Source organism: Aquarana catesbeiana, linkage group LG03 (assembly GCF_042186555.1).
Source record: "Aquarana catesbeiana isolate 2022-GZ linkage group LG03, ASM4218655v1, whole genome shotgun sequence".
Classification (NCBI taxonomy): Eukaryota; Metazoa; Chordata; class Amphibia; order Anura; family Ranidae; genus Aquarana; species Aquarana catesbeiana.
The window spans coordinates 731564582-731617953 of NC_133326.1; the positions used below are offsets into that span (position 1 = coordinate 731564582).

The window sequence follows — 53372 nt, forward strand, 5'->3', positions numbered from 1 at the left end:
TGAGTGTGATCGCGGGTCCCGCGGATTCGATGTCCGCGGGGATACCCGCGATCGTCTCACGGAGAGGAAGAACGGGGAAATGCTGATGTAAACAAGAATTTCCCCATTCTGCCTAGTGACACTGATCACAGCTCCCTGTAATCGGGAGCAGTGATCAGTGTAGTGTCACATGTAGTCCCTCCCCCCCACAGTTAGAATCGCTCCCTAGGACACACTTAACCCCTACAGCGCCCCCTCCTGGTTAACCCCTTCACTGCCAGTAACATTTACACAGTAATCAATGCATTTTTAATCACACTGATCGCTGTATAAATGTGAATGGTCCCAAAATCAAGCCAAAAGTGTCCGATGTGTCCGCCATAATGTCGCAGTCACGATAAAAATCTCTGATCGCCGCCATTACTAGTAAAAAAAAAATTGTTAATAAAAATGCCATAAAACTATCCCCTAGTTTGTAAATGCTATAACTTTTGCGCAAACCAATCAGTAAATGCTTATTGCGATTTTTTTTTTTTACCAAAAATATGTAGAAGAATACGTATCGGCCTAAACTGAGGGAAAAAATGTTTTTTTTTATATATATTTTTTGGGGATATTTATTATAGCAAAAAGTTTAAAAATTGCTTTTTTTTCAAAATTGTCGCTATTTTTTTGTTTATAGCGCAAAAAATAAAAACTGCAGAGGCGATCAAATACCACCAAAAGAAATCTCTATTTGTGGGGATAAAAGGACTTCAATTTTGTTTGGGAGCAACATCGCACGACCGCGCGATTGTCAGTTAAAGCGACGAAGTGCCGAATCGCAAAAAGTGCTCTGGTCTTTGGGCAGCCAAATGGTTTAATGGCTTAAGGGGTTAAGAGGGGTTCCCACCATCCCTGTGCTGAGTTCCCAGGTCTGTACACCCGCTGTACCCATTATGAGGGGTTCCCACCATCCCTGTGCTGAGTTTTGGGGTCTGTATACCTGCTGTACCCATTATGAGGGGTTCCCACCATCCCTGTGCTGAGTTTTGGGGTCTGTATACCTGCTGTACCCATTATGAGGGGTTCCCACCATCCCTGTGCTGAGTTTTGGGGTCTGTATACCTGCTGTACCCATTATGAGGGGTTCCCACCATCCCTGTGCTGAGTTCCCATGTCTGTATACCTGCTGTGCCCATTATGAGGGGTTCCCACCATCCCTGTGCTGAGTTCCCGGGTCTGTATACCTGCTGTGCTCATTATGAGGGGTTCCCACCATCCCTGTTCTATTGAGCCCTACAATAAATCTCTCCTGTTGGTGTGAGTGACACTAGTAGTATGGTGTAGTATCAGTTGTATGTGATCCAATCATTGTGTATCCTTGTGAGATTCCTCTTCTCCATGCAGCTTGTGTAGCACATTCCATGTGGACCTGTCTCTCCTATTTGATTCCAGTATGAGGATGAATCTAGTCATCTTCTCCGGTGGATCTCCAGTGGGATGAGGTGACATCCATTATTGGTTCCATCTCCTATCCATCATGTATAGTCCCAGCCATTGGGTGTGGTGATGATTGGCCCCAGCTGGGGGTATCAGTGGTTGGTGGGAGGGGTATAAAGGACAGCTCTTTCTCTCCCTCATTCATTGTGTTAGGTCTCTTCTGGACAGGATGGGTTTTCTGATGAAGGGTTGTTGGGTGCTGCTCCTGGCTGTGGCTTTTTGGTCAGGGTTTGGCTGTGATGGAGTCTTGGTGAGACATGGCCGCCAGTCAGATTGGTGGAGGAGCAACCAGCGGGCTCTACCTGGCCAGGGCTCTTCTAGATGGGGCTCAAGAGACTGGAATGTTAATCGCCCTGTTGTGGGTGTTGGGGCTCCTAGGGGTTCACTTGCTGGTCGTGTTGGAGGGGTTCCACGAGATCTGCCGCAGCCTGGGACCTCCCCTATCAGCATCCAGTGTGGAGAGGACAACATGGTGGTCAATGTTCAGAGGGATTTCTATAGGATTGGGAAGCTGGTTCAACCTTCTGACCTGAGCCTGGGGCCCCGTAGCTGCAAACCCAACCCCCAGAGTACAGACACCACTGTTACCTTCCAGATCAACCTCCAGGACTGCGGCAACACAGTGCAGGTAATCTTCAAATGTTCCCCTGTGTCCATGTATTCTAGTCAATGGCGTCCCATAGTGTCTCTCCCCTCCCAAGTCCTCATCTTCCAGTAGTCTTGTGTATAGAACCTTCTCTGATGCTTTTTTTTGGCCTCACCTGGAACCAGCTTGTTCCTAAGGACCCTGTAGCTGATGTTCCATTGATAAGGATTAACAACCCCCAAAATTCCAGTAATATATTGCTGCAGCCCATCCACTCTTAACTTTCCCCCTCACTTCCCCACCAGCCAGAGTAGAATTCAAATCTCTGCTTACCTGAGTAAGACTTGTACCATCCCTTCAAGGCCTGATTCATATGGCCTCCCCTTTGCGAGTAGGGGAGGGGGTGTACCGGAACTTTAAAGCTCCACTTTGGGAAGATGAAGATAAGTGAAGACAATGCTTTTGAATAGGTTATGGGAGAGCTAAAACCTCTGTTGGGAATTTTGCTATTTTTGTCCTATTGGGGGATTTCCTTTCACTTCCTGCCTCATAGCCACAACAGTAAGTGAGGAAATCCCTGGCTGTTACCAGAGCAGGTGTCCCCATAGAATACAGATAAACAAAAACCCAACGGGGGTTCTAACCCATGCCACTTTATCAAAGTTTCCCTTCACTTTAAACACAGTTCCTATGGGGTCCCTTCTCGTTTGAGGGGGGGGGGGGGCACACTTCCGCACGAAACCCCCCCAAAAAAAAAAAAGCCCACACCAAGGACAGAAGTTATGCATATCAGATTGCTGATCAGTCAGAGGACACCATGTTGCAGCACTGGTAGTACCCTCTGTAGTTGCCCAGATCTGTGTCAAAACCCCTTTTCAACCATACTGTTTGGTAGGGATCTGGAATGCGGGGTACAGGCTGTAGGGTGCCCACGTGTCCCGGATTGCCCGGGATTGTCCCTTATTTCAGATTTTCGTCCCGTGTCCCGGGCACCTTCATTCCGGGACAATACAGTGTCCCGGAATGGGGAAAAAAAAACACACCGCCAGCACCAGTCCGACACCGCCACCCTTATAATAATAAACTGTGTAACAGTAAAACACACATCATCATATGCTTTACAGTTAACTGGTTGCTAGGCTAGGGCCGCCCGCCCCGCGTCTAGCAACCAGTGACGTCAGCGGACACCGTCACGTGGGCAGTCAGGCACATTGTGGGCACTGGGCAGTGACCTACGGCTACAGCTGAGCAGCGCGCCTCTGTCCTCCGCTCCGAGAGATAGAGAGAGCAGCTGCCAGCCTGGCCCAGGCAGCCAGCCACTTACTAGCCTGTGGCCCTGTGCCCAGTCAGTGCCAGTCCCGGGGCCGCCGACTATCCAGCAGCCGGTGCAGCAGAGAGCAGCAGCACTTGCCAGCAGCGCAACCCGACTCCGACCTGCCCGACTTCAACTTGTCCAGTCTCCGAGTCCTCCCGCCCACGAAGTCCGTGAGTTTGCCGCCCGCCGCCGCCAGACAAACTTCCAGGTTAGTGTAACTTTACACTTACAGTGAGCAGTGCACACTCCCCCTCCATTCTGCTGCTGTACCCCCCTCCATCCTGCTGCTGTCCCCCCCACCCCCCTCCATCCTGCTGCTGTCCCCCCACACTCCCCTCCATCCTGCTGCTGGCCCCCCCCACTCCCCGTGCGTTCTGCTGCTTTCCCCTCACCCCCCTCCGTTCTGCTGCTGTCCCCCTCCGTTCTTCCTCCATGTCCACCTTCGTTATGCTGCTGTTCCCCCCCCCCATTCTTCCTCCGTGTCCCCCTCCGTCCTGCTGCTGTCCCCCCCCCTCCGTCCTGCTGCTGTCCCCCCCCCTCCGTCCTGCTGCTGTCCCCCCATTCTTCCGGGGGGGGGGGGGCTCGGGGGGCGGGGTGTCCCTGAATGGCAGTTTGGAAATGTGGTCACCCTAGGTACAGGTGGAGAACCACCAGCAGTGTCTGATGGGAGAGGACTCTCCAGACCATTAGTAGGGATCATTGTATGCGTAGCTGGACAGGTAGTGGGAACTCTGTTGTGGGGTTACTTTAAAGTGGTTGGGGGGAGAGAGGAAAAAAACCCTGCAAAGGCATAATGAGCTAGTATGCATAGCATACTAGCTCATTATGAATTACTTGCCTTATATCAAAGCCCCCGCAGTGGTTCTCGTTCACCGCTCCAGCGGCCAACATCTCTCCTAGGGGTTACTTCTGGGTATTGTTCCGGTGCTGTGATTGGCTAGAGCCGTGATTACATCACTTGCGAGAGCCACCAGTAACGGCACAGTGTAACTGAAGCAACGGCACGTGCGTGTCATTGCTTCAGTGCCGATGACATCGGCACATGCAAACACAGGGATATCCCCTAAACCGTGCAGGTTTAGGAGATATCCAGTGTAGCTACAGGTAAGCCTAATTATACTACAGGCAAGCCTATAAAGTAGTTGTAAAGGGTTTACAACCACTTAAGTAGGTGCCAGCAGACTGAAGACTTGCCTTTGTAGACTGATTCTTGGAAGACCAATCACCAGGTCAACAAATCTTTTTATCATTCAGGTTTACTTTTGTGGAGACTGCTGTTGGGTGCCGCCATCTTGGGTGCGATCATGTCAGCAGACTTGGAGTTGCCACTTCTCCCTTGATGGCTGCATGAGGTTTATGTAGGAAGAGGTGGAGGAGCTGGGCCAGCACAAACTAATTGTACACTCCAGAAGAGGAGAGGGCTATACTAGGTTAATTTCTGGAATGTCAATTTACCTAGCAAGCCACTAAAATTCCACATGCATGACCCTACAAGCAAACCCTGCGTGTAAACATTTGATTCACTTTGAAGTGTTTAACCCTAAAAATCCTGTCCCTTTAAAGCATGTTTATACTGCATAGGGGAGCATTGAACACCCAGAATATAGAAAATGCGTGCAAACTAAACCCCGATTTGTAATGCAGGTTGGGGGGGGGGGGGGGCCTGGTCTCAGAAAATGGACTAAATGTCAGCTTTCCATGTTTGTAAGTCTGTATCATTCTCTTCTCTGCACAGGTGACTCAAGACTGGCTAATCTACACCACCAACCTGACCTACAGCCCAACCTCCTCCATTCCAATCATCAGAACCAACGCAGCTGTGGTCCCCATAATGTGCTTCTACTACCGGTGAGTCAACACTACTGGATCAGATTACACTAGGGTGCCATGCAGGTCCCAGCTGGTGTTCAGCATCTGGTCAATATGTTTGGCCAGAGTGGGGGAAGGTTAAACCCCTAGGTGGGTTTTTCTGCCTTCTGTCCTTGCCAAGAGATTTTCATGTATCGCCTTTCCTGGTTAGGGGTGTGTTGGCAGCCCCTACATCAAAATGGGCTGCCGAGTGTAGTAGTCAGTCTGTTGTCCAGCCAGGCACACTTTTTCCAGAGACATAAAAGCAGTCCTTGTGCTTTTTCCTTGTATTTTATTGAAAAGAATTATAACTTGGATAGGGAATTTGAGTTGCCTAGATTGAGTCAATAGAGGGACCAACTATATACACCACAGTATATACAATCTCCTTCTCTCCCCCTGCACTTCCTTGCTTGCAGACTTCTCTTCCAGCACATCACTTGTTTGCACTTCCTGGACCAGCCAAGCCTGGAAATGTTACCTACTCTCAAACTTGTACTATTCTTCTAGCACACTAGAGGGTGCAACATTGACATTATGGCTTCAAGTGTTGGTTTTAGTTACTTTAGCTACTTGAACTTCTCTTGAATCTGTGGACTTGGTGTCTGTGCCTATAAGCTAATTCTTCTACTGCAGTAATGATAAATTTCCTCTTACGAAGTGTGATCATGGAAGGATCTGCACTGACAATGGTGGGATTACTTTGAGTTTCTGAACTATAGAGAACCTTGTGGTCAAGATTGCGGGACTCCCTTTTATTGTCCCTGGAATCTAATATATTTATATTTTTATTTATTTTTGGCAATGTTGGGGTAATCACAGAGATGGTGATATAACAAGGTTCTAAAGAGAATCTGAGGACAAATATAGTAGCTGCTCCTGGTAACTTAAAAGTTCAGGGATCCTGTCCTATTGATGGCTTTACTATCTGGCTTCATTTGGTCACTGTCCAACAGGAATGGAATCAACCAGACAGCCATCCTTTAGTAACTTGCTGGATCGTTTCATTGTAACCAGGATTTGACCCTGTACTCCAAGTCAGTAATGGTCAGGAAAAGAGTAATATGAATTTGTGACATTACATTTGTTGACTCATTACTGACCTTGATCCTGTTCTGTGTAGGCATGGTAATGTGAGCAGCCAGGCCATTAAGCCAACGTGGGTTCCATTCAGCACCACCGTGTCTTTAGAAGAAAGGTTGTCCTTCTCTTTGGTCCTGATGACTGGTGAGGAAGATGGGTGATCAGGAGGGAGGGGTTATTGTTGGGCCTTTTACTAATCCCCCTTTCCTTATGTATACAGAGGACTGGAGTGGTCCCAGAAGTTCTCCCATCTATCAGTTGGGGGATCTTCTCTACATACAGGCCTCTGTGGATACTCACGACCAAATTGCTATGATCCTGTATGTGGACCGCTGTGTGGCCACCATATCTCCTGATGCCACCTCTTCTCCACGTTACGACATCATTACAAACAATGGGTATGTGGTTGTGTGGGGTTTTTTTTTGGGGGGCAGGGTTGGGTTTCTATGTGACCCAAATTGTAATTGACCATCTTGCGCAGGTGTCTGGTGGATGGAACACAAGCTGATGCCTCCTCAGCCTTCATCACTCCAAGGGTCCAGACAAACACTCTACAGTTCACGGTGGATGCCTTCCGGTTCCTAGGAAATGATGCATCTCTGGTGAGGACTGTTTGAATTGTTTGCACAAATTGTTGCCTTCTAGGAATATTTAACCTAATAACTTATATTCCAGATCTACTTGACCTGTTACCTGAGAGCTGCTGCTGCCACCCAGGTCCCAGATCCCATTAACAAGGCCTGTTCCTATAGTAAAGCCACAAACAGGTGAGACTATTTAAAATGCCAGTTGGGTGTCCATGGATCGCTGCTCCCCCCCCCCCCCCCCCTTTTTTTTTTTTTTTTTTTTTTTTTTTCTCTCACCTGTGTACCATTGCAGAGATTTGCCTTCACTTCCTGTCCCATAGCCAGACCGGAGGTGAGAGGAAATCCCTGCAAATGAATGGCATTCCTCTGACCCCCATCATCCCTTCAATCCAGGACACACATTAATTACACAGGTTCTGTGGCTGATTATGGTGGTAATTAAACTTGGTGCCTTATCTGCATTAAATCCGCCTCAGAACCTGTGTAATGTGTCCTGGATTAAAGGGATGATGTGGCAGCCCTAGCCCTAAGTCCTTTCAAGGTAAATGTCTAACTATAGTGTTGGCCTTTCACCAAGCTCCCAGTGCATCTTCTAAACACAGGTTGTCATACATACTTTGTTTTTTTTTTTTTTTTTTTTGTTTTTTTTTCTCTAGCTGGTCTGCAGTTGAGGGCCCCAGCAGTATCTGCCAGTGTTGTGAGACACCAGGCACCTGTAGCAACCCTACTGGTTTGACTGCAGGAGGAAGGAGCCGATTTGGACGACCGAGAGCCTTTGGGAAAAGGGAAGCCTTGGATGGTGAGTCTTAACCATGCAGCTGCTGCATACAACAATGGTGTGGCCACATCTGCATCTTGCATTACAACAGGGGGGGGTGGGTGGGGTCCTGACTGGTTGGGGTTATTCAACCTGGTACTGATTCTTGCACCCACCAGGGTTCTGAGGGACCTGGGTGGCAATGAAGGGGGAAGGCTAGAACCTGGATGGCCTTCATAGTGCTGCTTCTATTCCCATAGAGATGTTTCCCTCACTTGTTTCAGAACTAGAACAGGAAGGTAGATCTCCTGCATAGACTTTTCTTTGCAATGCAAATCTTGAGGGTTCAAACCATCCTCTCCCCCATAGTGCTCAATTGGTTAACATAATTGATTCATGAGGGTCTACAGTGGACACCACCTCTGCACACTTGAGTAGGAGTTGAGTTGTCACCTGAAAGCCCTTAGTTGCATTGTATAGATATGTATGTGCTTCCTGATCCTCCAATGTTTCTCCTGCAGAACCTAACATGGAAGAGGAACAGTCGGTGACCACCTTGGGACCTCTGCTTGTGATTGGACCAAAACAAAGTGACCTTGCAGCTGCAGTGATGAAGGAAGAGTCCACCCCCACAGAGCTTTGGTTGTTGGTGGCTGTCGGGTGTGTCAGTCTTCTTGTAGTTGCTGTGTGTACAGTGCTCATTGTGAAGTCTCTAAAAATGCCGCAATATGTATTGTCTGTTGAGAAATAAAAGAAAATGATCATTTAATATGGTCTTTTGCTTATTTATAGACCGTTATATGGTATGATTTGGTGCTTTTCTAGGGGCTCTAAATGTCTAGATCATGGGTCTCATGTGGCAGCCCCTTGTCTCGCCCCTGACAGAAGTTGTGGCTGGGTGTATAGGGCCACAGGATACTAAGGATACTAAATAGAAGACTAATGGGGATCATGACTCATACTGACCCTTTTATGCATCACTGAGTCCTCACTTAGGCTTCCTACTCTTAAAAATGACTTGTTCCACATTTTGAGGATCAAGAGTGCAGAGAGGATGGAGAATGTAGGGGGGAGGGAGGGTGCAAATAAAGGACAGTGCGGGGAGAAATGGCAGGAGAGGGAGCAGGTTAAAACAAGAGAGAGGAGTCCAAAAGTGGATAGTGTTGGGAGATGACAATATGTGCAGCGGCTTGCTCTATGGAGGCCTCTATGGGCCCTACTGACACCGTCCACTGACCCTGTCCACTTAGGTAGGCTAGTTTCGTATTTTAATGAGAGAGAGATCTCCCAGCAGGCCAAGGGACCCAAGAAAATCCCTGCCCATTGGCTGAGACACCCCAGGCATTCCTAATCTGTCCTTGCAATGCCCTTGTCTTATCCAATGTCACCAGCCACAATGCCCCCAAACAAAAAAACACCAGCTGCCACTGTTGGCATTCATGATTCCCTCGAACTGTAGCTCCCCAGTGCCGGCAGCACTCATGCAGCCCCAGACCATGACACTCCCACCACCATGCTTGACTGTAGGCAAGACACACTTGTCTTTGTACTCCTCACCTGGTTGCCCCCACACACTTGTCACCATCTGAACCAAATAAGTTTATCTTGGTCTCATCAGACCACAGGACATGGTTCCAGTAATCCATGTCCTTAATCTGTTTTGTCTTCAGCAAACTTTGCGGGCTTTGCTGTGCATCTTTAGAAGAGGCTTCCTTCTGGGACAACAGCCATGCAGACCAATTTGATGCAGTGTGCAGCATATGGTCTGAGCACTGACAGGCTGATCCCCCACCCCTTCAACCTCTGCAGCAATGCTGGCAGCACTCCTACATCTATTTCCCAAAGACAACCTCTGGATATGATGCTGAGCACGTGACCTTAACTTCTTTGGTGGACCATGTAGTGGCCTGTTCTGAGTGGAACCTGTCCTGTTAAACCGCTGTATGGTCTTGGCCACTGTGCTGCAGCTCAGTTTCAGGGTCTTGGCAATCTTCTTATAGCCTAGGCCAGGGATAAGCAATTAGCGGACCTCCAGCTGTTGCAAAACTACAAGTCCCATTATGCTCTGCCTCTGGATGTCATGCTTGTGTTTGTCAGTCTTGCTATGCCTCATGGGACTTGTAGTTCTGCAACAGCTGGAGGTCCGCTAATTGCATATCACTGGTCTAGGCCATCTTGATGTAGAGCAACAAATTTATTTATTTTTTTTTTTGCCATGTTGAACTTCCAGTGACCAGTAAGAGAGTGAGAGCGATAACACCAAATTTAATACATCTGCTCCCCATTCACACATGACACCTTGTAACACTAACAAGTCACATGACACTGGGGAGGGAAAATAGCTAATTGGGCCCAATTTGGACATTTTCACTTAGGGGTGTACTCACTTTTGCCAGCGGTTTAGACATTAATGGCTGTGTGTTGAGTTATTGAGGGGACAGCAAATTTACACTGTTATACAAGCTGTACACTCACTACTTTACATTGTAGCAAAGTGTCATTTCTTCAGTGTTGTCACATGAAAAGATAGAAGAAAATATTTACAAAGATGTGAGGGGTGTACTGACTTTTGTGAGATACTGTAGGTTGACCCCATGACAAAGGACTCCCAGAGTTCAATTGCCTGCTTTGAGACTTGGTCTGTCTGATTGAAACTTCCTTTCATGTGATAAGGGTGGAGGCAGTGCCCTGACAAAGGCGGAGTCACTGCCATGGTAAGGGTGGAGTCACTGCTGTAATGAAAATATGAGTTGTGTAAATAAGAGGAGTTTCCTTTAGCACAGCTAAGGATGGAAGGTTTACAGGTTAAAAGAGCGCCACCTGCTGAAAAATAAACAAATATTCACCTATGTCTCATATTCTTCTGATAGATGAAGTGTATATACTGTATGGATACAATTTTTTTTTTTTTTTTGTTCTGATCAGAATAAATACATACAATTTGTCCAACTGCTGCTCCAAATAAATGGAAAGAAAACTTGTTATTTAGACAAAAACGTAGAGGAGCAGACAGTTCCGATTCTGGAATAGGAAGTTGTAGGAGGAGGGTAAAGGAATAGCTGGGATGTAGATAAAGCTGTCTGGATCTACAGAACACATCCACTGAAGGAGGAGGACTCTGGGTATTTCATTGTATAGTCAGATTGGACTGCCCCGGTTTGTGACAGGTTCACTTTAAGAATAAAGGCCATTTTCAGTATCTTTCCCAGACCCCTCCCCTTCTGTGTACCCATCCTCCACAGTCCCCCTCCCCTTCTGTGTACCCATCCTCCACAGTCCCCCTCCCCTTCTGTGTACCCATCCTCCACAGTCCCCCTCCCCTTCTGTGTACCCATCCTCCACAGTCCCCCTCCCCTTCTGTGCACCCATCCTCCACAGTCCCCCTCCCCTTCTGTGCACCCATCCTCCACAGTCCCCCTCCCCTTCTGTGTACCCATCCTCCACAGTCCCCCTCCCTTCTCCAGTTCATCTATATCATACCTCCCAACATTTTGAAAAATAGAAAGATATTGGCGCTCAGAACTAACGAAGCAAAATAAATAAGAGATCATATATGGTATGGTGATATTGAAATAATCTGAGTGAATCATGTGAAACATATAAGAAAATGCTGACTGAAGGAGCACTCAGCTTCATTCCAACTTCATTGCCCGAGGTACACAACATCCATTGTTGATTGTTTAGCCAGCTGAGTGCTCCTTCAGTCAGCATATGGCGCTTATAAATATTGTTTTACCTTTCCCCTATCTCTACACTTGAGAAAGGAGCGCGCATGCGCCTCACAGACCTTGCGCATGCTCTGAAACGCGTTGTGTTCTTTACAGTCATTGACGTCACAGGCTGTTTCCATGGGTTGGCTGCTCCTCTCCTCTGCAGGACAGGCCGTGTTCCATCCCGGCTCCCGCCGTATTGCAGCACGGATTTGAGACACTCTTGGGAACCGGCTCCCCCCCCCCCCCCCCCCCCATAACACTTTCCTCTGACACACATCCACCTGCCTAGAGCACCGTTGTGTTTTTGAATGTAAGTGGCTACTTTTTATCTTGTTAACTGAAATAAACTTTTTACTTAGGCGCTCCTCTCTTTTTGTTTTTCTCCCAACATTTTGAGATGGGAATGAGGGACACTTACTAGCAAACGTATGTAGGCATAGGACACGCCCCCTGCCACACCCACTTAAAGGGGAATTAACCCCCCAAAAAAGGTAAATTAAATCCACAAGGGCTTTTTTTTTTACCACTACTATTCCTTTATATTGGCTTTTAAAATTTAGAAATGCAGCAATTTAGAATTTGGATGAAAGATTTAACACTGGGAAACACTTTTTGAAAGATAAATAGTGCATTTTATATACATCTATATAGATCAGACCAAAATGAGGGACAAATGAGGAGGCCAGAGGGACATTGCTCCAAATCAGGGACAGTCCCTCGAAATCAGGGACAGTTGGGAGCTACGTATACTTCTCACCTTCCTCCCTGGAGTGCACCTATCCTTCCCAGTCCCCTACCCTACATTGCATCCATTCTTCTTACTCTCTTCCACTTCAGTGTCCCCATTCTTCTCAGAACCCTCCCCTGCAGTTCACCTGTCCGTTTTAGGCCCCTTCAGTGTACTCATCCTTCTCAAATCCCTAGGCCCCTCTTCTTCAGTATACTTAGCCTTCTAATTCTCCTCTTTTGTGGTGCACCTCTTCTTCTCAGTTTCCTCCTCTGCAGTGCACTTATCCTTCTTAGACCTCTTCACACTTGTATTCATACTACTCAGGGCCCTCCCCTTCAGTACACCTATCCTTCTCAGTCTCCTCCTCTGCAGTGCATCTATCTTTCTCAGAATCCTCCCCTGCAGTGGACCTATACATCTCAGAATCCTCCTCTGCAGTACACCTATCCTCTTCAGAACCCTCCCCTGCAGTGCACCTATACATCTCAGAATCCTCCTCTGCAGTACACCTATCCTTTTCAGAACCCTCCCCTGCAGTGCACCTATACATCTCAGAATCCTCCTCTGCAGTACACCTATTCTTCTCAGAATCCTCCCCTGCAGTGCACCTATACATCTCAGAATCCTCCCCTGCAGTACACCTATCCTTTTCAGAACCCTCCCCTGCAGTACACCTATTCTTCTCAGTCTCCTCCTCTGCAGTGCACCAATCCCTCTCAGGTTCTACTCATTCAGTGTACTCATCCTACTCAATCCTATGCCCTTCAGTGCACCGATCCTTCTCACAACCCTCCTCTTCAGTGCACCTATGCAGTGGCAGAATTACCGGGGTCGCAACAGTTGCAGTTGCGACGGGGCCTGGCATTCCACCACTGTGGGGGGGGGGGGCCCAGCGGGGTTGCTCTTCACACACGCTCTGAGCGGAGATCGTGTGTCATAGAACAGTAGCACAGATACACCGGCGGCATCAGGGCCGATCCTACGGTCACAGGTGCCTGGGTGCAGAAATATTTCTGGCGCCCCCCACATGGGCGTGGTCATTTTAGTAACTCCTCCCCTTTACAAATATTTCTATGGCAATGACTCAACCACAGAGATGCTCCACCACAAAGTCTTCATTACCCTGGGATCCTTACAGGTACAATAAACAAAATACAGAAAGAGAAGCAAGAGTACTTTATTGGGACCTGGAGGGGGTCCTATCTGATGGAGACAGAGAGCGCTTCTGTTAGAGAGTCTGTTAGAAAGAGCCCCCAGAAATACTACAGACATGATACAGGAGATGGTCAGAGACTGCAGACATAGTACAGGAGATGATCAGAGACTGCAGACATAGTACAGGAGATGATCAGAGACTGCAGACATAGTACAGGAGATGATCAGAGACTGCAGACATAGTACAGGAGATGATCAGAGACTGCAGACATAGTACAGGAGATGATCAGAGCCTGCAGACATAGTACAGGAGATGATCAGAGACTGCAGACATAGTACAGGAGATGATCAGAGACTGCAGACATAGTACAGGAGATGATCAGAGACTGCAGACATAGTACAGGAGATGATCAGAGCCTGCAGACATAGTACAGGAGATGATCAGATACTGCAGACATAGTACAGGAGATGGTAAGAGACTGCAGACATAGTACAGGAGATGATCAGAGACTGCAGACATAGTACAGGAGATGGTCAGAGACTGCAGACATAGTACAGGAGATGGTCAGAGACTGCAGACATAGTACAGGAGATGATCAGATACTGCAGACATGATACAGGAGATGATCAGATACTGCAGACATGGTACAGGAGATGGTCAGAGACTGCAGACATAATACAGGAGATGATCAGAGACTGCAGACATAGTACAGGAGATGATCAGATACTGCAGACATGATACAGGAGATGATCAGATACTGCAGACATGGTACAGGAGATGGTCAGAGACTGCAGACATAATACAGGAGATGATCAGAGACTGCAGACATAGTACAGGAGATGGTCAGAGACTGCAGACATAATACAGGAGATGATCAGAGACTGCAGACATAGTACAGGAGATGATCAGATACTGCAGACATAATACAGGAGATGGTCAGAGACTGCAGACATAGTACAGGAGATGGTTAGAGACTGCAGACATAGTACAGGAGATGATCAGAGACTGCAGACATAATACAGGAGATGATCAGAGACTGCAGACATAGTACAGGAGATGATCAGATACTGCAGACATGGTACAGGAGATGGTTAGAGACTGCAGACATAGTACAGGAGATGGTCAGAGACTGCAGACATGGTACAGGAGATGGTTAGAGACTGCAGACATAGTACAGGAGATGGTCCATTAGACCCCTTTCACACGGGAGGCATTTTTCAGGTGCTTTAGTGTTAAAAATAGCACCTGGAAAAAGCCTTATCTACAATCACAGTGTGAGAGCCCGAATGCTTTCACACTGGAGCAGAGCACTGGCACGACATCCAAAAAATTCCTGCAAGTAGCTTCTTTGAGGCGCTTTAGGAGCAGTGTATACAACGCTCCTAAAGCACCCTTGTCTATTGAAATCAATGGGCAGTGCCTGCAATGCGCCTCAGCAGTTGCACCTTTGAACCCTTTAGTGGGGGTTAATGTACTTTCTAAAGCGACGGTAAAGCGCCACTAAAAGTAGCGCCGATGCCCCCGCACTGTCAGTGGGAAAGGGCTCTTAGTACATCTCATTATACATCACATCTGTAAATGAACTACTGAGGTGCAGGAAGGGACAGGGCCTGTGTATCCTATTGTAATCTATCATACCATAAAACATCTCCTAAAAGGGGCAGCCCAGAGCACATGTTAAGGTGTGCTGGGGATACCATTCCCACACACAGCACACTGAACACTGTGATCACCTCGGTTCTCTCTCCGTGCAGCCCCAGATAGAGATGGGAGGGGGAGGCATTCCAACTGGAGTTGGTGGAGACAGTGCGGGATCCCAGTGTGAGGAATTCATTCCCACACATCAGCAGCCACTGACTAGAACCCTCGTGTCAGGAAGAGGAGCGCCCCTCCCTCGAGCACTGCCAGGCTGGACGGGCTGCCCTACGCTCACACTGGAGTTCTGGACAGACACTCACAAGGAGAGAAGGAGGGAGGGGAGAAGTCTGGCTCTTCGGCGCCCCCACCTCTGCAGGCGCCTGGGTGCAAAGCACCTTTCGCACCCCGGGTAGGATCGGCCCTGGGCGGCATTAATGTTCTATTTGCCCGTCCTTCCTCGAGAGGACACACAGCTGATCTCACGGCTCCCCCTTCTCCCCCCTCCCCTCTCCTGTGTGCTCCGCGGGAAATGTGATGTGAGCTCTTTAGCTTCACACTAGACTGCCCGCGGAGCACACAGGAGAGGGGAGGGGGGAGAAGAGGGAGCCGTGAGATCAGCTGTGTGTCCTCTCGAGGAAGGACGGGCAAATAGAACATTAATGCCGCCGGTGTATCTGTGCTACTGTTCTATGACACACGATCTCCGCTCAGAGCCGTGATGTCTGGCACTGATGGAATCTAATAGCATTCACTGATGAGCACTAATAGAAGGCACTGATGAGCACTGATAGAAGGCACTGATGAGCACTAATAGAAGGCACTGATGAGCACTGATAGAAGGCACTGATAGCAGGCACTGATGAGCACTGATAGAAGGCACTGATAGCAGGCACTGATGAGCACTGATAGAAGGCACTGATGAGCACTGAAAGAAAGGCACTGATGAGCACTGATAGAAGGCACTGATGAGCACTGATAGAAGGCACTGATGGGCACTGATGAGCACTGATAGAAGGCATTGATGAGCACTGATAGAAGGCAATGATGAGCACTGATAGAAGGCACTGATGAGCACTGAAAGAAAGGCACTGATAGAAGGCACTGATGAGCACTGATAGAAGGTATTGATGAGCACTGATTGACAGCACTGATGAGCACTGATAGAAGGCACTGATAGAAGGCACTGATGAGCACTGATAGAAGGCACTGATGGGCACTGATAAGCACTGATAGAAGGCACTGATGAGCACTGATAGATGGCACTGATGAGCACTGATAGAAGGCACTAATGGGCACTGATGAGCACTGATGGGCACTGATAGAAGGCATTGATGAGCACTGATAGACGGCACTGATGAGCACTGATAGAAGGCACTGATGGACACTGATAGACAGCACTGATGAGCACTGATAGACGGCACTGATGAGCACTGATAGAAGGCACTGATGAGCACTGATAGACGGCACTGATGAGCACTGATAGAAGACACTGATGAGCACTGATAGACGGCACTGATGAGCACTGATAGAAGGCACTGATGGGCACTGATGAGCACTGATAGAAGGCACTGATGGGCACTGATAGAAGGCACTGGTGAGCACTGATAGAAGGCACTGATGAGCACTGATTGACGGCACTGATGAGCACTGATAGAAGGCACTGATAGAAGGCACTGATGAGCACTGATAGAAGGCACTGATGAGCACTGATAGAAGGCACTGATAGCAGGCACTGATGGGCACTGATAGAAGGCACTGATGAGCACTGAAAGAAAGGCACTGATAGAAGGCACTGATGAGCACTGATAGAAGGCACTGATGAGCCCTGATAGAAGGCACTGATGAGCACTGAAATAAAGGCACTGATAGAAGGCACTGATGAGCACTGATAGAAGGCAATGATGAGGACTGATAGAAGGCACTGATGAGCACTGATAGAAGGCACTGATGAGCACTGATAGAAGGCACTGATGAGGACTGATAGAAGGCAATGATGAGGACTGATAGAAGGCACTGATGAGCACTGATAGAAGGCACTGATGGGCACTGATGAGCACTGATAGAAGGCACTGATGAGCACTGATAGAAGGCACTGATGAGCACTGAAAGAAAGGCACTGATAGGCACTGATGAACACTGATAGAAGGTATTGATGAGCACTGATTGACGGCACTGATGAGCACTGATAGAAGGCACTGATGGGCACTGATAGACAGCACTGATGAGCACTGATAGACAGCACTGATGAGCACTGATAGAAGGCACTGATGAGCACTGATAGACGGCACTGATGAGCACTGATAGAAGGCACTGATGAGCACTGATAGACGGCACTGATGAGCACTGATAGAAGGCACTGATGGGCACTGATGAGCACTGATAGAAGGCACTGATGAGCACTAATAGAAGGCACTGATGGGCACTGATAGAAGGCACTGATGGGCACTGATAGAAGGCACTGGTGAGCACTGATAGAAGGCACTGATGAGCACTGATTGACGGCACTGATGAGCACTGATAGAAGGCACTGATAGAAGGCACTGATGAGCACTGATAGAAGGCACTGATGAGCACTGATTGACGGCACTGATGAGCACTAATAGAAGGCACTGATGGGCACTGATAGAAGGCACTGATGAGCACTGATAGAAGGCACTGATGAGCACTGATTGACGGCACTGATGAGCACTAATAGAAGGCACTGATGGGCACTGATAGAAGGCACTGATGAGCACTGATAGAAGGTACTGATGGGCACTGATGAGCACTGATAGATGGCACTGATGAGCACTGATAGAAGGCACTGATGAGCACTGATAGAAGGCACTGATAGAAGGCACTGATGAGCACTGATAGAAGGCACTGATGAGCACTGATAGAAGGCACTGATGAGCACTGATTGACGGCACTGATGAGCACTAATAGAAGGCACTGATGGGCACTGATAGAAGGCACTGATGAGCACTGATAGAAGGTACTGATGGGCACTGATGAGCACTGATAGATGGCACTGATGAGCACTGATAGAAGGCACTGATGAGCACTGATAGAAGGCACTGATAGGCATTGATGAGCACTGATAGAAGGTACTGATGAGCACTGATAGATGGCACTGATGAGCACTGATAGAAGGCACTGATGAGCACTGATTGACGGCACTGATGAGCACTAATAGAAGGCACTGATGAGCACTGATAGAAGGTACTGATGGGCACTGATGAGCACTGATAGATGGCACTGATGAGCACTGATAGAAGGCACTGATAGGCATTGATGAGCACTGATAGAAGGCACTGATAGGCATTGATGAGCACTGATAGAAGGCACTGATAGGCATTGATGAGCACTGATAGAAGGTACTGATGAGCACTGATAGACGGCACTGATGAGCACTGATAGAAGGCACTGATAGGCATTGATGAGCACTGATAGAAGGTACTGATGAGCACTGATAGACGGCACTGATGAGCACTGATAGAAGGCACTGATGAGCACTTATAGGCAGCACTGATAGGAGGCACTAATGTGCACTGATAGGTGGCATTGATGGGCACTGATAGGTGGTACTGATAGGCACTTACGAATACTGATAGGCAGAACTCAGGCAGTATTGATGGGCTTTGATGGGCAGAATTGAAGAGTACTGATAGGTGGCACTGATGGACGCTGTTAGGCGGCACTAATGAGTACTGATAGGTGGTACTGATAGACAGAATTGATGGGCACTAATAGGCAGCATTAATGAGCACTGATAGGTAACACTTGTAGGTGGAAGTGATGGGCACTGATAGGCAGCACTGATGGGCACTGATAGATGGCACTGATGATTGGGGCACTGATTACCAGTGTAAACAATTTACTGACATTCTTGACAGTTAACGGCAGTCCTTTCCTAACACAGACACAGCGTGGGAGGAAAGGACTGTGGATAACCAGTCTGTGTAAATGTGATCAGCTGACATCACATGGTAAAGGGCCGATGTGATTGCGCTGGATGCATGTCCCAGGGGTCACGCAGGAAGCACGGTTTTGGGAGGATGTCCATGGACACTCTGCCAAAATTGGAAGCCCGGGGCTCGGATGGAAGGGGGGCCCATCATGGTTTCTTGCACCGGGGCCCTGAAGGTTCTAGTTACGCCTCTGCACCTATCCTTCTCAGTGCACCTACCCTGCTCAGTCTCCTTCTCTGCAGTGCACCTATCCTTCTCAGAACCCTCCCCTGCAGGGCACCTATCCTTCTCAGAACCCTCCCCTGCAGGGCACCTATTATTCTCAGAACCCTCCCCTGCAGGGCACCTATTATTCTCAGAACCCTCCCCTGCAGGGCACCTATCCTTCTCAGAACCCTCCCCTGCAGTGCACCTATTATTCTCAGAACCCCCTTCCGCAGTGCACCTATCCTTCTCAGTCTCCTCCTCTGCAGTGCACCAATCTATCTCAGGTCTTACTTATTCAGTGTACTTATCCTACTCGATCCTATTCCCTTCAGTGCACCTATCCTTCTTAGGCCCCTCCCCTTCAGTGCACCTATCCCCCTTATGCTCCTCCCCTTCAGTGCACCTATCCTTCTTAAGCCCCTCCACTTTAGTGCATTCATCCTTCTCAATTCCTTCCCCTTCAGTGAACCCAACCTTCTCAGCCCCCTCCTCTTCTCAATTACATGGTTCCCAGCTATCTACAGAACACCGCCCCCATGTTATAAAGATGAAGAAAAGAGGAAGAGTTCTGTAGTCCTGTCGCCATGTGACAACGCGGCTCCTGTAAACATACGATACAGTCAGTGAGTGGTGTCACCTTAGGACAGGATGTGTATTACTGGCAGGATCACCAGGTGAGGAAAAAGGAAAAACACCTGAAAAAGAAAATGAATACAGCCGCCCCTCTAAAGTTGGGTGAGGTGTACTATATGACATTTAAGAAACGCCTGTGCCTTATGGCTTTTGGGTGCCATTCCAAATAAATTACATTGCATTAAACATAATCTGTATTGACATGCATTGTGCTGACTTGTTTGTTACCACAAGACACCTCTGCTGAGTTCCCGGGTATTTTAACCTGCTGTACACATTATAATGGGTTCCCACCATCCCTGTGCGGAGTTCCCGGGTCTGTACACCTCCTGTGCCCATTATGAGGGGTTCTCACCATCCCTGTACTGAGTTCCCAGGTCTGTACACCTGCTGTGCCCATTATGAGGGGTTCTCACCATCCCTGTACTGAGTTCCCATGTCTGTATACCTGCTGTGCCCATTATGAGGGGTTCCCACTATCCCTGTACTGAGTTCCCAGGTCTGTACACCTGCTGTGCCCATTATGAGGGGTTCCCACCATCCCTGTACTGAGTTCCCAGGTCTGTACACCTCCTGTGCCCATTATGAGGGGTTCCCACCATCCCTGTACTGAGTTCCCAGGTCTGTACACCTGCTGTGCCCATTATGAGGGGTTCCCACCATCCCTGTACTGAGTTCCCAGGTCTGTACACCTGCTGTGCCCATTATGAGGGGTTCCCACTATCCCTGTACTGAGTTCCCAGGTCTGTACACCTGCTGTGCCCATTATGAGGGGTTCCCACTATCCCTGTACTGAGTTCCCAGGTCTGTACACCCGCTGTGCCCATTATGAGGGGTTCCCATCATCCCTGTACTGAGTTCCCAGGTCTGTACACCCGCTGTGCCCATTCTGAGGTGTTCCCACCATCCCTGTGCTGAGTTCCTGGGTCTGTACACCCGCTGTGCCCATTATGAGGGGTTCCCACCATCCCTGTGTTGAGTTCCTGGGTCTGTACAGCCGCTGTGCCCATTATGAGGGGTTCCCACCATCTCTGTGCTGAGTTTCCAGGTCTGTACACCTGCTGTGCCCATTATGAGGAGTTCCCACCATCCCTGTGCGGAGTTCCCGGGTCTGTACACCTGCTGTGCCCATTATGAGGAGTTCCCACCATCCCTGTGCGGAGTTCCCGGGTCTGTACACCTGCTGTGCCCATTATGAGGAGTTCCCACCATCCCTGTGCGGAGTTCCCGGGTCTGTACATCTCCTGTGCCCATTATGAGGGGTTCCCACCATCCCTGTACTGAGTTCCCAGGTCTGTACACCTGCTGTGCCCATTATGAGGGGTTCCCACCATGCCTGTACTGAGTTCCCAGGTCTGTACACCTGCTGTGCCCATTAAGAGGGGTTCCCACCATCCCTGTACTGAGTTCCCAGGTCTGTACACCTGCTGTGCCCATTATGAGGGGTTCCCACCATGCCTGTACTGAGTTCCCAGGTCTGTACACCTCCTGTGCCCATTATGAGGGGTTCCCACCATCCCTGTACTGAGTTCCCAGGTCTGTACACCTCCTGTGCCCATTATGAGGGGTTCCCACCATCCCTGTACTGAGTTCCCAGGTCTGTACACCTGCTGTGCCCATTATGAGGGGTTCCCACCATCCCTGTACTGAGTTCCCAGGTCTGTACACCTGCTGTGCCCATTATGAGGGGTTCCCACCATCCCTGTACTGAGTTCCCAGGTCTGTACACCTCCTGTGCCCATTAAGAGGGGTTCCCATCATCCCTGTACTGAGTTCCCAGGTCTGTACACCCGCTGTGCCCATTATGAGGGGTTCCCACTATCCCTGTACTGAGTTCCCAGGTCTGTACACCCGCTGTGCCCATTATGAGGGGTTCCCATCATCCCTGTACTGAGTTCCCAGGTCTGTACACCCGCTGTGCCCATTCTGAGGTGTTCCCACCATCCCTGTGCTGAGTTCCTGGGTCTGTACACCCGCTGTGCCCATTATGAGGGGTTCCCACCATCCCTGTGTTGAGTTCCTGGGTCTGTACAGCCGCTGTGCCCATTATGAGGGGTTCCCACCATCTCTGTGCTGAGTTTCCAGGTCTGTACACCTGCTGTGCCCATTATGAGGAGTTCCCACCATCCCTGTGCGGAGTTCCCGGGTCTGTACACCTGCTGTGCCCATTATGAGGAGTTCCCACCATCCCTGTGCGGAGTTCCCGGGTCTGTACATCTCCTGTGCCCATTATGAGGGGTTCCCACCATCCCTGTACTGAGTTCCCAGGTCTGTACACCTGCTGTGCCCATTATGAGGGGTTCCCACCATGCCTGTACTGAGTTCCCAGGTCTGTACACCTCCTGTGCCCATTAAGAGGGGTTCCCACCATCCCTGTACTGAGTTCCTTGGTCTGTACACCCGCTGTGCCCATTATGAGGGGTTCCCATCATCCCTGTACTGAGTTCCCAGGTCTGTACACCCGCTGTGCCCATTATGAGGGGTTCCCACCATCCCTGTGCTGAGTTCCCGGGTCTGTACACCCGCTGTGCCCATTATGAGGGGTTAATTTTGTTTATTGAAAAATCTTACAAACAACAACTTATATACAATAAAACCATAATAAATAAATAAAACATATTTACAAAATAGTTGAATATGATTATACAAAACAAGAACATAATAAATGGTACAAACAAAATTGCGCACTACATAATCCCTACGGGAGAGCCAGACTAAGGAACATCACCGTCACCATGCATGTAGCCTTTCATCAAAAATATATTTCATCTTGAAAATCTAGGGGAGTGAATCAAGAATACAAAGAAAAGCCGCACACCCCGAGATCAACAGGCAGCAGCTACAGAGTCCTGATAATCCTCCACACCCTTATCCAGACCTCCTGCTGCCACCTGCCTTTCTCAAGACTCCGAATCTTCCCAACCTCACCCAGAATGTCCTGCACCACCACTTCGACCGGGAGGATTTTACTCCGTAAGGATACCTGACACCGTGCACTCCACGTGAAATAACAGACTACTAGACTAACTAAAAAAAGTGTTTCCAAATCATAATCCTGACGAGTCTGGAATGCCCCATACACCCACTCTGCATAACTCATATGGGGGAGGAAGGGTATACTCAAAGCCCTCCCAACCCTCTTGTACACCTCTATATTAAAAGGGCATTGAAGTAGAAAGTGATCCATGGACTCCACCACTCCTCCACACTCCACTCTCGGGCAGCCCCGATCACTCATAGAAAGAAACTTCAAGTTGCCCTTCACATATAGTTTTCCATGAAAGGCAAGCCAAGCCTGATCCCTAAACTTCATTGGGATTCTCTCCAAATTAATCAATCGCAAACCCACCCCCAAAACCAGGCTTGGGCAATCCCTCAAGGCCAGTGGCTCGCAAAAAGCAGAGCTCATGATCCGCTTCTCAAGAAGTTTCCTTGGAAGAGATCTGACTTCTCTTGCTGTTACTTGCCACTGCCGAAGCATTTTCAAACACGGGGTAACATAAGCCGGGAGCTGTTCATGCTTGACCCTCAGGCTTTTCACTGGCCCACCATTTTCCCAGTCTCGCAGAAAGGGCCTAAACCAGGACTGGAAAATACCAACCCACCCAGGCGGTCTCTCTGCCAACATGTTACCAAGATTGTACTTCACAAACATCAGAGAGAAAAAGACTACAGGGTTGATCATCCCTAGACCAACCTCCTGCCTAGGAAGGTAAGTCACATTCCTTTTGACAAGGTTTATTCTGTTCCCCATAACAGCTGGAAGAAACAGCTATAGACCCTGGTATAGAGAGAGGGGTTCCCACCATCCCTGTGCTGAGTTTCCAGGTCTGTACACCTGCTGTGCCCATTATGAGGGGTTCCCACCATCCCTGTGCGGAGTTCCCAGATCTGTACACCTGCTGTGCCCATTATGAGGGGTTCCCACCATCCCTGTGCTGAGTTCCCGGGTCTGAACACCTGCTGTGTCCATTATCAGGGCTTCCCACCATCCCTGTGCTACTGAGCCCTACAATAAATCTCTCCTGTTGGTGTGAGTGACATTTGTATTATGGTGTAGTATCAGTTGTATGTGATCCAATCATTGTTCATCCTTGTGAGATTCCTCTCCTCCATGCAGCTTGCGTAGCACACTCCATGTGGACCTGTCTCTCTCATCTGATTCCAGTATGAGGATGACTCTAGTCATCTTCTCCAGTGGATCTCCAGGGGGATGAGGTGACCTCCATTAGTGGTTCCATCTCCCATCTATCATGTATAGTCCCAGCCATTGGGTGTGGTGATGATTGGCTCCAGATGGGGGTATCAGTGGTTGGTGGGAGGGGTATAAAGGATAGCTCTCTCTCTCCCTCTTTCATTGTGTTGTGTCTCTTATGGGCAGGATGGGTTTTCTGGTGAAAGGTGGTTGGGTGCTGCTCCTGGCTGTGGCCTATTGGTCAGGATTTGGCTGTAATGGAGTCTTGGTGAAACATGGCCGCCAGTCAGATTGGTGGCGAAGCAACCAGCGGGCTCTACCTGGCCAGGGCTCTTCTAGATGGGGCTCAAGAGCCTGGAATGCTAATCGCCCTGTTGTGGGTGTTGGAGCTCCTAGGGGTTCACTTGCTGGACGTGTTGGTGGAGTTCCCCGTGATCTGCTGCAGCCTGGGAGCTCCCCTATCAGCATCCAGTGTGGAGAGGACAACATGGTGGTCAACGTCAAGAGGGATTTCTATGGTATTGGGAAGCTGGTCCGATCTTCTGACCTGAGCCTGGGGCCCCGTGGCTGCAAACCCAACACCCAGAGTACAGACACCACTGTTACCTTCCAGATCAACCTCCAGGACTGTGGCAACACAGTGCAGGTAATCTTCAAATGTTCAGCTGTGTCCATGTGTTCTAGTGAATACTGCGCCCACCCGGTAGTCTCATGTATAGAACCTTCTCTGTTGGCTTATAAACCCCCCACCTAGTTTCTAATGACCCTGTAGCTGATGTACCATTGAAATGGACTAACCAGCCCCCCCCCCCCCCCCATGTGTTCCACTGTTTTGGGGGCTTCTCTTCAGGGGGATGAGGTGACCTCTGCCTTTCCGATAGCAGTGGAAGGTGGCGGTGCGCAGGGCTGTCTTAATGAGTGGGCGCTAGCTGCATGGGGGGGGCCCTCTGCACTTTCCCCAAAGCAGCTGGTCCTTGAGCCCACGCTGCCTCAAAACTGGGGGCCCCATGATGGCACTGAGTGATGGATACACAGGGGAGGCAGACTCACAGCGGTGCGCTGTACAGAAAGATGCCTACTTCACAGCAAGTAGGGAGGGGCAGAGCCGCAGTGCCAGTGATGCTCTGACCCCTGCCCCATGCAGCTTGAATGCTCGGGACTCGAAGGCCATGGGGTGGGAGCTGCAGAGTCGGCATCACTGAGAGCCCACCTGCGGCAGTAGCATTGTGGATGGTGTCATGGTGAGCCCAGCTGTCCAGCACTGTTTGCACCGAAGGGCTTGGAATGCCCAGAGGGATGCTCCCTCCTCCTCCTGCTTGCTTGATTGGTATAGGTGAGTCCAGTGCTGGAGGTGGGCACATAGCCAAAAGTCTACATGCACTGTATCTCCACTGGGAAAGGGGTACTACATGGATGGAATAATGGTCCTGGGGGATATCAAGGGTGTATCGGGGGGGATAACAATGCTGAGGGGAGATCTGGGGTGCATAGGGGGCAGTGGCGTCTCCAGCTTTCATATTTATGGGGGGGACAGGGACAAAAGTAGGAGGGCAACTATAAAATATGTGTGTACTATAGCCACCCAAGATACCCCAAGCATTGCTACCCCCTATTAATAGCATTCCTGGGGGGAGGGGGCCCTGACCCCCCCCCCAACATTATGCTGTGCCCCACCAATTAAAAAAATTTGCTTAATTTTTTAAGTCTTTTTGTTTGCATTCATAGCAGATGCACCGCATCTTCCTCGGGCCGCCGCTGCTGTAATAGTCTCTCTGATTGGGGACGCTCTCTATGAGACTGTTACTCCAGCGGCGGCCCGAGTAAGATGCGGAGCATCCGCTATGAATGCAAACAAAAAGACATTGCCTAATTTTTTGTTAAAAAATAAATTTTAACTGGTGGGGCACAGCATAATGTGAGGGGGGTGGGCCAGGCCCCCCTCTGCCCCCCCCCCCCCCCCTAGGAACGCCATTGATAGGGGGTAGCAATGCTTGGGGTATCTTGGGTGGCTATAGTGCTAGAAGTATCAGGGATGTAGAGAGGCCACAGTGTAGAGGGGTCAGAGGGCTGGGGAGGCATCAATCTAGCAGATATATTATGTGCATAGGACAGCTTTGTTACTTTATGTATGTAGTATTTTCCCACTGTTTTTGCTGTACAGAATGATTGTTCATGTAGTTAATGCAGAGCTCTGCTTGTCTGCCTCCTATCCACTTGATGTCTGTTTACCTGCGCTGTCTCCATTGTAGGGGGCCCCAGAGCATTACTTTGCCCAGGGGCCCATGTTGCTATTAAGACGGCCCTGGTGGCGCGTAGAGATGCAGTGGCTGGTGCGTCTACTCCAATGAGTGTATGAGAATGGGAGTGCCGAGCAGCCGGCGTGAGTGAGACGGGTAGCGTGCTGGAGCTGTGCAAAGCCTACTCCTTTGATATGGTGGAGTGCCAACAGTTTTTCTCCTCCTAATATCAAGCACAAACCGTGTGTAGTGTCTGGAGCCCGCAGCCTGGATTGTCTGCAGAGGTCAGAAGAAACTAGTAGCGTGGTAGAACCAGCTTGAGTGTGTAAATGTCATGAACTATCTTCACAGCATAAGGAAACAGTGATTGGAGTGGGAGATTTGTAGGAACCTGTGATTACTTCTGCTGATTGCCGGGAGATCGCTCCTAAATCTGCTGTGTGGGATTGAAGGCATGGAAAAAGGTTCAACTTGCTAAAAAGTGCTGTTTTTAAATTTTAAACTAACTATTTTAACTAAGTTTATCTGGGTAGGCAAATAACAGTGATAAACAAATTGTTTAGTTGGCTAAGGACAAGGAACTGATTATTGACTAAGCCTAAATCTGGTATTACAACACAGGTCCTGGAATGTCTATGTGGTAAACGGCCACAACGTGTATTGCGGAACTAGTGACTGTTTAAATGAAATCATTAATTGGGACAACATGTTTCTTAGGAAGGATAGAGGGTTGTGGTTGCTTATGGTACTTCTTTTTTTTTTTTTTTTTCTTGCAATTGAGATTTATTGTCTCAACAAGAACTGTGGGAGAGCGGGTTAGGGCCAGGACACCCTTAAGTACATGCAATAATTGGCAGACTCTGACACTATAGGTAGACCACTATACATTGGAAGGTCTCCAGCCAGATAACTCTTCTGTATAGGTAGGACTGCTGCCTCCTATGGCAACTAATTGTGCAATAGCCACTAATGGTAGTTGTACACAACTCTTGGTAATGCAGAATAGTCCTTTTACTTGTCTCTCAGTATCCCACTGTAGATCTTAATCACTAGACTTCCAGATCCAATTACCACTGGATCTCCTGAGCTCTTCCACAGCTATCCCGCTGTATACTCCTCAAGCGTCATCCCCGCTAACCACCAGGGCCAGAAAATGGACTAAACAATGTCAGCTTTCCATGTTTGTAAGTGCCAGTTCACACTGGTGCGATGCCAAACATCGCATGTAATTCGCAGCGCACTGCCGTTCACATTACATGCGATGTCTGTATGGTGCGATATCAGCCATAGAGATAGTATGGCTGATATCGCACCGCATTCGGTGCAAACATGCACAGGACCCTTTTTTCTGTTCGGACCAGAATCGGATCGCATGTGTGTTCACACATATGCGATCCGATTCATGTCCGAACTGTCAGTTCACAGTGCGATATGCGAGCTGAACTGGGGGTGTCGTTAACAATGTATTGACACTCCCCAGCGATTCGCATATGGCAGTGTGAACTGACATGCGATGCAGGAACACGCAGTGGATTCGCAGTGTTCTCGCATCGCACCAGTGTGAACCGGCACTTAGTCTGTATCCTTCTCTTCTCTGCACAGATGACTCAAGACTGGCTAATCTACACCACCAACCTGACCTACAGCCCAACCTCCTCCATTCCAATCATTAGAACCAACGCAGCTGTGGTCCCCATAATGTGCTTCTACTACCGGTGAGTCAATACTACTAGATCAGCTTACACCAGTGTTTCTCAACTCCAGTCCTCAAGGCGCCCCAACAGGTTATGTTTTCAGGATTTCCATTATTTTGCACAGGTGATTTGATCAGCTTCACTGCCTTAGTCATTACCACAGCCGTTTCATCTGAGGGAAATCCTGAAAACATGACCTGTTGGGGCGCCTTGAGGACTGGAGTTGAGAAACACTGGCTTACACTATGGTGCCATGCAGGTCCAAGCTGGTGTTCAGCATCTGGTCAATATGTTTGGCCAGAGTGGGGGAAGGTTAAACCCTAGTAGGGTTCTTCTGACATCTGTCCTTGGCAAGAGATTTCCATGTATCTACTTTCCTGGTTAGGGGTGTGTTGAACCCATAATGTCAAGATGGGCTGCCAAGTTTTGGTTTTAAGGTACTTTAGGTACTTGAACTACTCTTGACATCTGTGGACTTGGTGTCTGTGCCTATAACCTAATTCTTCTACTGCAGTAATGACCAGTTGCCTCTTACAAAGTGTGATCATGGTGGGAATACTTTTAGGTTTCTTAATTTTAGAGAACCTTGTGGTCAAGATGGTGGGACTCCCTTTTTATTGTCCTTAGCATCTTTATAATGTGTGGGTTTTTTATTTATTTTTATGGCAATGTAGGGTGATTATAAAGTGAGTATATTGGCCTAACAAGGTTCTAAAGAGAATCCTGGGGACAAACGTGGTAGCTGCTCCTGGTCACTTAACAGTTCAGGGATCATGTCTGATCGATGCCTTACTATATGGTTGATTCCATATAGTGCTCGACTGTGACCAGATGACGCCAGACAGCCATCCTTTAGTAACTTGCTTGATAGTGTAATTTGTAACCAGCCTTTGACCCTGTACTCAGTCATTGAAATAGACTAGAAAACGAGTAATATGAATTTGTGACATCAAATGACTTCTGTTGACTCATTCCTGGCCTTTATCTGGTTCTGTGTAGGCACAGTAACGTGAGCAGCCAGGCCATTAGGCCGACATGGGTTCCATTCAGCACCACTGTTTCTTTAGAAGAAAGGTTGTCCTTCTCTTTGGTCCTGATGACTGGTGAGGAAGATGGATGTTCAGGAGGGAGGAGGGGTAGTTGTTGGGCCTTTACTAATCACATTTTTTCCTTATGTATACAGAGGACTGGCGTGGTCCCAGAAGTTCTCCCATCTATCAGTTGGGGGATATTCTCTACATACAGGCCTCTGTGGATACTCGCAACCAAATTGCTATGATCCTGTATGTGGACCGCTGTGTGGCCACCATATCTCCTGATGCCACCTCTTCTCCAAGTTATGACATCATTACAGACAATGGGTATGTGTGTGGTGGGGTTTTTTTTTTTTTTTTTTTTTTTTTTTTTTGTGGGTCGGAGGGGGTTGGTTTGCCATGACCCAAGTTGTAAGTGACCATCTTCTGCAGGTGTCTGGTGGATGGGACACAAGCTGATGCCTCCTCGGCCTTCATCGCTCCAAGGGTCCAGACAAACACTCTACAGTTTACAGTGGATGCCTTCCGGTTCCTAGGAAATGATGCATCTTTGGTGAGGACTATTTGATTTGGTTGCACAGGTTGGTGCCTTCTAGGAATGTTTTAACCTATTAAAACCTTCTCTTTAAGATCTACTTGACCTGTTACCTGAGAGCTGCTGCTGCCACCCAGGTCCCAGATCCTACTAACAAGGCCTGTTCCTATAGTAAAGCCACAAACAGGTGAGACTATTAAAATGGCTGTTGTGTGTCCATGGGTTGCTGCTCTTCCACCTAGCATTTGTCTGTCTAAAATGTACTTTTGCATGAATCTAGTAACCAGTGATTGGGAAAACTTTATGGACATAACATGGTGGATTCCTAAAACAATAGTGTACACAGGCATCCCCTGTTGGGTCCTTCCCATACCATGCACACTGGTAATATGGCTAGCCGGGTAAGTAGCCTTTTGGGGCTGAAAGTTGGCCTAAAAGATATCAGGTGCCAGCATGATCAGAAATATGGGCATGGTGCTCTGAATCTGCTGCTTGGACACCTTGTGGTCAGCTGTAAATTACAGTGCCAAGTTGATTCCCCCCCCCCCCCCCCCCCCCCCCCCCCCCCCACTTGGATGGAAGTAGAACTATAGGCAAAACTTTCATTTTGGATAGAGCAAGGAAGTGCTATAACCCGTCAGACTTTTCTCACGTCTGTGTACCCTTGCACAGATTTGCCTTCACTTCCTGCCCCATAGCCAAACAGGAAGTGAGATAAAATTCCTGCAAACTAAGGGAATTCCTTGAACCTCCCTTGTGTCCCCATTGGAAGATTTCTACCATATTACTTTTCTGGGGACAACCCAAAAAAATTTTGCTTTTCTTTCACTTTTGATGATGATAAACCAGACTGAGTATGAATCTCCCTAATGGGACACAGAAGGCAATAACTGTTCTAATCAATCTCCATTCTCCACTGTGCATCTGGAGGTATAAGGTAAATGTCAAACTAGCAATACAGTGTTGGCTTTTCACTGAGCTTCCAGTACATCTTCTAAAAATGCAGGTTGTCATACATACTTTGGTTTGTATTCTCCAGCTGGTCTGCAGTTGAGGGCCCCAGCAGTATCTGCCAGTGTTGTGAGAGGCCAGGCACCTGTAGCAACCCTACTGGTCTGACTGCAGGAGGAAGGAGCCGATTTGGAAGACCGAGAGCCTTTGGGAAGAGGAAAGCCTTGGATGGTGAGTCTTAACCATGCAGCTGCTGCATACAATAACTGTGTGGCCACATCTGCTCCTATTAATGGGAGTGTCCTGAAAATGGATTGCCTCCTGTTGCACTATAACAGGGTGTGTGTGGGGGGGATCTTGACTGGTTTGGGTTATTCCACCTGGCTTTGGCTCTTACACCCACCAGGGTTCTGAGGGACACAAGTGGCAATGAAGGGGGGGGGGGGGGGGGGGACCTGGATGGCCTTCATATTGCTACTTCTAGTTCTGAAACAAGTGAGGGAAAAGTCTATGGGGGATAGAACCCCCCCCCCCCCGTAGTGTCCAATTTGGTTAACATGACAATTTGCTTTGAGGGTCTACAGTGGATGTCCCCTCTGCACACTTGAGTAGGAGCTGAGTTATCTGAAAGCCCTTAGTTGCATTTAATGTGTGTTTCTCCCGTAGAACCTAACATGGAAGAGGGACAGTCGATGACCACCTTGGGACCTCTGCTTGTGATTGGGCCGAAACAAAGTGACCTTGCAGCTGCAGTGATGAAGGAAGAGGCTGCCCCAGCAGAGCTCTGGTGGTTGGTGGCTGTCGGTTGTCTCAGTCTTCTTGTAGTCACTGTGTGTACAGTGTTCATTGTCAAGTCTCTGAAAAAGCCACAATATGTACTGTCTGTGGAGAAATAAAAAAAGTATCATTTAATCCTGGTCTATTTCTTTTACTTTATAGACTTGGTGCTTTCTAGGGGCTTTAAATATCTAGATCATGGGTCTCGTATGGCATTATTCCATCTCTGGAATAGCCAGGATGGGTTTTATTCTATTCTGTCTGGAAATGATCCAGAATTGGAGAAGCCAGGAACTGGGACTGATCAGCACCTGTGGAAAATTGGGTGGTTCTGTTTTATTGCTACTAAATATCTCCCTTTTTTAGGAACCCCCCCCTAGACAGTCGGCAACCTCACACCTCCTAGACCAGCCTTTCTTAACCTTTTCAACAGAGGAACCCTTGAAATAGTTCTCCGGTCTCAGGGAACCCCTGCTAAAAATTAGAAATCTACAACCTTAAACTACGTAGAGGGTTCTTTACTGTAAGAGCGGCAAGGATGTGGAATTCCCTTCCACAGGCGGCGGTCTCAGCGGGGAGCATTGATAGTTTCAAGAAACTATTAGATAATCACCTGAATGACCGCAACATACAGGGATATGTAATGTAATACTGACACATAATCACACACATAGGTTGGACTTGTGTCTTTTTAACTTATGGTACATTAGTGTGGTGGTCAGTGGAAAGACTGGTCCTTACACTTGTGGTCATTGAGAAGAATTACCTCCTTACAGATAAATAAAAAGACCAATGGTGTCAGTGGGAACTTATCTGTGCGGCAGAAATTGCCCAATGCTGGAGGAACCCTAGGGTTCCACGGTACCCTGGTTGAGAATCTCTGTCCTAGACAGAGGGTCAGCAACCAAAATTGTGGCATTTGTACAATGCCAAGAACAAAATAACGTCCATTGCTGTAAATTGTCAATTTCAGATCAGAGAAAAAAAGATTAACAATTTTTATATTTGTCAAATGTTCCTAAATTTTAGTGGGGTTTTTTTTTTTTTTTTTTTTTTTTTTTTTTTTTTTTTTGTTTCCCTCTGGCCGTGCGCTGCTCAGCACCTTACCTCTTCCTGGTGTGTGGTTTGCAATCTTTCTGTTCAGCATTTGTAGCCCACCCAATACGTTTATACATTGTTGGTTTTTTTTTATCAGGACGGCTGGAGCCTTTAGGCCAGGTTCACACCTATGCAGGTTTCTTCGCATAGCAGGGATAATGTGACTGGCTCCCTATGGAGCCGGTTCACGTATCTGTTGTGGAGCGCACTGCACAGAAACGCTGTGTGTCTTTGGCTCCGTTTTGAGGGCCGAATTCAGGCATAGAGAGATCACTTCCGCCCATACGTCTTAAAGGCACAATTTTTTTTCAACGTCCTTTTTTTTTTTTTTTTTTAGTGTAAATATGAGATGTGAAGTCTTTTTGACCCCAGATTTCATATTTAAGAGGACCTGTCATGCTTTTTTTCTATTACAAGGGATGTTTACATTCCTTATAATAGTAATAAAAGTGACAATTTTTTTTAAAGTGTAAAAATAAATAAAATCATGTAAAATAAATAATAAAATATATATATATTTAAAAAAAAAAAAACAAAACCCTGTACCGACGAGCTCGCGCGCAGAAGTGAACGCATACGTGAGTAGCGCCCGCATATGAAAACGGTGGTCAAAACCACACATGTGAGGTATCGCTGCGATCGGTAGAGTGAGAGCAATAATTCTAGCCCTAGACCTCCTCTGTAACTCAAAACATGCAACCTGTAGAATTTTTTAAACGTCGCCTATGGAGATTTTTTTAGGGTAAAAGTTTGACACCATTCCACAAGCGGGCGCAATTTTGAAGCGTGACATGTTGGGTATCAATTTACTTGGCGTAACATCTTTCACAATATATAAAAAAAAAGGGTTAAATTTACTGATTTATTTATTTTTTTTTATTCAAAAAAGTGATTTTTTTTTTTTTTTTTTTTTTCCGAAAAAAGTGCTTATAAGAACGCTGTGCAAATACGGTGCAAAAAAAAAGTATTGCATTGACTGCCATTTTATTCTCTAGGGTGTTAGAATAATAGCGCCTGCAAACCGACCCGAAAACAGCCGCTGCTGTCTCTCCAGTGTGGAAAGCCCTCGGGGACTGAAGCGGTGCGCTATCAAGACGGGGAAAAAAAGTCCTGCTAGCAGCATCTTCGGAGTGGTGAGGGAGCAGAGTATACACCGCTCCTGCCCATTGAAATCAATGGGACAGCGCGGCTATACCGCCGGCAAAGCACCTCCTGCAGAGGCGCTTTGCGGTGGTTTTTAACCCTTTCTCGGCCGCTGGGGGGGGGGGGTTGGGTAAAACCGCCCCCCGCTAGTGGCCGAATACCGACGGTAAAGCGCCGCTTACAATAGCGGCGTTTTACCGCGAACGCCGCCCCAGTGTGAAAGGGCCCTTAAGTTCTCACACTGTTCCTTGTGTTTAATTTCCATTTCAGTAAACTTTCTGAATGGTTAATTGATATCCTGTGTGAGTCTCTATCTATTTATTATGACGGCTTCCAAAGTTATGGTAAATATACTGTATAGTGTATCGTTACCGTATTCTCTTTACGGCTGGGTCCCACACACTCCTATGGGTGGAGACCATTCTTGGGGTTGAGGCAGGGTGCAGAATTGAACATTTATCAGCAGCTCCTTCGGGGGTAGTGATATAGATCTATCTTTCTATTACTATATTGTCCAAAGTATTTGGACACCTGCCTTCATACGCACATAAACTTTAATGACATACCAGCCTTATGCCGGCCATACACGTTTCAAATTTCGTAAGAATTTTCTTTTGAAAATCGCATGAAAGAATTTTCGTATGAATTTCGCACCATTAGTGGTGCTCCAACAATGGCCGATTTTCGTGCGGGAATCAAATTTTAGGAATCGGACATGTTGGAAATTTTTAGAAAGACGGACGATCATCTAATCAATGATGGGAGAATTGTGCGAGAAATGTAATAAGAAAAGAGAATTTACGGAGAGAAAAGAAGATTCCCGGCCACGAAAATTCTTTTCTGTAGCGACATGCGGTGAAATTGAAGGCTTGGTCGGCCGAATTTCGAAAATCAATGATGGCACCATCGGATCACCAAAAAAAAAAAAAACTGAACTTTCTGATTTTGAAAAGAAAATTTGTTCGAAATTCGACCGTGTATGGCCTGCATTAGACTGGCCATACACCTATAGATTATCTGCAGATTTTCTATGGTCAGATGGAAAAAGTGGAACAGATTCCTCCATCTACGCTGAACTGTGTGGATGGAGGAATCTCCCACTGACCCAAGCTTCCATATCTTGCTAGTCGGCTCCGCTGGCTCTCGTAATACCTGAACATTCTGATTGGGTGCAGGCATTGTTTAGGTTAAGAGCCAGCGGCGCTGACTAGGAAGATACTGAAGCTTGGCCCAGTGGGAGATTCCTCCATCCACACAGTTTGGCATACATGGGGAAATCTGTTGCACTTTTTCCATCTAACCATAGAAAATCTGCAGATAATCTATAGGTGTATGGCCAGCTTAAGTCTGTAGGGTTCAATATTGAGTTGGCCCACCCTCTGTAACTATACCAGCTGCAACTCTTCTGGGAATGCTGTCCACAAGGTTTAGGAGTGTGTCTATGGGAATGTTTGACCATTCTTCCAGAAGCCCATTTGTGAGGTCAGGCACTGATGTTGGATGAGAAAGCCTGGCTCCAGTCTCTGCTCTAATGCATCCCAGAGGTGTTCTATCGGGTTGATGTCAAGTCAAGTTCCTCCACCCCAAACTTGCTCATCCGTTTCTTTATGGACCTTGCTTTGTGCACTGGTCCAAATCATTTGGTGGAGGGGGGATTATGGTGTGTGGTTGTTCTTCAGGAGTTGAGCTTGGCCCCTTTGTTCCAGTGAAGGGAACTCTTAAGGCGTCAGCATACCAACACATTTTGAACCATTTCATGCTCCCAACTTTATGAGAACAATTTGGGGATGGCTCCTTCCTGTCCCAACATGACTGCACCTGTGCACAAAGCAAGGTCCATAAAGACATGGATGAGAGAGTTTGGGGTGGAGGAACTTTGACTGACCTCTACCCAATAGAACAACTTTGGGATGAATTAGAGCGGAGAATGTGAGCCAGGCCTTCTCATCCAACATCAGTGCATGACCTCACAAATGCACTTCTGGAAGAATGGTCAAACATTCCCATAGACACACTCCTAAACCTTGTGTTGAAGTTGAAGCTGTTATAGCTGCAAAGGGTGGGCCAACTCAATATTGAACCCTACGGACTAAGACTGGGATGCCATTAAAGTTCATGTAGGTGCAAAGGCAAGTGTCCCAATACTTTTGGTAATATAGTGTATATACAGTATCTCACAAAAGTGAGTACACCCCTCACATTTTTGTATATATTTTCTTCTATCTTTTCATGTGACAACACTGAAGAAATGACACTTTGCTACAATGTAAAGTAGTGAGTGTACAGCTTGTATAACAGTGTAAATTTGCTGTCCCCTCAAAATAACTCAACACACAGCCATTGATGTCTAAACCACTGGCAACAAAAGTGAGTACACCCCTAAGTGAAAATGTCCAAAGTGTCAATATTTTGTGTGGCCACCATTATTTTCCAGCACTGCCTTAACCCTCTTGGACATGGAGTTCACCAGAGCTTCACAGGTTGCCACTGGAGTCCTCTTCCACTCATGACGACATCACAGAGCTGGTGGATGTTAGAGACCTTGTGCTCCTCCACCTTCTGTTTGAGGATGTCCCACAGATGCTCAATAGGGTTTAGGTCTGGAGACATGCTTGGCCAGTCCATCACCTTTACCCTCAGCTTCTTTAGCAAGGCAGTGGTCGTCTTGGAGGTGTGTTTGGGGTGGTTATCATGTTGGAATACTGCCCTGCGGTCCAGTCTCTGAAGGGAGGGGATCATGCTCTGCTTCAGTATGTCACAGTACATGTTGGCATTCATGGTTCCCTCAATGATCTGTAGCTCCCCAGTGCCGGCAGCACTCATACAGCCCCAGATCATGACACTCCCACCACCATGCTTGACTGTAGACAAGACACACTTGTCTTTGTACTCCTCACCTGGTTGCCCCCACACACGCTTGTCACCATATGAACCAAAGTTTATCTTGGTCTCATCAGACCACAGGACATGATTCCAGTAATCCATGTCCTTAGTCTGCTTGTCTTCAGCAAACTGTTTGCAGGCTTTCTTGTGCATCATCTTTAGAAGAGGCTTCCTTCTGGGATGACAGCCATGTAGACCAATTTGATGCAGTGTGCAGCATATGGTCTGAGCACTGACAGGCTGACCCCCCACCCCTTCAACCTCTGCAGCAATGCTGGCAGCACTTATACATCTATTTCCCAAAGACAACCTCTGGATATGACGCTGAGCATGTGACCTCAACTTCTTTGACCATGGCGAGGCCTGTTCTGAGTGGAACCTGTCCTGTTAAACCGCTGTATGGTCTTGGCCACTGTGCTGCAGCACAGTTTCAGGGTCTTGGCAATCTTCTTATAGCCTAGGCCATCTTTATGTAGAGCAACAATTCTTTTTTTCAGATCCTCAGAGAGTTCTTTGCCATAAGGTTCCATGTTGAACTTCCAGTGACCAGTATGAGAGAGTGAGAGCGATAACACCAAATTTAACACACCTGCTCCCCATTCACACCTGAGACCTTGTAACACTAACTATTCGCATGATACCTGGGAGGGAAAATGGCTAATTGGGCCCAATTTGGACATTTTCACTTAGGGGTGTCCTCACTTTTGTTGCCAGCGGTTTAGACATTAATGGCTGTGTGTTGAGTTATTTTGAGGGGACAGCAAATTTACACTGTTATACAAGCTGTACACTCACTACTTTACATTGTAGCAAAGTGTAATTTCTTCAGTGTTGTCACATGAAAAGATAGAAGAAAAGATTTACAAAAATGTGAGGGGTGTACTGACTTTTGTGAGATACTGTATGTTGATCCCATGACAAAGGACTTCCAGAGTTCAATTGCCTGCTTTGAGACTTGGTCTGTCTGATTGAAACTTCCTTTCATGTGATAAGGGTGGAGGCAGTGGAGACATATTTACAAAAATGTGAGGGATGTACTCACTTTTGTTAGATACTGTGTGTATATGTATGTATGTATGTATGTATGTATTTACACACACACACAAACACACATGCACTATGTGTATACAGTCTGTCAGTGGGTACCAGATCCAGATAAGTTCGGCCCGTTTGCTGAAGATCCAAAATTGCGGAGCGCTCTGCGGGATATTCGCCCACTGAGCGCCCCACAATGTGCTGCACAGTGCATTTAAAGCCCTGATTGCCCTTAGCTGATGACTTATCCGTTATCAATGGGCTTCCCCGCTGACAGCTGATTGAGAAAAAAAAAAACATTGCCGGATGTTTGAAAAATGTGAAAAAAAATGGCGTGGGAGCCCCCTTTGGGTCTGGTGTAGATTTTAAGGGGAACCCCATGCCAACATTTTTTTTTTTTTTAAATGGCGTGGGGTCCCTTTTTAAAAAAAACCATACCAAACCCTTATCTGAGCATGCAGCCTGTTTCCCCCTACCCAAAAGCACCTTGTCCCCATGTTGATGGGGACAAGGGCCTCTTCCCCACAACCCTGGGCTGTGGTTGTCGGGGTCTGCAGGCAGGGAAATTATCGGAATCTGGAAGCCCCCTTTAACCGCTTGCCGCCCGCCCCACCGTTAAATGACGGAGGGGCGATGTGGCTCACGTTCTGGGACAACATCATATGAAAGGTCGCTCTTGAACGCCCACGTGGCCGCGAAGTGTTGCTAGGATACGGCACGACCCAGATCTCTGTAAAGAGCCGTGGCTCTTTAACCATGTGATCAGCTGTGTCCAATCACAGTCAGTCACATGTAAACATGGAGATGCTGGTAATCAGCTCTCATCGCCTCACGCTGACAGAGTTTGTGGCAAGGAGAGACCCGATCAGTGGCATCTTCTCCCAGGGCACATCAAGACATGTAATCAGGGCATCATTAGTGCCCTGATTACAATAACACACCAGCAGTGCCAGCAATTAGTGATGCCAGTCAGTGCTGCCCATCATTGCTGCCCACCAGTGCCACCTATCAGTGCTCGTCAGTGCCACATATCATTGCCACCTATCAGTGCCCATAAGTGTGGCACATTAGTGTGGCCTCATCAGTGTCAATCAGTGCAGCCTATCAGTGTCGTGTCATCAGCGAAGGAGAAAAATTACTTATTTACAAAATTTACTGACGGAAACGAAAACTTCTTTTTCAAAATTTAATTTTTTTTTTGTAAACAATAAAAAACCCAGCAGCGATTAAATACCACCAAAAGAAAGCTCTATTTGTGTGAAGAAAATGATAAAAATTTCACATGGTTACAGTGTAGCATGACCGCGCAATTGGCATTCAAATTGCCACAGCGCTGAATATTGGCCTGGGCAGGAAGGGGGTGAAAGTGCCCTGTAGGCAAGTGGTTAACCAGGGGGCCCCCAGATCCCCTCCCCATGTGAATGAGTATGGGGTACATAGTACCCCTACACATTCACCAAAAATTTTAGGTGGCTCCGCCCCTTACCTATTTAAGAAGTGTCAGATGGTGGAGCAGGCAGATGGCGGTTAGCTTTCATTGTGGGCAGATTTTCCTAATTCTTTTTTCAGGTGCGGCGGGCGTCTTGATTGATGATGGATCCACATAGTGGGACATTGTTTTTTTATTTTTAATAAAGGAGTTGTCAAAAACTGCGTGTGTGTTTTTATTTCTTTTTCACACTTTTTTGGTGAATAGGTAGGAGTATGTACCCCATACTCATTCACATAAGGGGGCTTGAAAAAGACAGTGTAGCGCTTAAAATAAACAATAAAAATTCATCAGGGACAATAAACGTTTGATCAATCGGCACAAAGTCCATTTAAGGTGTCTTCATATATGGAGGGAAAGTAAGACCATCACCCAATAAAACTGACCCTTACCATTAGTGTATAGGGTATACACTTTTAAAAGTTCTAGATAGCGGCACCATCAATCCTTCCTACAAACGCTGCTCCACTCCACATGCGTTTTAAGCTGATCCTCCTCATGAAAGATCATTAAGGGTAAGGAAATCACTCCACTCCCAGAAAAGATCTACCGCAGGCAAGCTCCAGCATCCACATAAGCAAAAGATATAAAGGAACGCTCATTACGCAATGATCGATACAAAACGGTTTATTGAAAATAGAAACAAATCCACTCACATAAAACGCAGGTTAAACAGGCATGTAGAAACATCCAGCATTTCAAACCAGTAAAATGGCCGCTACATCACCGCCCACGATCTACATCACACGTCCCTAGCTCCACCCAACGTTTCGTCACCAAAAGTGTATCACCAGGGGCGTGGTTACGACGCATGAGACATCTATTTATACAATATGGGAAGGTGATAAGGGCGTAAGTCAGGTGCGCTCCACAGCCCATTAAACCAATGCCTCCTGCGCTTCAAAGGGCAAACATAGACCTATTAAATTATACATATAAAAGCGTCGGCTCCATCACTAAACCTAAAGGTCAGCAAGGAGCATACCGCACTAAGAAACCTAAAACCGGCAAAATACCAGGGAATTAATGAAAAAAATCAATACAACCCGGAATTATTAATGGTGTATTATATTATTCCACAGACCAGAAATGATCGATGTCTGGATCATAATCAAGAAAGAGAAACGCAAAAATATAGATCTAATAGTTTAATGATTAGTTCAGATAGTAAAAATGCTCAAAAAGAACCAAAAATTAAATCGTAGAGCGGAGAGGAGACAGAGTAAGCAGACAGTGTAAAATCAAATACACATTAAAGTGAGAGGTGGCGGCCTCTTGTGGTAAAGCTATCACATTACAAACAACAATACATAAAGGTACAAATGTATGAAAAAACATATATAATAAATCCAAATTACAATCCAATATAAAAATTTAGCAAAAACATATAAATTAAAAAAAATATATAATAGAGAAAAAAATGACTGAACAAATAAAAGAAAAATTAAAAAATTAAAAAACAACTCAACCTAACCATTATTAATAAATGAGTTGACATCCCATTCGATATTCATACCAAAGGGATTATATGTCTGTGCTTGGTAAATCCATCTGGTCTCTAGACGGGAGACCTCCCTAACCATGTTGCTCCCCCTCCAGTGACCAGAGAACTTAACAATCCCCAAAAAAATGGTACCATCTGGATTACAATCGCGTTTAAGGGCATAGTGCTTAGAGAGGCTATGTTTGGGATAGCCTCTCTTGATGTTAGCAACATGCTCACTCAATCTGACGTGCAACATGCGTATAGTACGCCCTATATATTGCAGCCCACATGGGCATTGAATAACGTACACCACATGTTTGGTGGAGCAAGTAATAAATGGTTTTATGGGAAATGTCTCATGAGTGGAAGTAGATTGAAAGGAATCAGTCCTCCTACTCCTATTCGCATTGAGTTTACAGATTGGGCATTTCCTGCAAGGAAAAAAGAAACCATATTTTGAAAAAAAGAGAGCTGTTTCGGTGGATCTACCACATTGGGGGCTGCCTGAAACCTATAAACTACGCATGGCTTGTCATAGGAGGTTATAAAAAAAATTTAAAGGAGTCATCATGAACCTTTGGCTTGGAGACCAATAAGTCGTCTCTATTTCATTGAGAAGCTTGTCTAAAAGCTTCATCCAACTCGGTGACCTTGTATCCCTTTTCCAAAAAGTCTTTTCTAAGTATTGAGGCCTCACTCACAAAATCAACTTAATTCGTACAATTCCTCCTCAACCTCAGGAACTGGCTCTTTGGTACTGATTGTAGTCAAGCTTTATGATGGCAACTTTTGTTGTCTATAAAGCCATTGCGGCCAGTTTCCTTGAAAAAGTTAGATGTAATGACCTCACCATCCACAATTCTGATCCTAAGATCTAAAAAATGAATGTCAGAATTGCTGGCTTCATGGGTTAGAGTAATTCCCCTATCATTAATATTAATTCCATCAATAAAAGCATTAAGGGATTCACAGTCTCCGTCCCATAGGAGGAGGATGTCTTCTATATATCTTGTCCAGAACACCAGTTCAGATCTGGGTTCCTGATAGACGACATCCTCCTCTCATTTGGCCATGAAAAGATTGGCCATACTAGGGGCAAACTTCACCCCCATGGCCACACCCCTATTCTGCACATAGTATGAGCCATCGTGCCAAAAACAGTTGTGCTCCATGGCATAGTCTAGAAGCTTCAGGATAAATGACCTCTGTCATGAAAAGTCTCAGTTTTCAAAAAGTGCTCCACTGCTTCTCTCCCATGACCACCTAATATCAACAGTCTCACTACTTTATATTAGCTACTGCTGATGGTGATTGTCAGATGGTCTTTTGGACTTCGGTTACTAAACAATGATCGCTGTGGGGTAATTTATTGCTTGAGAGAGTGGTTTCATGGGTGATTTTTATAGTGTTTATACACCATTTTCATTCCATATTTAGGGTTGGGATTACAGGTTTGGGATTACAGTTCTGGAGGTACGGGGGGTTATTTGAGCTAAGTCTTTTTAACCACTTACCGACCGGCTCCTGTACATATACGTCAGCACTTTGAAGGTGGATATCTCGGTAAAGGCAGCAGCTGCTGCCACAACCGAGGTATCCACCTTTACAGGAGCCGGTCGTGTATCCAATAATGGTGGTCTCTGTGGCGGGTTCGCCGCGAGACCACCGTTATAGACGGCGGGAGATGTGCCACCCCCCCTCCCGCCGCTCTCCCACGCCCTCCGCCTCTTACCGGAGCCGTCGGTAGCGGCAGAGGCGATCGGGACCTGTCACTTCCTCGGTATGGAGACGAGTGAGGCTAAGATGGCCCCCACCCGTCTCCATACCGTAGGAGGGCCTAAGCGATGTCATAAGCATATTTTTTTGTTGTCATTTTTTTTTTTTTTTTTGCATTTAAGTCCAAATATGAGATCTGAGGACTTTTTGACCCCCCCAGATCTCATATTTAAAAGGACCTGTCATGCTTTTTTCTATTACAAGGGATGTTTACATTCCTTGTAATAGGAATAAAAGTGATCCAAATTAAAAAAAAAAAAACAGTGAAAAAATAAATAAAATAAATAAGAAAAAACATTTTTTTAAAGCGCCCTGTCCCGACGAGCTCGCACGCAGAAGCGAACGCATACATGAGTAGCGCCCGCATATGAAAACGGTGGTCAAACCACACATGTGAGGTATCGCCGCAATCGGTAGAGCAAGAGCAATAATTCCAGCCCTAGTCCTCCTCTGTAACGCAAAACATGCAACCTGTATAATTTTTTAAACGTCGCCTATGGAGATTTTTAAGGGTAAAAGTTTGATGCCATTCCACGAGCGGGCACAATTTTGAAGAGTGACATGTTGGGTATAAATTTACTTGACATAACATTATATTTCACAATATAAAAAAAAAAATGGGCTAACTTTACTGTTGTCTTTTTTTTTATTCAAAAAAGTGAATTTTTTCCCAAAAAAGTGCGCTTATAAGACCGCTGCACAAATACGGTGCGAAAAAAAGTAATAAATTGACCGCCATTTTATTCCCTAAGGTGTTAGAAAAAAAACAATATATAATGTTTGGGGGTTCTAAGTAATTTTCTAGCAAAAAAACCTGTTTTAAACATGTAAACACCTAAAATCCAAAATGAGGCTGGTCCCTAAAGAGGAGGGCCAGTCAAAAAAAAAAAAAAAAATTAAAAGTCAGCAGCTACAAATACTGCAGCTGCTGACTTTTAATTGGATACTTACCTGTCCCTGGGTCCAGCGATGCGGGTGATTGAAGCCCCGCTCGTCTCCCCCTCCGTTCAGCGGCGCCGGCATTGCAACTGTGGGCGCCGGGCTGTGGCTTCACAGCCTGGCACCCACTGCGCCGTGATTGGCCGCTCAGTCACCTGGGACCTGTAATGGGTCCCAGATGATTGACAGGTGGGAGGAAGCAGAGCTGAGCCCTTCCTGTGCTGAGACGGAAGTGATGTCACCATCCCAGGCACTGGAAGAGGCAGACTACGAGGGACCACCTAGCAACAGGCATTTAGAGGTGAGTAAAAAAAAAAATTCCAAATTTTTTTTGTATTTTTTTTTAGAATTTTTCATGTAGTTTTTTTTTTTTGGGTGGAACCCCACTTAAAGTGGTTAATGACATTCGTGTCAATTGTGCTGCAGTGTTTATTTTTATCTAATAAACTGGTACAGTTTGATAGCGTAGTCCACTGGAGGTGGTGGTCCTTATAATACGGCCTCTAGTGAACTTTACGCCTGTGATATATGTTTCATCAATAAAGTCTTATAAATTTTTTGCAATCATGCTGTAGTTGACCCTCCTCTTTTGACCATTCTGGTGACATCCCTTTGTCCCAAAATTATTTATTTTTCATGGTAATTAGTTGGATCTTGAGGACGTATCCTGTCTTATGGACAAATCAGCCATTTCTGAAGTATTATTCATTAACCAATTAACTACATTAACAAATACAACCTAAACATCTCGGTATTGTAGGCATTTTTATCAAGAACGACAACACCTCCACCCTTGTCAGCAGGGCGTACAATGATGTCATTCCGTTCCTTAAGTCACACTAGGCCTTTTATTAAAATATATTCCCTTCTATTTTTTCTAATCTGTAGGGCTTGTAAGTCTTTGTTCACCAAATCCCTAAAAACAGAAATAGCAGGGGCCAAATGACCCGGAGGGTTAAGCAGAGATGGGTTAGATAGTCTAGAATTCCGCATATCAGCTGAAACCGCCACATTAGAATGATAAGTGTTTGAGATCATATGTCGTTGAATACTGACTTTACTAATGAATTTTTGCACGTCAATGAACGTTTCAAATGTGTTCAATTCCTTTGAAGGGGCAAATTTGAGGCCATGGTTCAGGAAGTGTTTCTCCTCATTGGATAAAAGGGTCCCACTCAAATTAAATAGACCAGAGTCTTTCAGACCGGCCTCCTTTTTTGAGCAGATCCTCCTCCCCCCCCTGGAGCCCCTTTTTAGGTCTATGCACCTTTTGCTGTTTATGGCCCCTGGAAAAAAACTTCCATTAGGGCCACCACCAATAGGACCGCTTCCGCCCGCAAAGTTATAATCAGAAGGGCGGTTCTATTTTTGCCACCAGTTGCCACCCAAAAGGGGCTTCCAGATTCCGATAAGCTCCCTGCCCGCAGACCCCCACAGTCCAGGGTTGTCAGGAAGAGGCCCTTGTCCCCATCAACATGGAGACAAACTGCTTATATTCAGCGAAATGCTTCAGAACTCATTGGATTCACAGTGCAGATGGACAATGACCCGAAGTATACTGCGAAAGCAACCAAAGAGTTTTTTAAGGGAAAGAAGTGGAATGTTATGCAATGGCCAAGTCAATCACCTGACCTGAATCCGATTGATCATGCATTTCACTTGCTGAAGACAAAACTGAAGGGAAAATGCCCCAAGAACAAGCAGGAACTGAAGACAGTTGCAGTAGAGACCTGGCAGAGCATCACCAGGGATGAAACCCAGCGTCTGGTGATGTCTATGCGTTCCAGACTTCAGGCTGTAATTGACTGCAAAGGATTTACAACCAAGTATTAAAAAGTGAAAGTTTGATGGATGATTGTTAATCTGTCACATTACTTTTGGTCCCTTAAAAAGTGGGAGGCACATAAACAAACTGTTGTAATTCCTACACCGTTCACCTGATTTGGATGTAAATATCCTCAAATTAAAGCTGAAAGTCTGCAGTTAAAGCACATCTTGTTCGCTTCATTTCAAATCCATCGTGGTGGTGTATAGAGCCAAAAAAGTTTAGAAATGTGTCCATGTCCCAATATTTATGGACCAGACTCTATGTCTGAACTGTGAGGGTTCGTTTGTAAGTATCACACTTGTAATGCTTTTTTTCCAGATACCCAGGAAAGTAAAAAATCTGAATATAATTTTCATAACTTTAGATACTCAGTATCAGATTTTCCCTATAAAATAGGAATTACTATATCTTCAGAACATACTTCCACTTATAGTTGTTCACATCAGACTTTACGATACACAACAACACACGTTTCCTCGGAAGACAAATAGAACTTGTAGCTGAACACAACCTGAGCTGAATCATAAAAATTGCTTCATTATTATCCTAAAGACAAAACTTTTAGTGGTTTTGGATATAATCCACAAACCCAGGTTACGGATGTTTTTGTATTGCTTGATTTATAGCTAAAGATGTTTGAATAGCTGTTAATATCATATACTGTTAATATAGGGATTACACAAAATCAACATAAAGGTAAGGCATAAGGGTGGATCACAATGAATATATTTTAATATTAGAATTTAAGGTAGTATACCTCAAGATATTTACCCTCTCTTCCAAATAACCTATACGGGTGTTGTATATCACAAGTAGTTAATATTTTCAACATTAATTGGATTACTTCCACCATGCTAAAAGAAAAGAAGGAAGAAACAAAAAAAAAAAAGAAGAAAGGGAAGGAAAAAAAAAAGAGAAAAAAACCCAGTTTTATGTTGAGCACCACGATGCCTTATAGATACACCAGATATCTCTGGAGGAATTAAAAATGCAAGAATTTACTGTAATTTTGTGCATTCAACATTAGTTCAAACAGTTGCATTATTAATAAGATATGGTTTACTTAAATTTAATATATTTCCATAAGATATACATTACAATCTCCTAACTTGCATAAAACGTAATCTCCCCAGTACAACGGTTCCCTCTAGCCGCCAAATTACAAAATTGCATAAGATGTTTTATTTAACCTAGACCTGATTAGCTTTACATAACCTAGAGAACATGATATATTCTTATAAAACCTGATTTAATACACTATCACATTTGCATTTAGACTTTCATCACTCCCTAACCCAAAAGATTTATTAGATATTATCCATTCAAACTAATATATTACCCTTTCACATATTCAATACATTATATCTTAATCCTGAACCATTAGGACAATACATTTAGCTAGCTGCGGCGAGGTGCTAGACAGAACATAACAAGAAGAAGATAAAGAAAAGAATAGATCTACTGTATATACTCGAGTATAAGCAGACCCGAATACAAGCCGAGGCACCTAATTTTACCACAAAAAAACTGGGAAAACTTATTGACCCGAGTATAAGCCTAGGATGAGAAATGCGCAGCTACTGTAAGTGGAAAAAGAGGGTCAACAATGCCCATTTGCAGCCTCACTGTGCCCATTTGCAGCCTCACTGTACCCATTTGCAGCCATAGGTCCCCCGAACTTCAAACTTGGTAGTTAAGGGTTCCTAGATGCTCCCTAGCTGCAGCCAAAATTTGGGGTCTTTGGTCAATGTCCCGAAATGACATTGCTGCAGATGGGCACAGTTGACCTTTTGGCGGACTTCCAACAGACTTTCCCAACGAACGGACTTGCCTACACACGATCACACCAAAGTCCGACAGGTTCGTACGTGATGACATACGACCGGACTAAAATAAGGAAGTTCATAGCCAGTAGCCAATAGCTGCCCTAGCGTTGGTTTTTGTACGTCGGACTAGCATACAGACGAGCGGACTTTTCGATAGGAACTGGGTCCGGCGGAGTTCCGACGTAAGGATTTGAAACATATTCCACCAAAATCTAAAGTCTGTCAGATTTTCGACCGAAAAAGTCCGCTGCAGGTCCGATGAAGCCCACACACGGTCGAATTGTCCGTCGGACCAGTCCGGTTGAAAAGTCCGCTTGTGTGTACGCGGCATAAGATTTAATCCAGCACAATACTTGCTACATTACAATTCAATCCCCAAAAAACAATATCTAAAATCATTATCTATGTTCATGGTAAACGCAGCAAGTCACTGGCGTTCGAACACTATCCCTTCGAAAAAAAGAATGGTTCCGGAGAATAAACAACATAGAAAAAGTAGAAGAACTCATAAGCATTTCACAGGAGAAAATAACCAAATTTGCATCAATATGGTGGACAGAATACATATATGCATAAAATCAAAACTTATGCAGCGTACACACGAGCAGACTTTTCTATCGGACTGGTCCGGCGGACAATCTGATCGTGTGTGGGCTTCATCAGAACTTAAGTGGACTTTTCCAGTCGAAAATCTGACGGACTTTAGATTTGGAACTTGCTTCAAATCTTTACGTCGTAACTCCGCCGGACCCAGAAATCCGCTCGTCTGTATGCTAGTCCGACGGACAAAAACCGACGCTAGGGCAGCTATTGGCTACTGGCTATCAACTTCCTTATTTTAGTCCGGTGTAGGTAATCATGCACGAATCTGTCGGACTTTGGTGTGATCGCGTGTAGGCAAGTCCAATCATTAGAAAGTCCGTCGGAAGTCCAACAAAAGTCAGTTGAAAGTCCGCCGGAAAGTCCGTCGGACCAGTCCGGTCGAAAAGTCCGCCCGTGTGTACGCGACCTTAGACAAAGTATATACCCATATTGATACCATACTCTACTATAAATTGTACTAAAACCCAATTGTTATATGTAATTTGTTTACCTGTTCATACCAACATTACGTTGTAATAAGTTTTTATGTTCATCCAATAAAAACTTGGTGAAAAAAAAACAAAAAAAACATAGGGTCACTCAAGCTATGATCCACGCTAAAACTGAAGCAGTTATACTCAATAGAGTGCCCTCCTATGAAAGGGTCTGGAGACCTTGGGTTGCCCACTACTTACCTCCAGGATTTGATGTTTCCCTTTTATTACCTTAAGACTGGAACTATATTTTATCCATCCTAATCTACCTGTAACTCACTGGTAAAACTGACTATGGTTCTCCCTGGGGACACCCCCCCCTTTCTCCCCTCTGACATTCTTACACCCCCTCCCCCCTTTCCTTTCTCTCTTGTTGCTCTCTAGAACTTCTCTCTTACTCTCAACATTTACTTCTCAACTTCCTCTAGATCTGTACTGTCCTCCTGTCCTTTTGCCTAAATAGACTGAGGACATGGACCTCCCTCTCCTTTCTCTTTCTTTTCCTTTTATAGGGACCTTTGGGATGGCAAAGCTCTACTGCAACAGCATGGGCCATCTTCCTGGAGCATTGACTGAGCATTATGATGGACAACGGCCATGCTATACCCCTAACACCTTGTCATGAGCAACTCCACCATACCATCTACCATGTTACTTTATAATTCTGTACAGAACTGTTTTGCTTATCAACCTTCTCTACCTAAAGCTTGCCTCTCATTTCATTTTATATGTCCTATCATTAGGTATATCGGAAGGTTGTAAAATGCTTGATGTTATACATATTGTGATATTTATTGACTACCCACATTTTGTACCTACAGTGCCTTGAAAAAGTATTCACACCCCTTGAAATTTTCCACATTTTGTCATGTTACGACCAAAAACTTAAGTGTATTTTATTGGGATTTCATGTGATAGACCAACACAAAGTGGCACATAATTGTGAAGTGGACGGAAAATGATAAATGGTTTTCAATTTTTTTTTTACAAATAAATATGTGAAAAGTGTGGCGTACATTTGTATTCAGCTCCCTTTGCTCTAATACCCCAAACTAAAATCTAGTGGAACCAATTGCCTTCAGAAGTTACTTAATTAGTAAATTGTCCACTTGTGTGTAATTTAATCTCAGTATAAATACAGCTGTTCTGTGAAGCCCTCAGAGGTTTGTTAGAGAACATTAGTGAACAGCTTCATGAAGGCCAAGGAACACACCAGACAGGTCAGGATAAAGTTGTGGAGAAGTATAAAGCTGAGTTAAGTTCTAAAAAAATCTCCCAAGCTTTGAACATCTCACGGAGCTCTGTTCAATCCATCATCCGAAAATGGAAAATATGGCACAACTGCAAACCTACCAAGACAAGGCCGTCCACCTAAACTGACCGGCCGGGCAAGGAGAGCATTCATCAGAGAAGAGCCAAGAGGTCCATGGTAACTCTGGGGGAGCTGCAGAGATCCACAGCTCAGGTGGGAGAATCTGTCCACAGGACAACTATTAGTCGTGTTCTCCACAAATCTGCCCTTTATGGAAGAGTGACAAGAAGAAAGACATTGGTGAAAGAACTCCATAAGAAGTCCTGTTTGCAGTTTGCGAGAAGCCATGTGGGGGACACAGCAAACATGTGGAAGAAGGTGCTCTGGTCAGATGAGACCAAAACTGAACTTTTTGGCCTAAAAGCAAAACGTTATGTGTGGAGGAAAACTAACACTGCTCATCACCCTGAACACATCATACCCACCGTGAAACATAGTGGTGGCAGCATCATGTGGTGGGGATGCTTTTCTTTAGCAGGGCCAGGGAAGCTGGTCAGGGTTGATAGGAAGATGGATGGAGACAAATACAGGGCAATCTTAGAAGAAAATCTGTTAGAGTCTGCAAAAGACTTGAGACTGGGGCGGAGGTTCACCTTCCAGCAGGACAACGACCCTAAACATACAGCCAGAGCTACAATGGAATGGTTTAGAAAAAAGCATATTCATGTGTTAGAATGGCCCAGTCACAGTCCAGACCTAAATCCAATTGAGAATCTGTGGCAAAATTGCTGTTCACAGACGCTCTCCATCCAATCTGACAGAGCTTGAGGTATTATGCAATGAGGAATGGGCAAAAATGTCCCTCTCTAGATGTGCAAAGCTGGTAGAGACATCCCCAAAAAGACTTGCAGCTGTAATTGAAGAGAATGGAGGTTCTACAAAGTATTGACTCAGGGGGGCACTATACAAATGCCCCCCCCCCCCCACACTTTTCACATATCTATTTGTAAAAAAATCTTAAAACCGTTTATCATTTTCCTTCCACTTCACAATTATGAGCCACTTTGTGTTGGTCTATCACATAAAATCCCAATAAAATACATTTACGTTTTTAGTTGTAACATGACAAAATGTGGGAAATTTCAAGGGGTATGATTAATTTTTCAAGGCACTGTATCTCTTTATGACATGGTTTTGAGCTGTTTTTTTCAATAAAACATTTGAACAAGAAAAAAATAAATAATAATAACTTCAACTGAAAATACAGAGGAGCGGCCATTTATCTGTACCGATCAGAACTCTTCTTCTTTGCAAGGATCTTCTGAGGGAAGAGAAGAGGCGGGAGAGCTGGCGATGAGGCTGACCGTCTCCCTGAGACATGTAGAGGCCCAAACCTCTTCTTGATTTAGAGCGCCTTCATCTGCTTTTCTCTCCAGAAGGATGGCACCACCTCTGTTCAGGAATCATCCAGGGTCACCATTTACTTCCCAGACTGAGATGCCGGCTCAGAGATGACACAGAAATCCTGGTGTCTGTGCAGTTCTTTGCTGGGTTCACAAAGGAGTGGCACAGATCAGCTCCTGCTGCAGCCTCTCACCTGGTGACTTGATACAAATTAATGTGTTCACTGGGGGGAGGGGAGACTGAGGAAATGATTAGCCCCTCCCTCTACAAAGTTACAATGTACAGTCTGATCACTGGGGGAGGGGAGACTGAGGAAATGCCTCCTCCCCTTCTACAAATTTACAATCTACAGTCTGATCACTGGGGCAGGGGAGACATTTGTACTTTCAAATAATCACATATAGTTCAGCTACCGCCCAAGTCAATACATATACATCTAAGATTTACAGAAATGGATCAACCTGTTTCTCTTGTAGAGAGCTTCCTCAGGATCCACTGTTCTGATTCTTCATATACCCCTGATGACGTCATTTTTGATGAAACGTGTTGGGTGAAGCTTGAGGCCGCGACATTACTACAGTATGTTACCAAGGATTTTATATTCCTTTTTTCAAGCCATTCGTTTGGTAAGTGTTTTTAAGCGGTTTTAATAAAAGTAGCAATCAGATTTACACTATGGGAGGTGTTATTTGAATTCCATAACATGTATAATGCTGATGTATTGCTGCCAAATGCTGAGGGAGCGATTTGGAGGTGAATGATTTTCCCTGGGGCTGGAGCACCCCATCCCCACCGCCACCGCCATTACCTCTTATTAGTGTCCACCTGTGTCATAGGTGGAGTCCTTTAGTTCTTCCATATAGAGGAGTACATTTCTCTCATGGTTCAGAGAAGCAGGATCTCCCATTCTATGGATAGTGTAGGACCCACTGATATTGGGGTACTTTGATGCAGTAAGTGGCCTTAAGTACCATATAGCAATATGATGTGACCAAATCCCCATATTTTTTAAATATGTTCAGGTGTTTTAAATAACCTTGCAGGAGTTAAATGTCATTTTTTGTACTGTGTGCGTTGTAATCTTTAATGTTTGTATGGTCTTTTGGCTGCACCATCTTTGATGCATTTTTTAGGGTGTGCCCCCCAAGTCTTTGTTAGTCTTTGTTTGTTGATTTTCCCATGTGTCACAGCGTGGAGGAACAACCTGCCTTTACACACACACATGAACTTTAATGGCATCCCAGTCTTATAGGGCGTACACACGGTCGGACTTTGTTCGGACATTCCGACAACAAAATCCTAGGATTTCTTCTGACGGATGTTGGCTCAAACTTGTCTTTCATACACACGGTCACACAAAGTTGTCGGAAAATCCGATCGTTCTAAACACGGTGACGTAAAACATGTACGTCGGGACTATAAACGGGGCAGTGGCCAATAGCTTTCATCTCTTTATTTATTCTGAGCATGCGTGGCACTTTGTCCGTCGGATTTGTGTACACACGATCGGAATGTCTGACAACGGATTTTGTTGTCGGAAAATTTTATCTCCTGCTGTCCAACTTTGTGTGTCGGAAAATCCGATGGAAAATGTCCGATGGAGCCCACACACGGTCGGAATTTCCGACAACACGCTCCGATCAGACATTTTTCATCGGAAAATCCGACCGTGTGTACGGGGCATTAGTCCGTAGGGTTCAATATTGAGTTGGCCCACCCTTTGCAGCTATGCAGCTTTTCAACTCTTCTGGGAAGGCTGTCCACAAGGTTTAGGAGTGTGTCTATGGGAATGTTTGATAATTCTTCCAGAAGTGCATTTGTGAGGTCAGGCACTGATATTTGGACGAGAAGGCCTGGCTCGCAGTCTCCACTCTAAATTTTCCTAAAGATGTTCTATTGGGTTGAGGTCAGGACTCTGTGCAGGCCAGTCAAGTTCCTCCACCCCAAACTGGCTCATCCGTGTCTTTATGGACCTTGCTTTGTGCACTGGTGTGAAGTCATGTTGGAACAGGAAGGGGCCTTCCCCAAACTTTTCCCACAAAGTTGGGAGCATGAAATTGTCCAAAATGTCTTGGTATGCTGAAGCCTTAAGAGTTCCCTTCACTGGAACTAAGGGACAAAGCCCAACCCCTGAAAAACAACCCCCACACCATAATCCCCCCTCCACCAAATGATTTGGACCAGTGCACAAAGCAAGGTCCATAAAGACATGGATGACCCAGTTTGGGGTGGAGAAACTTGACTGGCCTGCATCTAAAACAGATAGAACACCTTTGGGATGAATTAGAGCGGAGACTGCAAGCCAGGCCTTCTCGTCCAACATCAATGCCTGACCTCATAAATGCTCTTCTGGAAGAATGGTCAAACATTCCCATAGACACACTCCTAAACCTTGTGGACAGCCTTCCCAATACTTTTGGTAATATAGTGTATTTTCATCAGAGCAGTTCAGTGTCATCATAGTGACTACTCAGTATATGTACTGTTAGCCAGCAGCAAGTGGTTAAAAACCACCGAAAATATAACTATTCACCCTATAAGTACAATGACATGATGTTAATTCAACCCTTAAAAAAACATATATTCTATCTAAGAACGGATTGAATCCAATTCAAAAATCTAAATTTAAAAATCGAATATAGGGATTCCTAGTCTTAGAGCGCCATCTGGTGCATAACTGAAACCACTGCCTGTGCAAAAAATCAGTTAATCGGTAATATTACTCCCTAAATGTAAAGAAAGTAGTGACTCTAAAGGAATGTAGCGTAATCAAAACTTGAAATACTAATCACAAAGACATAAATATCAAAGTCCATAATTCATAAGTTCATGTAATTAAAACGGCTGTAAGCAGCACCAACGGCAGCACCCTAAAGCCCCGTACACACGATCGGATTTTCCGATGGAAAATGTTGGATGTCAGGCTGTTGGCGGAAAGTCCGACCGTGTGTACGCTCCATCGGACAATTGTGGTCGGACTTTCTGCCAACAAATGTTGGCTAGCATGTTCTCAAATTTTCCGCCAACAAATGTGTGTTGTCGGACTTTCC

The 53372-nt window shown here is 46.0% G+C and overlaps 2 protein-coding genes across 2 annotated transcripts; both read left to right on the forward strand.

Moving 5' to 3' along the window:
• Window positions 1-1630: 1630 nt before the first annotated feature.
• On the forward strand, window positions 1631-8388 carry LOC141134951 (zona pellucida sperm-binding protein 3-like). The gene is made up of 8 exons (XM_073624385.1): window positions 1631-2089; window positions 5098-5210; window positions 6334-6437; window positions 6514-6691; window positions 6775-6895; window positions 6969-7060; window positions 7537-7679; window positions 8159-8388. The coding sequence occupies exons 1-8, from the start codon at window positions 1631-1633 to the stop codon at window positions 8386-8388; spliced, it is 1440 nt and encodes a 479-aa protein (XP_073480486.1).
• Window positions 8389-24037: 15649 nt separating this feature from the next.
• On the forward strand, window positions 24038-31220 carry LOC141133822 (zona pellucida sperm-binding protein 3-like). Its single transcript, XM_073623382.1, has 8 exons — window positions 24038-24505; window positions 27699-27811; window positions 28790-28893; window positions 28974-29151; window positions 29257-29377; window positions 29455-29546; window positions 30399-30541; window positions 30977-31220. Exons 1-8 carry the CDS (start codon window positions 24038-24040, stop codon window positions 31204-31206), a joined length of 1449 nt encoding a protein of 482 aa, XP_073479483.1. The 3' UTR covers window positions 31207-31220.
• The last annotated feature ends 22152 nt before the right edge of the window (window positions 31221-53372 follow it).

Bases quoted from the DNA above. Each gene is read 5' to 3' on its own strand.
- LOC141134951 (XM_073624385.1), top strand. From the start codon at position 1,631: ATGGGTTTTCTGATGAAGGGTTGTTGGGTGCTGCTCCTGGCTGTGGCT. The intron at 7,061-7,536 runs GTGAGACTATTT...TTTTTTCTCTAG, and splicing joins TATAGTAAAGCCACAAACAG to CTGGTCTGCAGTTGAGGGCC. The intron at 7,680-8,158 runs GTGAGTCTTAAC...TTTCTCCTGCAG, and splicing joins GAAAAGGGAAGCCTTGGATG to AACCTAACATGGAAGAGGAA.
- LOC141133822 (XM_073623382.1), top strand. From the start codon at position 24,038: ATGGGCAGGATGGGTTTTCTGGTGAAAGGTGGTTGGGTGCTGCTCCTG. The intron at 27,812-28,789 runs GTGAGTCAATAC...GGTTCTGTGTAG, and splicing joins ATAATGTGCTTCTACTACCG to GCACAGTAACGTGAGCAGCC. The intron at 29,378-29,454 runs GTGAGGACTATT...CTTCTCTTTAAG, and splicing joins TAGGAAATGATGCATCTTTG to ATCTACTTGACCTGTTACCT.